A 72,089-nucleotide genomic window follows, 5' to 3' on the forward strand; every position below is an offset into this window, starting at 1 on the left:
TATTTCCTCCTCATCATCATCTTGTTCTGATGTTGAGCCACCAAAGCGGCAGAGATGCTGCCATGCGGGACCACAAACCTCCTCTGCTCCTGACCCTGTGCCCCTTGCTAGTATGAGTCCTCCTGGTCCTCATACTAGTCAAGCCCCCCAGCCAAGTTCACTGGTAACCCGTACCAGAGAACTTGTCTGGACTGAGCCAGCGGACCACGAGCCCCTGATTCCTGAGTTTGTTGGCGACTCAGGTATCAAGATTGACATCGTCGGGTTCACTGAAATGAACTGTTTTAGTTTTTTTTTTTCAGTGACGACTTTGTCAATCTGATGGTTGACCAGACGAACCCGTACGCCCAACAATTTGTCCCCGCAAACCCGGGCTCATTTTTGGCTAGGCCCAATGGCTGGTTCCCAGTCGATGCAGCCGAAATGAGGACATTTTAGGGCCTCACGCTGCATATGGGCCTGGACAAAAATCCCATTGTCAGGCAATATTGGAGTGGGGATGTCCTTTACCAGACCCTGCTGTACAATATGGCCATGACATTGTAAGAGGCCATTCGGAAATGTTTGCATTATGCTGATTATGTGGCATATCCGGCATGTCTTAGAGGGGTGTTCGCTATTGATGAGTCTCTCATCAGATTTAAGGGGAGACAGCTTCTGGCAATACATACCAACCAAGTGAGCGCGGTATGGCGTGAAGATGTATAAACTTTGCAATAGTACCTCAGGGTACACTTGCAAGTTTATGGTGTATGAGTGACGAGATTCCCGTATTGAATACCCAGAATGTCCCACCACTCTGGGTGTTAGCGGGAAAATCGTTTGGGGCCTTTTTGCACCCATTACTAGATAAAGTTACCACCTTTACGTGGATAACTTTTATACTAGTATCCCTCTCTTCACATCCCTCGCCGCCAGATCCACGCCCGCTTGTGGGACAGTCCGGAAGAATCAAAGAGGCCTCCCTTCCTATCCCCTCTAAATTCCTATCCCCCGGGGTTAGTCCCGTGCCTTTTCCCATGAAAACCTGTTGCTAGTCCGGTATAAGGACAAGAGGGATTTCCTTATACTGTCCACAATTCATGGGAACGGCAGCACCCCTGTATATGGGGGGAGTTGATCTTTCTGATCAAGTCCTCAAGCCATCTAATGCCATGCACAAAACACGAGCATGGTACAAAAAAGTTGTGGTCTACATGGTACAGGTTGCCATGTATAACTCTTTTGTACAGTCCCAGCGCGCTGGCAACACAGGGACATTCCTGCAGTTTCAAGAGGACGTTCTAAAGGCCCTCATCTTTGGTGACTGCTGAAGAGCTGGTCAAAGCACCTCTGGAATGTGTAGCAAAAGGGGGATTCGGAAGGACACTACCATGGCACTTGCCCCGATCATCCGGGCCTCTGCATTAAAACTGCTTCAGGGAGTATCACACTTCCATGGAGTTCTAAATTTTTTACCTTTCACCTGATTTTCATTCCCCAGAATTCGAATTTGACCATTCCAGAGTACATTGTCTTCCAAATTTAAAACCAAAACACCCCCCTCCCCCTTTAAAAAAGAAACCAAAACCTCTTTGCCAATACTCCCAATATTTTTTTCCCCAAAAAAATGGGTCATGGGACTCAAAGTCAACAGCATTGGGGGTTTGCAGTTGCCTCAAATGCGCAGCTCCCCACCTGAGCTAGGGACTACCACACTCATCACATTCCCAGAATGATGATTCAGTGCATAGGGTTTGGGGCGGGCATCATTTTTACTTTCGGCTATACTCTTGGTCATCATTCTGGGAATTGGCATATCAGTATTAAAATTGCAATTTTCATATCCCCCCCCCCCCCCCATAGTGCACTTCATCCATTCCTGGAAAATAAATTTAGGGAACACCCATCTGTTCCAAATCTCCACTTCACCCCTATACACCTTCCCTAGGAGGTGTACTGTTTTGTAAAAAGCTCACATGTGGGTGTTCCTTTCTTGTATTTTCCTCTGAATGTATGTAACTGTTAGGTCCGTAAGAAACATCGGCCTCAAATGCAAAGAGTTCTTGCTCATGCAACAATTTGGAGTCACATGTCAGTTATTCCCAGAAAGATGAAGCAGAGTATAGGTTGAAAATTGCAAATTTCAAAAGCTACCCTTCATCCATTCCAGGAAAATAAATTTAGGAAACACCCGTGCATTCAAAATGTCTTCTTTACCCCTATACTCATTCCTCAGGGTGGGTACTTTCTGTAATGGTGTCACATGTGGGTGTTTAATTTTTGTATTTTCTTCTGAATGTATGTAACCGTCAGCTACTGATATGCCATAGGCCACAAATGCAAACAGACCTCTATGACTTCTGAGCCTTGTTGTGCTCCCGTCCAGCACGTTACCCCATATGTGGATGTGTTTCCATAGTCAGGGGAAAAAGCCCTGCAAAATATGTAACCCAATTTCTCCCATTACCCCTTGGGTAACCCCAGCATTTTAGTGTAAAAAAAGAAAAATTTTCAAATGATGGCCCACTTTTCAAAAAACCTGTGAGGTGTAAGTACTCACTGTACCCCTTCTTACATTCCTTGAGGGGTGTAGTTTCAAAATTGTGGTCACTTGCCGGGGTTTTTCTTTTAGATTTTATGTCAGAACCTGAACCATTGCAGTGCAAGGCACCACTTTAGGCCTCAAATCTCTTCGGTGCTCCTAAGCCCTGTTTTGCACCTGCATAGTGCTTAACCGCATTATTTGGGGTATATCCTTATTCTGAAGAAATTGGGCTACAATTTTGTGGAGCTTTTTTTTTCTTTTACTACTTGTGAAACCAAAAGAATTTTGGTTAATACCAGTATTTAGTGTTAAAAATCTATTCTTTCACTTTTACGGCCCACTGTTCAAAAAACATGTTAGGTGTAAGTACTCACTTTAACCCTTGTCACGTTCCTTGAGGGATGTAGTTTCTAATATGGTGTCACATGTGTGGGGTTACAGCATTTCTTGCACAATGGGGGCTTTGTAAATGCACATGGTCCCCGACTTCAATTCCAACAAACTTTTTGCTCCAAAAGCCCAATGGCGCTCCTTCTATTCTGAGCATTGCAGTGCGCTCGCAAACCACTTTACATCCTTATATGGGGTATTTTCTTTCTCAGGCGAAATTGCACTACAAATTTTGGGGGCCTTTTGCCCGATTACCCCATGTGAAAATGAAACATTTGGGGTAACATTATCAATATAGTGGGAAAAATCAAATTTTTCACTTTTACGGCCCACAGTTCAAAACAATCTGTGAGGTGTAAGTACTCACTGTAACCCTTGTTATGTTCCTGGAGGGATATTGTTTCCAAATTGGTGTCACATGTGGGGGGCTTTCTGCTGTTCAGTCTCCATGGGACGTTTGAAAATGCACATGGCCCCCGACTTCAATTTCAGCAAAATGGGCTGGGACTCGCATGCGGGCGCGTCTTGCGATGCGAATCCCAGCCCCGCCGGGAGCCGACACACGGGGAGAAATGTGCTCACGGCTGGTATGTCCGGCCGGAGCGCTGTTTATTACACACCCCTTGTGAAAAAGAAAAATTTGGGGTAACACTATCATTTTAGTGTTAAAAATAAAATTTTTAACTTTCACGTCCAACTTCAACGCAAAGTCGTCAAACACCCGTGAGGTTTTAAGGCTCACTATACCCCTTGTTACATTCCTTGAGTGGTGTAGTTCCCAAAATAATATGCCATGTGTTTTTTTTTTTTTTTTTTGCTGTTCTGGCACCATGGGGCTTCCTTAACAAATAGAAGAAATGGAAGACGGCACTCCGGTATTGGTGTCCAAATTCAAAAAGGGTGGTTTATTGATCCCAATACATACAGTATGATGCAACGTTTCGACCTAACAATAAGGTCTTTATCAAGTGCTTGATAAAGACCTTATTGTTAGGTCGAAACGTTGCATCATTCTGTATGTATTGGGATCAATAAACCACCCTTTTTGAATTTGGACACCAATACCGGAGTGCCGTCTTCCATTTCTTCTATTTGATACGTTTGCCTTGGTCAAGCTTGAGGATGGGCACCCACTAACCCTTGTAAGGGTTTGAACACTGTGCATCTCCCATCATTTATATCGGATGGGGCTTCCTTAAATGCAACATGCCCCCCAAAAACCATTTCAGCTAAATTCTCTTTCAAAAAGCCAAATTTTGCCAGCAGAGCATTTAACATCCACATATGGGGTGTTTTCTTAATCGGGAGAAATTGGGCCCATGGGGTCCATTTTCTCCTATTACCCCTTGTGAAAAAGAAAAATTTGGGGCAACACATCATTTTAGTGTTAAAAATCTAATTTTCCATTTTAATGTCAACTTCAACGCAAAGTCGTCAAACACCTGTGAGGTGTTAAAGGAGTACTCCAGAATACAAAAATTGTCCTCCATACTGCCGGCAGTAAAAAAATTAATTGGTTACATACCTTCCTTCGCTCCCCCGGAGCCTCCGGTAACCGGCTCCGGCCTCCGCCGCGATCCTCTTCCTGGTTGCCGGTGGTCGGCGAGTCATACTGTGATCAGCCAATCACCGGCCGCAGCGAAGTCCCAACTCGTCCGGCGATAGGCTGAGCGGCAGTGTGAGAAAGCTTCAAGAGACATAATTCTTCACTACACCGGCATCTGATGCCAGGTCCGAAAACGTCATGCTGCCACTCAGCCTATCGCCGGCCGAGTCGAGACTTCGCTGCGGCCGGTGATTGACTGAGTGCAGTATGACTCGCCGACCACCGGCAGCCAGGAAGAGGATCGTGGCGGAGACCGGAGCCGGTTACTGGGGGAGCGAAGGAAGGTATGTATCTATGTATTTTTTTAAGGCCGGCAGTATGGGGGACAATTTTTGTATTCTGGAGTTCTCCTTTTAGGCTCACTATACCCCTTGATACATTCATTGAGGGGTGTAGTTTCCAAAATAGTATGCCATGTGGGTTTTTTGTTTGCTGTTCTGGAACCATGGTTGCTTCCTAAATTCAACATGCCCCGCAAAAACCATTTCAGCAAAATTCTCTTTCAAAAAGCCTAATTTTGCTCCTTGTCTTCTGAGCATTGTAGTGCGCCAGCAGAGCGCTTAACATCCACTTATGGGGTGTTTTCTTAATCGGGAGAAATTGGGCTTTTAATCTTGGGGTCCATTTTCTCCTATTACCCCTTGTGAAAAAGAAAAATTTGAGGTGACACCATCATTTTAGTGTTACAATCTAATTTTCCATTTTCACATCCAACTTTAACGCAATGTCGTCAAAAACCTGTGAAAGCTCAATATACCCCTTGTCACATTCCTTGAGGGGTTTAGTTTCCAAAATATGTCATGTGGGTATTTTTTTTAGCTGCTCTGGCACCATGGGGGCTTCCTAAATGCAACAAGGTCCCCCAAATCCATGACAGCAAAATTTGTTTTAAAAAATCCCACAGTTGTTCTTTCCCTCTTGAGCCATGTTGTGAGCCCGCAGAGCACTTTATGTCAACATATGAGGTATTTCCATACTCGAGAGAAATTGGGCTGCAAATTTGGGCGGCTTTTTCTCCTTATACCACTTTTAAAAAGTAAAGGAATGGGGTTACAAGAACATGTTAGTGTTAAAAATGCAGATTTAGATTTTTCTCCTCCATTTTGCTGCTATTCTTGTGAAACACCTAAAGGGTTAACAAACTTTCTGAATGTCACTTTGAATACTTTGAGGGGTGTAGTTTCTATAATAGGGTCATTCATGGTGTATTCCTCACAGAAAGGCCCCTCAAATCCACTTCAAACTAAATTGGTCCCTGAAAAATTCAGATTTTTACATTTTCGTGAAAATTTGGAAAATTGCTGCTATGCTTTGAAGCCCTCTAATGTCTTCAAAAAGTAAAAACATGTCAACTTTATTATGTCAACATAAAGTAGACATATTGTATTTGTGAATCAATATATAATTTATTTGGAATTTTATTTATTTTCACTTTATTTTCCCATAGGGGACTATAAAATTGCACTCACTGATTTTCTACACCGATCATTGCTATGCTATAGCATAGCACTGATCAGTGTCATCACCGCTCAACTGCTCCTGCCTGGATCTCAGGCACGGAGCAGTCATTCGTTGATCGGACGTGGAGGAGGCAGGTAGGGACCCTCCTTGTGTCCCAACAGCTGATCGGTCCCGATCATCCTGACTGAGCTGCCGGGAAGGTTTCACTTTCACTTCAGATGCGGCGATCAACTTTGATCGTCACGTCTGAAGGGTTAATACCGGGCATCACTGCGATCGGTGATATTTACTATTAGCCGCAGGTCCCGGCCGTTGATGGCCACCGGGACCGACCCGATATGATGCGAGGTCACCGCGTGACCTCGTGTTATATCGCAGGAGTCAGCGCAGGACGTAAATATACGTCCTGCATCATTAAGGGGTTAAAAAACATTTTGGGTCTGTGATGTCACAGTAAAGAGATTGTACACAAAGTGTCACAGTACAGTCACAGTACATGTCACAGTACAATATGTTGAATTGTGTTGTATTTCTTATTGAGCATTATGGAACACAGTAGGCTCGTGCTTCCGAAGTTTTAGGTCCCTATCAATGCTCCTGTCTATAGGTTTAGACTTTGTTGAGTTTTTATGCTGTGAAATTTGTAATAATTTCATATTGAATAAATAGCAACATTTGCACGTATGAAGCACATTTGGATTTTTTTGCAGATACACCATGCATATCTCTGGAAAAATTGTGGATATTAGTAACATTTATTTTATAGTACGAGCATGGGATATGGATTATGGCCTAATGATACATAACATGTGGATAACTAAATCATTGAAAATAGCAATAGTTGTAACAATCAGTATGGCCAGATGCAGTCAATTCACTGTTGCTATTTCAGATATATTCACAAACATCTAGGTGATACTTAGACATCCCTGATGAAAGGGGACGTATCCTCTGATACAAAGTGACCCCTAGTGGATTGGCCACATACCGCACCATAATTCCTGGACTTATTTTATTTTGCGGATATTACTAACAATGTATTAAATGCCAAATACTTTAGTGGTGTAATGGAGCTGGAAGTGGATCGTCTAACTTGTGTGGCTGATGACTCGGATCGTATCGAGGTGTGGAGTCTAAGGTGCCGCTGGCCTTCACCAGAGCCCGCCGCAAGGCAGGATGGGCTTGCTGAGGCAGGCAACACCCAGGTCGCTACCCCCTGACACGGCTCGACCACACACGTAGCTGAACAAGGCGTGGTACCAAAGGTTAAGGCAGTAGCGTAGTCAAACATAGCAGAAGGTCAAGGCAGGCAGCAAAGGTGCAGAGTCTAATAATGTAGCGGAAGGTCTGGATAGACGGGTAAGGCAAACAGGCAATAAGGAACCCTTAACCCCTTCAGGATGCAGGACGTAAATGTACGTCCTGGTGAGGTGGTACTTAACGCACCAGGACGTACATTTACGTCCTGTGCATAACCGCGGGCATCGGAGCGATGCCCGTGTCATGCGCGGCTGATCCCGGCTGCTGATCGCAGCCAGGGACCCGCCGGCAATGGCCGACGCCCGCGATCTCGCGGGCGTCCGCCATTAACCCCTCAGGTGCCGGGATCAATACAGATCCCGGCATCTGCGGCAGTGCGCGATTTCATTGAATGATCGGATCGCCCGCAGCGCTGCTGCGGGGATCCGATCATTCATAACGCCGCATGGAGGTCCCCTCTCCTTCCTCCGTCCGGCTCCCGGGGTCTCCTGCTCTGGTCTGTGATCGAGCAGACCAGAGCAGAAGATGACCGATAATACTGATCTGTTCTATGTCCTATACATAGAACAGATCAGTATTAGCAATCATGGTATTGCTATGAATAGTCCCCTATGGGGACTATTCAAGTGTAAAAAAAATAAATTTTTAAACGTAAAAGTAAAAGTAAAAAAAAGTGAAAAATCCCCTCCCCCAATAAAAAAGTAAAACGTCCGTTTTTTCCTATTTTACCCCCAAAAAGCGTAAAAAACATTTTTTATAGACATATTTGGTATCGCCGCGTGCGTAAATGTCCGAACTATTAAAATAAAATGTTAATGATCCCGTACGGTGAACGGCGTGAACGAAAAAGAAAAAGTCCAAAATTCCTACTTTTTTAATACATTTTATTTAAAAAAATTATAAAAAATGTATTAAAAGTTTTTTATATGCAAATGTGGTATAAAAAAAAGTACAGATCATGGCGCAAAAAATGAGCCCCCATACCGCCGCTTATACGGAAAATTAAAAATGTTAGAGGTCATCAAAATAAAGGGATTATAAACGTACTAATTTGGTTAAAAAGTTTGTGATTTTTTTTAAGCGCAACAATAATATAAAAGTATATAATAATGGGTATCATTTTAATCGTATTGACCCTCAGAATAAAGAACACATGTCATTTTTACCATATATTGTACGGCGTGAAAACGAAACCTTCCAAAATTAGCAAAATTGCGTTTTTCGTTTTAATTTCCCCAGAAAAATAGTGTTTTTTGGTTGCGCCATACATTTTATGATATAATGAGTGATGTCATTACAAAGGACAACTGGTCGCGCAAAGAACAAGCCCTCATACTAGTCTTTGGATGAAAATATAAAAGAGTTATGATTTTTAGAAGGCGAGGAGGAAAAAATGAAAACTTAAAAATTAAATTGTCTGAGTCCTTAAGGCCAAAATGGGCTGAGTCCTTAAGGGGTTAAAGGGGTACTCCCGTGGAAAACTTAAATTTTTAAATCAACTGGGGCCAGAAAGTTAAACAGATTTGTAAATTACTTCAATTAAAAAATCTTAGTCCTTCCAGTACTTTTTATAGGCTGTATACTACAGAGGAAATGTTTAACTTTTTAGATTTCTCTGATGTCATGACCACAGTGCTCTCTGCTGACCTCTGTTGTCTATTTTAGGAAAAAATAGAAGTAATTTACAAATCTGTTTAACTTTCTGGCACCAGTTGATTAAAAAAAAAAAAAAAAGTTTTCCACGGGAGTACCCCTTAACAACGCAGGACGTATATTTACGTCCTGCGCCAGTTCCCGCGATATGAAGCGGGATCGCGCCGCGATCCCGCATCATATCGCGTCGGTCCCGGCGCTCATCAACGGCCGGGACCCGCGGCTAATACCACACATCGCCGATTGCGGCGATGTGCGGTATTAACCCTTTAGAAGCGGCGGTCAAAGCTGACCGCCGCTTCTAAAGCGAAAGTGAAAGTGACCCGGCTGCTCAGTCGGGCTGTTCGGGACCGCCGCGGTGTCCCGAACAGCTGGCAGGACACCGGGAGGGCCCTTACCTGCCTCCTCGGTGTCTGATCGGCGAATGACTGCTCCGTGCCTGAGATCCAGGCAGGAGCAGTCAAACGCCGATAACACTGATCACAGGCGTGTTAATGCACGCCTGTGATCTGTGTAAAAGATCAGTGTGTGCAGTGTTATAGGTCCCTATGGGACCTATAACACTGCAAAAAAAATAAAAAAAAAAGTGTTAATAAAGGTCATTTAACCCCTTCCCTAATAAAAGTTTGAATCACCCCCCTTTTCCCATAAAAAAATAAAACAGTGTAAAAAAAATAAAAATAAACATATGTGGTATCGCCGCATGCGTAAATGTCCGAACTATTAAAATATATCATTAATTAAACCGTACGGTCAATGGCGTACGCGCAAAAAGATTCCAAAGTCAAAAAAAGCGCATTTTCTGTCACTTTTTATACCATTAAAAAATTTATAAAAAGTGATCAAAAAGTCCGATCAAAACAAAAATTATACCGATACAAACTTCAGATCACAGCGCAAAAAATTAGTCCTCATACCGCCCTGTACGTGGAAAAATAAAAAAAGTTATAGGGGTCAGAAGATGACATTTTTAAACATATACATTTTCCTCCATGTATTTATGATTTTTTCCAGAAGTGCGACAAAATCAAACCTATATCAGTAGGGTATCATTTTAACCGTATGGACCTACAGAATAATGATAAGGTGTAATTTTTACCTAAATAGGCACTGCGTAGAAACGGAAGCCCCCCAAAAGTTACAAAATGGCGTTTTTTCTTCGATTTTGTCGCACAATGATTTTTTTTCCATTTCGCCGTGCATTTTTGGGTAAAATAACTAATGTCACTGCAAAGTAGAATTGGCGACGCAAAAAATAAGCCATAATATGGATTTTTAAGTGGAAAATTGAAAGGGTTATGATTTTTAAAAGGTAAGGAGGAAAAAACGAAAGTGCAAAAACGGAAAAACCCTGAGTCCTTAAGGGGTTAAAGCTCAGGCTAGGGGCAATGAAGATCTGGCAGGGAAGTGGGGGAGGTGCAGTAAGTTTATAATGTAGTGACAGGTGCGACAGTAATTATGGGCGTACTGGCCCATTAAATTTCAGAGCTCTGGCGTGCGCGCCCCCTAGGTGACTGGGACGTGCACGCCGGAGCTGAGACACAGGGGAGGAGGCGGCAGAGTATGGTGAGTGACAGGCTGGGATTCACATGCGGGCGCGTTCCACGATGCGAATCCCAACCCCACAGGCAGACATGGACACAGGCTTGCGGCCGGAGTGCGGAGTGTAACAAGTGGAAATAATCAAGTTTGCTTTATATTGGATTGTGGATGTTTGCTATGGATGAGAATTAATATCTTAATATTTAAAATATTTTTATACGCTTACAGTGAGGCAAAAATGTATTTAGTCAGCCACCAATTGTGCAAGTTCTCCCACTTAAAAAGATGAGAGGCCTGTAATTTTCATCATAGGTATACCTCAACTATGACATAATGAGAGAAAAAATCCATAAAATCACATTTCCTCATTTTTAAACAATTTTATTTGCAAACTATGGTGGAAAATAAATATTTGGTCACAAACAAACAAGCAAGATTTCTGGCTCTCACAGCTGTAACTTCTTAAGAGTCTCCTCTGTCCTCCACTCCTTACCTGGCTCCTGTTTGAACTTGTTATCAGTATAAAAGACACCTGTCCACAACCTCAAACAGTCACACTCTGAACTCCACTATGGCCAAGACCAAAGAGCTGTCTAAGGACACCAGAAACAAAATGATAGACCTGTACAAGGCTGGGGAGACTGAATCTGCAATGGGCAAGCAGCTTGGTGTGAAGATTACAACTGTGGGAGCAATTATTAGAAAATGGAAGACATACAAGACCACAGATAATCTCCCTCGATCTGGGGCTCTGCGCAAGATCTCACCCCGTGGTGTCAAAATAATCACAAGAACGGTGAGCAAAAATCTCAGAACCACACTGGGGGACCTAGCGAATGACCTGCAGAGAGCTGGGACCAAAGTAACAAAGGCTACCATCAGTAACACAGTATGCCACCAGGGACTCAAATATTGCAGTGTCAGACTTGTCCCCATGCTTAAGTTAGTACATCTGCAGGCCCGTCTGAAGTTTGCTAGAGAGCATTTGGATGATCCAGAAGAGTATTGGGAGAATGTCATATGGTCAGATGAAACCAAAGTAGAACTTTTTGGTAAACTCATCGTGTTTGGAGAAGAAAGAATGCTGAGTTGAATCCAAAAAATACCATACCTACTGTGAACCATGGGGGGTGGAAAGATCATGCTTTGGGGCTGATTTTATGCTAAGGGACCAGGACAACTGATCCATGTAAAGCATGAATGGGGCCATGTATCGTGAGATTTTGAGTGAAAACCTTCCATCAGCAAGGGCATTGAAGATGAAACATAACTGGGTCTTTCAGCATGACAATGATCCCAAACACCACCCGGGCCATGAAGGAGTGTCTTCGTAAGAAGCATTTCAAGTGGCCTAGCCAGTCTCCAGATCTCAAGCCCATAGAAAACCTTTGGAGGGAGTTGAAAGTCTGTGTTGCCCAGCGACAGCTCCAAAACATCACTGCTCTAGAGGAGATCTGCATGGAGGAATGGGCCAAAATACCAGCAACAGTGTGTGAAAACCTTGTGAAGACTTACAGAAAACATTTGACCTCTGTCATTGCCAACAAAGGGTATATAACAATGTATTGAGATAAACTTTAGTTATTGACCAAATACTTATTTTCCACCATCATTTGCAAATTTATTCTTTAAAAATCAGACAATGTGATTTTATGGATTTTTTTCCTCATTATGTCTCTCATAGTTGAGGTATACCTATGATGAAAATTACAGGCCTCTCTCATCTTTTTAAGTGGGAGAACTTGCACAATTGGTGGCTGACTCAATACTTTTTTGCCCCACTGTATTGGGACTGGCCTTTATGGAACTGAAAGCATTTGGATAGTAGTTATTTGGGTTCTACAAACATATCTAGCAGCAATGGTGTATATTTCATTTTAGGAATAGCTCCTGTGTGTTCTACCAGTGGATTAGGTACTAATATTATAAAGTTTGCACTTTTGCTACACCTAGAAAATCCTTCGTAGGGTTCAAAACATTTTTTAAATAAAACAGTACACAAATTGTACACAAATTGCATTTTCAATCACATGACAGAAGGTACTATGTGCTGCAGAGATTACATTGGTTGTATTTTTTTTTTCAATTACATTGGATAGATATACAATATATCTAGCCATGTTATAATAATGAGTTGACTGATTCCATCAGATTCTATCTGAGGGAATAGTGATAATAAAGAAACCGATTTGTGAGGGGAATCCTAAACCAACTCTCTACTATGTCAAACTTGATTATAATGTTATAATGTGATTCTCATTTACAACCTGCTTTTTATGTGTGTTTTTTAAAATGAGGCCCTTTTACATGGGCTGACGGGGTTTGGATAATGCGTGATTGTGTTGCTTGACGCTAGTCTAGAGACTGTAGAAGGCTTGACTAGTAGTGGAACCAAGCCACACAAACAATCGCTGGATCAATTGTGCAGCCCAATGAAATTCATCACTGTCTGGTGCACATCCCCTGTTTACTTAAGGCGATGTGCAGCTGACAACAATACCTATGGGCTGGCCCTTTTACATAGATCAGTTATCAGGAATGAGCATTCCGCTCATTAGGCCCTTTATAATATTAATAAGGGGAGGTAGTGCTTTAGCCCCATTTACCCTATACGTTTTTGCAATTGCCCTTTAACTGGCAAATGTCCTATGTTCATATACCTCACTGTCATTCTTGTTCCATTCTTTTATTGTAAATTTATTTTCATTTCTGCATTGCTGTAGCGCGTTCCATGCACCAGGGGATACCAATTTTTTTGTTCCTCCACTACCTATATTGCGATGTTAACACTCAGCATCTATCGTATTTTCTGTTAAAGGGGTACTCCGGTGAAAAAAAAATTTCTTTTAAATCAACTGGTGCCAGAAAGTTAAACATATTTGTAAATTACTTCTATTAAAAAATCTTAATCCTTCCAGTACTTATTAGCTGCTGAATGCTACAGAGTAACTTCCTTTCTTTTTGGAACACTGATAACATCACCAGCACAGTGCTCTCTGCTGACATCTCTGTCCATTTTAGCAACCGTGCATAGCAGATGTATGGTAAGGGCAGCATGGTGGCTCAGTGGTTAGCACTGCTGCCTTGCAGTGCTGGGGCCTTGGGTTCAAATCTCACTAAGGACAACAATAAATGAAGAGTTATTATTATTATTATAATGACGTCAGCAAAGAGCACTGTGCTCGTGATGTCATCAGAGAGAATTCCAAAAAGAAAAGAATTTCCTCTGTAGTATTCAGCAGCTAATAAGTACAGGAAGGATTAAGATTTTGTAATAGAAGTAATTTACAAATCTGTTTAACTTTCTGGTACCAGTTGATTTAAAAGAAAAAAGGTTTTCACCGGAGTACCCCTTTAATTCTTCATGATCTCTCTGCAGTGCTTGACAATGTAGATTACTAGCTGCTACTCAATAAGCTGAATGTTGTTGGCTTAGTTTTCTTACTACATCTGTGACTACATGTTTACTGTATCATTTGCTAATTCTACATCTTCTCTTCCCCTTCCTTTTTGGGTTCCTAAGGTATTAGTCCTAGATCTCCTTTTTTTTTAGGCTTCTTTCACACTGCCGTTGCACCCCGTCAAGAACGGCCGTCAAACTCTTGTTTTTCCCCGAGTTTGACAGCCGTCATTCTGAATGGGCGCAATGGGCAACAGCGGGTCCCGATGAACCCCATTATAGTCAATGGGGTCTGTTGGGCACCGCTTTTTTTCAGCGGCAGTAGCGGGAAAAAAAGATGGAACAAGCAGTATTTTCTCCCGCTATTCCCCCTGGGCTCCTCTGACTGCTGTAACACTGCCGTGTCCTAACGACAGTGTGAAAGAAGCCTTAAACAGATTTTTATTGGGTTTTTCCAAACACGTACCAACACAACACAGAGATAATCATAAAGGAAAAAAGAGAATTTCAAAATATCAAATAAAATTTTGGTTCAGCTAGACACTAGTTTTGAGCACGAATATTCGTAATGCGAATTTTTATCGAGAATATCGGCACTTCGCGATTTCGCGAATATTTAGAATATAGTGGTATATATTGATAATTATGAATATTAGTTTTTTTTTTCCCATATGCAAATTTTCTATGCGAATTTTTGCATTGGAAAAAAATTAACAAACATAGCGAATATGCGAATTTCGCGAACATAGGATGAATAATCGCCAATATATTCGTGAAATATCCCGAATTCGAATATGGCCCCTGCCGCTCATCACTACTATACACTAAGTTTATGTGTATATCGCTGTAACAATTTAAACATGTCAACATTGCTGGGATACAGTGAAAAAGAAACTAAAAATTAAACATAGAACAAAAAGAGAACTAGTATCAGTAAACTTGTGGTGAGGGATTGGTTTCAATTGTGACTACTTTTATAAGTAAATAGCCTCGAACCATCGATTCCCATTTTGTATGTTAAATTATTATTACATAAATTTGTTTGATTTACTTACTTTTATTTTTCATTAGTTTTTTTTATCTCTTTATACAACTATCAGCATATATGGTTTTCAGCACCATCTACAGCAGGTGAAATAAGTATAAAACAAGTCACAATTTTTCTCACTAAATACTGCTTCTTTGAGACAACGGTACCTGCTAATTCCAGATCTTTTTGAAGCTCTCCACAAGTGTCCTTGGCTCTTGGATAATTTCGGATTATTCTTTTCCCTCCTCTGACAAAAATCTTATGAGGAGCACCTGATTAAGACAAATTTTTGGTAAAATTATTGTCTTTCCATTTCCTTATTATAACCCCAACAGGGATCACTGGAAAATTCAGAAGCTTAGAAATGTGTCTGTAACCAATGCCATTGGGTGTGAAGGTCTTGAGACAGCTCTTGGCTTTTACCCATCATGAGATGTGTCTTGTGTGACACCTTGGCAATGAGACCTTTTTGTAGGCCATCAGGTGGGACTGAACCAGCTGATATTAATTTGAATAGACGAGGGTCTGGATGGCTTTTTAATTACTGGTAAGTTTCACCTGTTGTCTTGGCTTTCCATGCCTTTTTGCTCCTCCCTTTCTTCATGTGTTCAATACATTTTCATGTGTTCAATACAATTCGAATGCACATTATTACACATAACTTTAATGACAGATTACTCATTATGACACTTATTTGAATTGATTTCTTTGTATGCATGGGTTGTCTGGGTTGTTACCAACATCTGGTGAAGATTTCATGTTAATAGCACCAATGAAAATATATTTAGTGAGAAAAATGCTGATGTGTTCAATTCTTATTTCACCTGCTGTATGCCATTGACATTAAGCAATATATCTCTTCCTGTAACATCACCTATATGTTACTACAAATGTCTGCCCACTGTCTCCAATACCATCTTGTTTCTCAAATTGAAACAGAATATTTCAAATTTTGAGCTGTTAGTGTTTCAGCTAAGATTTTTTAGGCAGGCTTACCATATATCATAAATTGATTTCTACTCTTGTATTACACTTACACTTGTATTATACAGGGTGGACCATTTATATGGATACACCTTCATAAAATGGGAATGGTTGGTGATATTAACTGCCTGTTTGTGGCACAGTAGTATATTTGAGGGGGGAAACTTTTCAAGAGAGGTGTTGACCATGGCGGCCATTTTGAAGTCCGCCATTTTGAATCCAACTTTTGTTTTTTCAATAGGAAGAGGGTCATGTGACACATCAAACTTATTGGGAATTTCACAAGAAAAAACAATGATGTGCTTGGTTTTAACATAACTTTATTCTTTCATGAGTTATTTACAAGTTTTTGACCACTTATAAAATGTGTTCAATGTGCTTGTCAATGTGCTTGTCAATGCAACCCTCTTCTCCCACTCTTCACACACTGATAGCAACACCGCAGGAGAAATGCTAGCACAGGCTTCCAGTATCTGTAGTTTCAGGTGCGGCAGAATGGGCGAAACAAAAATTGGAACAGAAGATTTTGTTCAGTGATGAGGCAAACGTTTATGTGAATGGTGAAGTTAACAAACAAAACCACCGCTATTGGTCTGACACTAACCCACATTGGATAGATCCCTCCAAGACTGTTGGAACACAAAAATTGATGGTATGGTGTGGTATATGGCATACAAAGATAGTGGGGCCATTCTTCATCAATGGAAACCTCAAGGCCACTGGATATGCGTAATTGCTACATGATGATGTGTTTCCCTCTTTATGCACTGAAGCTGGCACGTTCCCTGAGTTTTTCCAGCAAGATGGCGCAACACCACATTATGGGTGTCAGGTCCAAGCATTCCTAGATGAACAGTTTCCTGGAAAGTTAATTGGTCGTCGTTAGCCAGTTGAATGGCCCCCAAGGTCTCCCGATCTGACCCCCTTAGACTTTTATCTTTGGGGTCATCTGAAGGCAATTGTCTATGCTGTGAAGATACGAGATGTGCAGAACCTGAAACTTCGGATACTGGAAGCCTGTGCTAGCATTTCTCCTGCGGTCAGTGGCGTAGCTATAGAGGTCACAAGGGTCGCAATCGTGACCGGGCCCCATAGCCAGGGGGGCCCGCAGGGCCCCCCTGCGCCTTCACTATACTATATGCTGCAGCAACAGGTCCCGGGCCTGCCGCTGCCAGCACTTTTTTTAAACCGCCCAGGCCCTGTTGCTGCAGCAGGGTCAGACGGACAGGCAGAGGGCTGATGAGAGCAGTACAGGCAAGCACGTGACCTGTCACAGCCTCTGACCCCGCGCGATTTATCCCCTGCAGCTGTCAGTGAAAGGAGCAGCAGACTCTCCAGCTTCACACTGCAGCGCCGCTCAGGAAGGTGAGTAGAGCTAGGTTGGGGGGGGGGGTGTAATGGGGGGTAATGATGATGAGGAGTATGGGGACGGGGGGTGTAATGATGAGGAGGAGGACGGGGAGGGGGTGGGGGGTGTAATGATGATGAGGAGTATGGGGGGTTGTGATGATGATGAGGAGGACGGGGAGGGGAGGGGCCAATGGCTGCCAATGGCTTCTTTGGCATGCTGAGACATGCTGAGACTTGCAATAGCTGAATGGCTGTCCGGGCATGCTGGAGGAACACTGGAGCAGTCGCCCATAGCAACCAATCAGATTCCAGCTTTCATTTAAAAAAAAGGTCTTTGAAAAATGAAAGCTGAAATGTGATTGGTTGCTATGGGCGACTGCTCTATTGTTCCTCTGCACAAGGTTGGATAAATCTCCCTTATTATTCTTGCCATGAAAGAGCAACAGGAACCTCCTGTAGGAATGGAGACAAGCATGATTTCATTTACATGGGACTGTATATTGTTGGTATAGGAGTGATGTCATTTACATGGGACTGTATATTGGTGGTATAGGAGTGATGTCCTTTACATGGGACTGTATATTGTTGGTATATGAGTGATATCATTTACATGGGACTGTATATTGGTGGTATAGGAGTGATGTCCTTTACATGGGACTGTATATTGTTGGTATAGGAGTGATGTCATTTACATGGGACTGTATATTGGTGGTATAGGAGTGATATCCTTTACATGGGACTGTATATTGTTGGTATAGAAGTGATGTCATTTACATGGGACTGTATATTGTTGGTATAGGAGTGATGTCATTTACATGGGACTGTATATTGGTGGTATAGAAGTGATGTAATTTACATGGGACTGTATATTGGTGGTATAGGAGTGATGTCATTTACATGGGACTGTATATTGTTGGTATAGGAGTGATGTAATTTACATGGGACTGTATGTTGTTGGTATAGGAGTGATGTCATTTACTTGGGACTGTATATTGTTGGTATAGGAGTGATGTCATTTACATGGAACTGTATATTGTTGGTATAGGAGTGATGTCATTTACATGGGACTGTATATTGTTGGTATAGGAGTGATGTCATTTACATGGGACGGTATATTGGTGTTATAGGAGTGATGTCATTTACATGGGACTGTATATTGTTGGTATAGAAGTGATTTCATTTACATGGGACTGTATATTGTTGGTATAGGAGTGATGTCATTTACATGGGACGGTATATTGGTGTTATAGGAGTGATGTCATTTACATGGGACTGTATATTGTTGGTATAGAAGTGATTTCATTTACATGGGACTGTATATTGGTGGTATAGGACTGATGTCATGTACATGGGACTGTATATTGTTGGTATAGGAGTGATGTCATTTACATGGGACTGTATATTGGTGGTATAGGAATGATGCCATTTACATGGGACTGTATATTGGTGGTATGGGAGTGATGTCATTTACATGGGACTGTATATTGGTGGTATAGGAGTGATGTCATTTATATGGGACTATATATTGTTGGTATAGGAGTGATGTCATTTACATGGGACTGTATATTGGTGGTATAGGAGTGATGTCATTTACATGGGACTGTATATTATTGGTATAGGAGTGATGTCATTTAAATGGAACTGTATATTGGTGGTATAGGAGTGATGTCATTTACATGGGACTGTATATTGTTGGTATAGGAGTGATGTCATTTACATGGCACTGTATATTGTTGGTATAGGAGTGATGTAATTTACATGGGACTGTATATTGGTGGTATAGGAGTGATGTTATTTACATGGGACTGTATGGTGGTGATAGGGGAGGGATGTTATTTACATGGGACTGTATGTTGGTGGTAGAGGAGTGATGTTATATACATGGGAAAGGACTTTGGGGTGTGGGGGGGAGTTCAGGGGAGCATGAAGAGGACTTACAAATCTAGGGGGAAAGAGGGTGGAACAAAGGAATCGGGAGGAAGATTTATATTATGTTCGGTGTACAGCGTATAGCAGGGTTATATTTAGAGGCTACAGTGTGTGGTAGTATTTTACTCAGGTGGTAAAATGTGTACCTGTATTATATTCAGAGGGTACAGTGTGTGGCAATAATATATTTAGAGGGTGCAGTGTGTGGAAATAATATATTTAGAGGGTGCAGTGTGTGGCAGTATTATTTTTAGGGGGTACAATGGTTAGCAGTATTATATTCAGGGGGCACAGTGGTTGGCAGTATTATATTCAGGGGGTAAAGTATTTGGCAAAAATCTAATGATTACTGTCTTCATACAGAGGATAATTATCTGCTGACAAATTAAGGAACCAATGATGTCCGGGTGTCCGACTCTGCAGAGAAGATGTAGCTGGAAGAAGTCCTGACGTCTGGACCGGATGAGGAAGAAAAGGAAAGACGTCACTCAGGTCACTGATATTGTGTGTTCTCCTGACTGTCCTATCAGAGTTGTAGTCAGTTGTATGTTATGCAGTGATGATGACTGTACTCCAATCTGTGGCTCTCCAGCTGTTGCAAAACTACAACTCCCATAAATCCTGAGGCTCTTCAGACACGATGGGAGTTGCAGCTTTCCAACATCTGGAGAGCCACTTGAACAAAGGGGATTGGTGGAGGTCCCATTAGTTGGACCCCCACCATAAAAATGGACTGCTTATTTTAAAATGCCCTGGCCTATTTTTGGTCCCAGTCAGTCCCTGTCTGTAAGTCCCCTTTTTCTCCTGACTCTGTCCCATCTGTGCTGTAGTCACTGATATCTTTGTGCGGCTGAGGCCGAGTAAGAGGGTCGTCAGGGATTGAGAAAGCAGGTCGTCGGGGGGGAGGGGGGTATGGGTAGGGGGGCCCAGGACAATTTTCGCATCGGGGCCCTGTGGTTTCTAGCTACGCCCCTGCCTGCGGTGTTGCTATCAGTGTGTGAAGAGTGGGAGAAGAGGGTTGCATTGACAATCCAACACAATGGGCAGCACATTGAACACATTTTATAAGTGGTCAGAAACTTGTAAATGACTCATGAAAGTATAAAGTTACGTTAAAACCAAGCACATCGTTGTTTTTCTTGTGAAATTCCCAATAAGTTTGATGTGTTGTATGACCTCTTCCTATTGAAAAAACATAAGTTGGATTAAAAATGGCCGACTTCAAAATGGCCGCCATGGTCACCACCCATCTTGAAAGGTTTCCCCCCTCACATATACTAATGTGCCACAAACAGGAAGTTAATATCACCAACCATTCCCATTTTATGAAGGTGTGTCCATATAAATTGCCCACCCTGTACTTCATTTATTCAACAGTGTCCCTATATTCATAATGCATATCATTTCTGTGCATACAGATTTACCAGCTGGGTGACCAGTTAATGGCAGAACCTTTGTACAGAACTAACACTGTCACCTTTATTTCCTATAGAGTATAAACTCTTGTGAGGGCTAGCACTCCTTTTTCAATTTATAACTAGTTTGTTACTGGATGTTTGGATTTTTTTATACATATACCCTCTGAAATGTAAAGCGCTAAAGAACATGTTGGTTCCTTATGAATAAATATTATTTACATCTATATAAATTACCCTGTGCAGTATGTTAGCATCATGGCTCCAATGGCATGTTTGACAGATCCATTTTGTTAATGGGTTCAACAAATCTCGTAAAAAAAAAAAAAGATCATGATGAACTAAATTAGAACTAACCTAAACTGTTGTTTAAAACTAAATGATGACATCTTGGTGTTGCTTGGTGTATGCTTTTGGACAACTGCAAGCTGCATTATAATGGTCATTATTTGGGAATAAAACATGGTTTTATTATTGTTATTAGGTATACCTCTCCCTACTATATCATTTTACAAGATATATTTGATTTTGTTTTGTTTGTATCAACAAAGTTTACTGTTGGTTTACTGTAATAATAGGCATTGTGATTAGTGTTGAGCAGCATAGGCCATATTCGAATTCGCGAATATTCGCGAATATATGGACGAATATTCGTCATATATTCGCGAATATTCGCATATTCGTTATATTCTCGTTTTATTTTCGCATATGCGTAAATTCGCGTATTCGAAAATTAACATATGCGAAAATTCGCATAAACGAAAATTCGCATAAGTTAATTTTCGCATATGCGAATTTTCGCACGCCAGTCTCACACAGTAGTATTACAGCCTTCTTTACACCACACAAGCTGGAAGCAGAGAGGGATGATCACTGTGATGTGTACTGTGAAGAAAAAAAAAAAAAAAAAAACAATATTCGTAATTACGAATATATAGCGCTATATTCGCGAAATTCGCGAATTCGCGAATATGCGATATTCGCGAATAATATTCGAATTGCGAATATTCGCGAGCAACACTAATTGTGATCTGTTTTAAACAGCAAAGCATTTAGGTGGATAATGTGATCATTTTCAGACAACAGAATTTTTGTTGTAGCATAGACAGACCCATTTTACTGAAAACATGATTAAAATAAATTATGCTGCCTTTTTGTACTGACAAAGTAATAGTCAAACTGGGCATTGGTCTATACATATTAAGCCTTGAATACAACTGATGGAATCAAACCAAAACAGCTCAATAGAAAAATGTCAACACATAGATGGAACACTGATGAGATATTATGCCACACTGCTTTAAACGATAGGATTATACTCAATAAACCATGAAACTGCTAATCTGGAGGAAATTGTTTGTGCATATTGAAGAGTAGTTGACTGCTTTCTGGGGAAAGCCATTAATAAAATAATAGCAACTAGGTACTTAGACCATGTCTGAAGAGCAAGATCCGACTCTATATAATTATAATAACAATGATGTCAATTGGAATGTGAGTTTAAAAAAAAAAACTCAGATCTGGTTTTCTAAGTTACTGTAACACTCATGTTTCAGAAGACAGGAACTCCGGTGGATGTGGATCCGCTGGACCTGTGTGGCAGATGACTTGGACCCTACCAAGGAGTGGAGTCTAAGGCACCGCTGGTTTTCACCAGACCCCGCCGCAAAGCAGGATGGACTTGCTGCGGCAGGCGGCACCCAGGTCGCTACCCCTGGCACAGCTCGACCACACAGGCTGCTGAGGAGATGCGAGGCACAGGAGGGATAAGGCATAGTCAGGATAGCAGAAGGTCAAGGCAGGCGGCAAAGTAGCATAGTCAGGATGTAGCAGGAGGTCAGTAGGCAGGTGGCAGAGGAGCAAGGTCAAGTCACAGAGCAAAGGATCAGATGGTAAGGAAATTCTCAGGAATGCTTTCTCTCAGGCACAAGGCAACAAATATCTGGCAGGGGAGTGAGGAGGGTGGAGGAATGTTAATTACACTAATGAGCGCACTGGCCCTTTAAATCTTAAAGTTCTGGAGCACGCACACCCTAGGGGATGGGGACACATGCGCTGGAGCAGAGGCTGGGGCAGGAGAAGCACCAGGTGAGTGACAGACTGGAGCTCGCATGTGGGTGTGTCCCGCAAAGCGAGTCCCAGCCCTGCCGGCAGCAGCAGGTAACAGGACCATGCGATCACGGCCAGCATGTGCGGCCGGAGCGCATAACGTAACAGTTATATCATACTAAAAGTTGTTACCTTTTTATGTCACAAGCCATTGGTATCTAAGAAACCCCATGTCATATCCCACAAAAAAATTATATGTTACTCAGAACTTAATCCTGATCATGTACATATAATTTTTGTGTCTAGCATCTATATTTCTCTCACAAATAACTTCTATCTGTTGCTCACTTGGTTTGTCATTCTGTGCTTTGGAAGGACTGTGTCCTCACTCGGCTTGACTTGTCTTCCTCCCTGAGTCCACTGTGCTGTGCTGGTCTCTTCATCCAATCACTGCAGGCTGTTTTGTAACTTCCTCCTTTCTGTTTTCAGGCAGGAGTCTTATAGGACAGGAGTGAGCACAGAGGAATGCTAGTCCCACCCTCACTTACTCACTATATTTCCACCTGTGCTTGAGTTTGGATAAAGATGCTGCTGCTGCCAGTCAGGATTATTTTCTGGATGGCATGGGAACCATGTTTTTAAGCCATTATTTCTATAAAAAAAAAAAAAAAAAAAGAAAAGAAAAGAAATACAATTTTCCTATTAAGTATGTTAGAAAGGTTAATATTTGACGTGTACAATATATTAAAATTCTTTGAACATTTAAATATATATATATTTTTTAAATCAACTGTTGCCAGAAAGTAAAACCGATTTGTAAATTACTTCTATTTAAAAATGTTAATCCTTCCAGCACTTATCAGCTGCTGTATGCTCTACAGGAATTTCTTTTCATTTTAAATTTCTTTTCTGTCTGACCACAGTTCTCTCTGCTGACACCTCTGTCCATGTCAGGAACTGTGCAGATCAGGAGGAAATCCCCATAGCAAACCTATCCTGCTCTGAAAAGTTCCTGAAATGGACAGAAGTGTCAGCAGAGAGCACCGTGGTCAGACTGAAAAGAAGTTCAAAAAGAAAAAAAACTTCCTATGGAGCACACAGCAGCTGATAAGTACGGGAAAGATTAAGATTTTTAAATAGAAGTAATTAACGAATCTGTTTAACTTTCTGGCACCAGCTGATTTTATAACATTTGTTTTCCACTTGTTTCCACCGGAGTTCCCCTTTAACCTCTTTAAAGTGAAGGAGGTTTAAAGCAAATTGTGGCTGCACTTGATTAGTAACTCTTCCCTCTCAAAATGGGACCCTAAGCTGCAGACCTATGTATTAGACATGTGCACAACCAAAAATTTTGTTTTGGTTATTTTTTTCGGTTTAAAATTTTTTCGTTCTGTTGAACCTTCGGCATACAGTAATTCGTTTTATTCTGTTTTCAGATGCATTCATATATTTTTTTCTGGTTCTATTCGGAAACTGTTCGGCTTTCGGATGAATTCGTTATTTCAGATCTATTCATTATACATGTCCTTAGTTTTATTATAGTTTTTGGATGATTTTGTTATTCGTTTTTATGGTCATTGGAGATGGAGGTTCCTTTTTTAATAAAATTTTGTACGGTATTATTAAAAAAAACTAAAATAAAAAAGATTCAGTAGTGAAGGAAAAAATTGTATCTAACGAAATTTATCTTTTTTGTAACACATTTTTTACTAATTTTTAAGCAGGGATCAATTTATGTGGACAGGCAGGGCACTTCCTGTACCAAGCATCGGCCTGACGAAGCGTTTTGGCGCATAAACGGTCCGTCGCCGCTCTTTGTACCCCCGCGTCCATTCCATCCTCCTCTGCATGTATCCCGACTGGTCAATATGATCAATAAAGAAGCCATTTACTTACCTGGTGAGTGCTCCGCTATTATCTTTTCGTGTGATTGCACTAAAAATGTAGCCGACAATAATAAAAATGTAGTGTGTGTGTTTTTCACTTTTTTTCTTTATTTTTAACATTTTTTAGGTAGTACTACTACTCCCAGCATTGAACGCATTGTTCCTTGATGGGAGTAGTAGTACCTGTACTAATTGACAGATCGCCGGGGTTCGTTGTGATCCTCCTGTATAATGTATAGATGCGGCCGGCTGCTCTTCTATGGTCCCCTACACTGCCGTATATATACACCTATTCATATTTCCTGCAGAGATATGATTGGCCAGATGGTTCCAGCCAATCACAACTCTCTGTGGGATATAGGAATATGTGTATATATACATCAATATATGTACAGTATATTTATATGTATATATGTACATCATAGAAGAGCGCCGGCCGCTTCTATACATTATACAGGAGGATCACAGCAGGTGTCAGAAGTGATATCCACTGTGATCTTTCCTTAACTGCAGGTACTACTACGCCCAACATGGAGCACACTCTTCTCCATGCTGGGAGCTGTAGTACCTGCATTAATAGACAGATCGCAGCGGGTGTCAGAAGTTACACTCGCTGCAATCTGTCTATTAATGCAGGTACTACAGCTCCCAGCATGGAGAAGAGTGTGCTCCATGTTGGAAGTAGTAGTACCTGCAGATAAGAACAGATCACAGATGGTATCACTACTGACACCCAATGTAATCGTCCTGTGTATTGCAGAGATGGAGCGGCTTTCTCCTGCGCTAGCATTTCTGCACAATACTCCGGCCGGTCACTCACTCATTCATATTTCGCTCAGAGCTGTGATTGGCTGCAACCATCCGGCCAATCCCCACTCTGGGCGGAAAATATGAATGAATGATGTTCTATTCACATCACTGGCCGGAGTATAGTGCAGAGATCCGAGCGCTGTATAGAGCCGCTCCACATCTCTACTATATTATGGACGATCGCAGGAGTCAGGAGTGACACCCGGGGCGATATGCCTATTAGTGTTGCTCGCGAATATTCGCAATTCGAATTTTATTCGCGAATATCGCATATTCGCGAATTCGCGAATATTCGCGAATATAGCGCTATATATTCGTAATTACGAATATTCGTTTTTTTTTTTTTTCTTCACAGTACACATCACAGTGATCATCCCTCTCTTCTTCCAGCTTATGTGGTGTAAGAAGGCTCTAATACTACTGTGTGAGACCGGCATACGAATTTTTGCATATGCGAAAATTTACATAAGCTATTTTTCGCATATGCGAATTTTCACATATGCTAATTTTTGTGCATGCGAATTTTCGCTCATGTTAATTTTCACACATGCGAATATTCGCATATGCGAAAATAAAACGAGAATATTGCGACTATGCGAATATTCGCGAATATGACGAATATTCGTCCATATATTCGCGAATATTCGCGAATTCGAATATGGCCTATGCCGCTCAACACTAATGCCTATTAGTATAGGTACTACTACTCCCAGCATGGAACAGTCTGTTCCATGCTGGGAGTAGTATTACTACCTAAAAAAATTTAAAAATAGAGAAAAAAAAAGTGAAACACACACACTTTATTAAATGGTCCCTTGCTTCAAAATGAAAACAAATTTTGTTTTAACAAAAATAAAATTTGTTTTTCACAATTTAGCAGGCATGTACAATTCGTTTTGTTACGAATTCGGATTCATTCGGATGTAAATATTTTGTACATTCGGATCAATCCGAATGTACGAAATATGAACAATTCGGATGAAAACGAATTACGTCCGAAACGAATTGCACATGTCTACTATCTATAAAGTTTTCAAAAATTTAAAAGGGGTACTACGGTGGAAAATATTATTATTTTTTTAAATCAACTGTTGCCAGAAAGTTAAACAGATTTGTAAATTACTTCTATTAAAAATATTTACCCTCACAGTACTTTTTAGCAGGTGTATGCTACAGAGGAAATTGTTTTCTTTTTGAATTTCTTTTTTGTCTTGTCCACAGTGCTCTCTGCTGACACCTGATGCCCATATGAGGAACTGTCCAGAGCAGTATAGGTTTGCTATGGGGAATTTTTCCTGCTCTGGACAGTTCCTGATACGGGTATCAGGTGCCAGCAGAGAGCACTGTGGTCGAGACAAAATAGAAATTCAAAAAGAAAACCATTTCCTCTGTGGCATGCAGCTGCTAAAAAGTACTGGAAGAGTGAAGATTTTTTTAAAGAAGTAAATTCCAAATCTGTTTAACTTTCTGACACCAGTTGATTAAAAAAAAATGTATTCCACTGGAGTACCCCTTTGAGCTTTGAGGACACAGCTCACTTTGGCCTTGAAGACACAGTAAATTTTCATTTTTGCGTTTTTGTTTTTACCTCCTCACCACTCCTAGTCCAAGCTACTCCAGACTGTAATTGTGATTGAAAAATTTACTTCAGAATTATTACACCATGGTGCTAGACAAGTTTAAAAATCACTTTCTTTATGAGCAAGGACTGGCAACAGGAACAAAGTATTAAGTTTGTGCATATATGTAATGTATGCAGTGGGCAAAAAAGTATTTAGTCAGCCACCAATTGTGCATGTTCTCCCACTTAAAGGGGTACTCCGCCCTTAGACATCTTATCCCCTATCCAAAGGATAGGGGATAAGATGTCAGATCGCCGGGGTCCCGCTGCTGGGGACCCCGGGGATTGCTGCTGCAGCACCCCACTATCATTACTGCGCAGAGCGAGATCGCTCTGCCCGTAATGACGGGCAATACAGGGGCCGGAGCATCGTTATGTCACGACTCCGCCCCTCGTGATGTCATGGCCCGCCCTGTCAATACAAGTCTATGGGAGGGGGCGTGGCGGTCGTCACGCCCCCTGCCATAGACTTGCATTAAGGGGACGGGCCGTGATGTCATGAGGGGTGGAGCCATGATGTCACGCTGCTCCGGCCCCTGTATCGCCCGTCATTACGCACAGAGCGAACTCGCTCTGTGCAGTAATGATGGCGGGGTGCCGCAGCGGCGATCCCCGGTGTCCCCAGCAGCGGGACTACGGCGATCTAACATCTTATCCCCTATCCTTTGGATAGGGGATAAGATGCCAGGGGCGGAGTACCCCTTTAAAAAGATGAGAGAGGCCTGTAATTTTCATCATAGTTATACCTTAACTATGAGAAACATAATGAGGAAAAAAAATCCAAAAAACAACATTGTCTGATTTTTAAATAATTTATTTGCAAATTATGGTGGAAAATAAGTATTTGGTCACCTACAACAAGCAAGATTTCTGGCTCTCACAGACCTGTAATTTTTTCTTTAAGAGTCTCCTCTGCCCTCCACTTTTTACCTGTATTAATGGCACAAGACACCTGTCCACAACCTCAAACAATCACACTTCAAACTCCACTATGGCCAAGACCAAAGAGCTGAACCACAAAAATCCCAGAACCACACAGAGGGACCTAGTGAATGACCTGCAGAAAGCTGGGTCCAAAGTAGCAAAGGCTACCATCAGTAACACACTACGCCGCCAGGGACTCAAATCATGCAGTGCCAAGACGTGTTCCCATGCTTAAGCCAGTAAATGTCCGGGCCCCTCTGAAGTTTGCTACAGAGCATTTGGATAATCCAGAAGAGTATTGGGAGAATTTCAAATGGTCAGATGAAACAAAAGTAGAACTTTTTGGTAAAAACTCAGCTTGTCGTTTTTAAAGGAGAAAGGATGCTGAGTTGCATCCAAAGAACACCATACTTACTGTGAAGCATGAGGGTGGAAACATCATGCTTTGGGGCTTTTTTTTCTGCTAAGGGACCAAGACGACTGATCTGTGTAAAGGAAAGAATGAATGAATGTATCGTGAGATTTTGAGTGAAAACCTCCTTCCATCAGCAAGGGCATTAACGATTAAATGTGTCTGGGCCTTTCAGCATGACAACAATCCCAAATACACCGCCCGGGCAACGAAGCAGTGGCTTTGTAAGAAGCATTTCAAGGTTCTGGAGAGGCCTAGCCAGTCTCCAGATCTCAACCCCATAGAAAACCTTTGGAGGGAGATGAAAGTCCATGTTGCCCAGAAACAACCCCATCACTGCCCTAGAGGAGATCTGCATGGAGGAATGGGCCAAAATACCAGCAACAGTGGCCTAGATTTATCAAACTGTGTGAGAGAAAAAGTGGAGTGATTTCTCTGCAACAACCAATCACAGCTCACCAGAGCTCCTTAGCTGAGCTGTGAGCTGTGGGGAAATTCCTCCACCTTTTTCTCTCACACAGTTTGATAAATCTCCTTCAGTGTGTGAAAACCTTGTGAAGAGTTACAGAAAATGTTTGACCTCTGTCATTGCCAACAAAGAGTATATAACAAAGTATTGAGATTAACTTTTATTATTGACCAAATGCTTATTTTCCACAATAATAAGCAAATAAATTCTTTAAAAATCAGACAATGTGATTTTATGGATTTTTTTTCTCATTATGTCTCTCATAGTTGAGGTATACATATGATGAAAATTACAGGCCTCTCTCATCTTTTTAAGTGGGAGAACTTGCACAATTGGTGGCTGGCTAAATACTTTTTTTGCTCCACTGTATATTTAATATTAGTGCTCTGATTGATTTAGAATTCAGATCCATGTTTCCCTCTGCTGCTGCTGTTGAATATTATGCCTTGTTTTGTTTATTTGGATGACACCATTACATATCTGACCGAAAACACTACACTACATCTCATGTAAGAGAAGGTTATAATTGTTATTTTCTCTCTGCAGCAAATATTTCTGTCATTATACCACCGTTCCAAGATGGTCACCTATATTGAAAAAACTGAGACATTTTTACTGTGTTGATGATAACTTGCCACAGTATCTTGAACACCATGGTGAGAAGAAGGTGCCAGTGTTATTGAGTGCCATGGAGGGAAAGATTTATGCTGTGCAGTCTGACGGCCCCTATGAAGTCGGCTGAATGCAACTATGCAGATCATATCAAAATCATAAAGAAGCACCTGCCATCGATTGGTAAACAAAATTTAGATTTTGCAAATATAACCAAATTAATTGTGAATCTTTTCTGGCCTATATGGCAAAACTGAAAAGACTGTCTGAAAATTGCCCGTTTGCAGCACGTCGCAGTGATGCTTTGAGAGATTATCTAGTGTGTAGGATTGTGAAGAAAAACATCCAGAAAAACTTTTAACAGAGCCCAATTTAACATTAAAGACGGCGCTGGACATAGCAACATCAATGGAGACAGGCGAGAAAGAGAGGTACAGAAGTTTCAGTCAGAAATGAAGGTGAGCATAAATAAGCTCCCAGGAACAAACAAAAAAATATACTAAGGCATATTAATCAACAGAATCAACAGTGGAAAACATGGATCCTAAATCAATCACAGCACTAATATTCACAATGGTATTCAATATATTCATTACAAATATTTACATATATAGCACTAAACATATGGTGAAAAAGATGATTTTACTCTATATAAGGCTAGCTTCACACTACGTTTTGTAACTACAGTTCCCGTATACGGCTGGGAAGAGGAAGGGGCGGGGCTTAATCGCGACACCCGCACTCCGCCGTATAGGGGAACCGTATTTAATGCATGTCTATGAGCCGACCGGAGTGAACCGCAGCCTCCGGTCGCCTGCTTTTTCGGCCGTATGCGGTTTCCCGACCGCCGGCAAAAACGTGGTCGACCGCGTTTTTACCTACGGTCGGGAAACCGCATACGGCCGAAAAAGCAGCCGACCGGAGGCTGCGGTTCAGTCCGGTCGGCTCATAGACATGCATAACATATGGTTCCCCTATACGGCTGAGTGCGGGCGCCGCGATTAAGCCCCGCCCCCCCTCCTCCCAGCCGTATACGGGAACCGTAGTTACAAAACGTAGTGTGAACCTAGCCTAACCCGTTGCCACCTTGTTACGTATGGTAAAATCGAATGACAGGTTCCCTTTAGAATTCTGAAAAGTTTGAATTTGCTCCCAACCATCCCACAAATTGAATGTGGCTCTAAAGATATAAAAGAATGGGAACCTTTGTCGTAGGGAAAGAAAAAATGGGTAGATTCCCAAAGAGTCTGCCTACTATCTAATACCAATTTTGGAGCCAGTAGCATATAGCATGTAAAGAGATTGGTAATGGGTATGGCTACAGAAGGGCTTTGAATTTTCATTGCCGCAATAAATTGTCTTGCATATTCTACCTGTAAATGGAGGGAATGTCCCTATTTAAAGAGAAAGTTACATATAGCCATTCTTGAATTCAACTGATGGCCTACTCCTCATGATAACTGAGAAAGAGTCCAAATTATCTAAAGGCATTGAATACATAAATGCACACATTTAATGTACAAATTACAAACAAAAAAAATGGTTTAACAAACATGGTGCAGAACCCTTTATATGGGAAGCATAAGAGCTGTCACTCAACAAGAATCCACATGTTTTTATCCTAGAAAGGCCTACTGATGTCATAGAGGGGGAAATGCCCTGTTTGATTAGGAGAGGAGCAAGCTGAGTCTGGCGAACCCAGTCTCACTCAGAAGTTTGGGGTCACAGAGCATTGGAACTATGCGAGCCTGGCAACGGTGGTATAACAGCAAAGGAATGGGAAATACACTGCGTTTTGGCACCTGAATAAATAGAGAAAGTACAAGAACACTGAGATAACGTCAGGGTAGCCCAGAATGCCTTGCAGCTAGCAGAAGATCACATGACCCCAGTTTAGTCAATTATTGCTTGTAATATATGACACACAGCTCCCAGGCCAATCAGGATACTTTATGTACCTTTATTTTACTGTTAAAAAGCTTACAAAATCCACTAGTGCAGTGTGTTTTTAAACAAGTTGTTAGTTACCATGGGCTAATGCATGTCACTGTAACTTAGCCTTAAAACCTCTTTAAAACTACTTAAATACATTCCTAGCAGGACTTTAGACCTCTTAAGCAGTGTTATAAACATGTTTGAGGCTTATTGCGTTGTCAGTTCACAGAGAACCTGTTAGCTGAAAAATTAACTATATCAAAAAGTTGCTGAGAAATATTTTAGTGTGAAATTTGACACTAGCATCATACAGTCCATATTGGCATGTATTACTGCAATAATGTCATCTACCAGTCTAAAGTATCTATCGGCCTCTAAACTTGCTTCACCATTCCGAAGTCTCCATGAGAACCAGCTGTTAAGAGCAGAGCCACACATTACTCAGTTGAAGGCCTGGCTAGACGATAAGGAGATGGGAGCACCGGGCCAGTCAGCTGTGTCCCTGGCACTCACACTTCCTTATCGTGGGACATTTAAATGGGCAACTGCTTCTCTCAGATAGCAGTGATTTGTTTATTTCTAGCCTTCAATAACATTCCTTGTACTATTTAGCTTCCCTTGGATCCTGTTTGTTCCCTGACTCTGATATGGACTTGACTTATTCCCCTGGTTTGAACTCTACCTCTTCATTGTTTTGTCCCTGGTTCTGAATTTGAACTGCATTGCCCTTCTGTTAATGACCCCCCTTCACTTGTTTTCTGGTTTTCCTGTTAGAGCCCTGATTTTGTCTTTTATTTGCCCTTTTATATACTAGTTTGACTTTCCACAGATCCCTGAGCACTTAGCCCAATGTAGAGACTGTCATCCTATTTAGGACATATTTTCCAAGTAGGTAGGGACTGTGAGCAAGACAGCACCGACCCCTACTTGACTTTACAATAGATGGTCACAAATCATAACTCTTATGGCGTGAAATATAGCAGGAGATTGAGATCCATAAATTGGTCCTGAGCCACTGATTGGGGGGGTCACTGCCCTATTGGATAGCTAGAAATGTTCCTTTTCAAATCTTCTTTAGATTGGACAATGAAATAAGTAGCATTTAGGCAAATCTTACACAGTAGAAGTAGTACTCAGAGTAATGCTAAACAGAAAAATGCAACCATATTGTTAAAGGGTTTTCATTGGTGCACCATTTATATGTAATCTGACTCCTGAATTCAACGAAGAGGCTACACTTGCCTCCCCTGCTCCTGCTGCTCTCAAATATTCTAATCGCCCATGTTGACCTCTTCTTCTGATGTTTCATGCCTTCGGGAACTGCCCATTCAGCCCAGTATTTGGCTGAGCTGAACAGGAATATTTGACAGCAGCAGTGAGGGAATGTTGGAGGGGAGTATAGCCTCTTTGTCGTTTTCCCTGCATCACAGGCCAGATTACAGATGCTGCAGCCCAGAAAACCCCTTTAAATAAAAATTACTAATACATAGCCAAATGTCTCCACAAACGGGTAACCCATCAACTGCCAAACCATATGAAAATGAATGAGGATTTTGTAAAGGCCTAAGCCCTTTCATTATATGGGTTGTCCGGGATTTGAAAAAAAAAAAAAGCTTTTTTACAAATATACTCTTTTATGTGATACTGCATCTCAGCTGAATTAAATGTTAGGAAACCCAAAAAAAATTACTAAAATTGCACTAAAATAGAACTCATTCAGCAAAAACAAGCTATCATGAGCTATGTTGACAGAAAAATAAGAAAGTTATAGCTCTTGGAAAGTGGACAGGGTTTTTTTATATGGAAAATACTTTTATTGTGCAAAATTTAAAACATACATAAACAACTGATACAGTACATAACTGATACTGTCATATGCAAAGTGAATTGTAGAATAAAGTTGAAATGATGATGACAAAAAAAAGAAATGATAATGGTGGCATATTATTTTACATTTTTTAGCCCACCACAAAAACAATGAATAAAAGTTAATGAATGAGTTATAGATACCCCAAAATGCTATTGAAAAATACAACTTTCCAAAAGTATCTTTTATTGTACAAAAATACTAAAGAATTAGTGTGAAGGCGTTCTAAGTGCGGCCAAAATCTGATTTTTTTACTTTATTTTGCCTGGAGTAAAACTCTATTTTGGAGAAGAAAATAAACACAGAGCTGCCAAATTCAAGAACACTGGAGCATTCTTCCAAAAGTTTATATTTTTATTTTATTAAGGAAAAGGTGATCGCCACAATTTTCAGGACTGGACAGTTACCTTCGTTCCCACTAATACAGTTACAAAGACCCAAAACTTTTTCAGTGTATACTGTTACTGATAGATACATGTGTTCCAAAATAACCAAGCATTACAGTGTTGGAGGAATTTATATCACCTGAGAAAGGTGAGATTAAAAAATGAATGGGGCAATGTGTCATTAGAAAAATAAGGTCTGCTTTTCATCCAGAAACAGCACCAATTGTATATTCTGGATGTTTCCTGAATTGCAAATTAGTGTTATACAAGTGAATGTGGAGGATTGTTAGTAACATACAATATTTTTGTGGTTATATAATGCATACTTAAAGCCAGCATTGAGTCATACCACAAATTTGTGGAGAAATTCATCTTCATCAAAAAATGTACAGATTAATTTCATAATTTTAATATAATGAGAGGCCCACAGATGGGAATATATTTCATTAGCTTGAACTCCCATTAATCATTAAAATAAGGGGGATGGCATACTTCTGAGAGTGATGGTTCTACAGCTTACGCGGTCACCTTGGACATCCTCCTGGTGAGGGAACCAGCTAACCGGCTTAATCCCTTAAGGAGACAGCCCACTTTGGCCTTGATGACTCAAGGAATTGAAATTTTTGCATTTTCACTTTTTTCTCCTCTTAAAGAAAACTTTTTTTTTTTCAACACAGTGCACTTTATGGTAAAAATAATATGTTCTCTTTATTTTGTAGCTTAATGCGAATAAAATGCTACCCAATTTATACTGTTTTTCTATTATTTTACTACTTTAATAAGTAGTTTTTTTATCTTTTGATATGCAGGGATGTCTGGAGGCTCATTTTTTGCACCGTGATCTGTAGTTTTTCTCGGTACTGTTTTTATTTTGATGGGACTTTTGGATCATTTTTTATAAAAAAAATTTCTGATATATGATATGATTTGTATTTTTTGGACTTTGGTATTCTTTTGACATTTGCACCGCTCACCGTAAGTGATCATTAACATAATATTTTAATAAATCAGACATTTCCGCACGTGAGGATACCAAGTATGCTGATTTTTTAAAACATTTTCTCTCTTTTGTTTCGTAAAATGTGAAAAGAGAAGAATTTTATTTTTTATGTGAGGAAGGGCTTATTCACTTATCTTAAACTTAAAAAAAAATGTTTTGCACTTTTTTAGTCCCCACAGGGGACTATTTATCACAATCTGTAGATTTCAAATACTGATCAGTGCTATGCATAGCAATGATCAGTGTTATCTGCGATCTACTTCTCGGGTCTGCTCGAGCACACCAGAGAAGAAGTCCCCATGATGACAACAGGAGACAGGTAAGGAGACCTCCATCGATGCCATGTGCAATCAAATGAGCCACTGCCACCGCCGCCACTGCAACCACATTGATCACGGCATTGGAGGGGTTATTGGTCGACATCAGCCTGATTGCTGATGTCCGCATTACCAGCTGATAGCAGCCAGAACCTGTGGTCCATGATGCGAACGCAGCATGCCTTAGTTGCTTCATAGCCGCAATGGGATGAAGTTCGTACATGTAAGTCCCGGTGCGCTAAGTCCCAGACACCCAGGACATACCTGTACACTCTGGGTCCTCTAGGGGTTAAACGGGAACTCTGGTGTAAAACTTCTTTTTAATTATTGCTAGGCTGCCAAAATTTTAAAAGAATGATCCTATACTTGGTGTTGGAGTTTGACATTGGCTGCTGCAATGTCCCACCTCGACCGGGGATTGGCATTGTGACATATTAGGCCCCGATTCCATAAAGAAAATTAATGCTAGGGCTCAATAGGTCACACTGCCGCTTAGCTAATTTGAGTGGTGCATCCGTTTACAGAGCACACTTTGCTTTACAAGATGAACCAAGCAGTGCTGATTGGGCATCAACCCATTTCTGGACCTGAAGACTCCGCACCCTAACCAATCAAAACTTCTGGAATTTCACTATATTGTCAGATATTTGTTTAAAATAATATTAGCCAGCCCTTTAACAATGCAATGACAACATTTCTAGAATGCAAAATATTTTTGTATACCAAACAACTGTCATGCATTATGGTCTAATTTTGTATTAGATTAAATCAGATGACATTTTTAACAAGTGAAAGCTTTAAGATTTGGTTTAATATATTTAATTTGTGTTTCTATCCTGTATTTACAGACATTAATATGCATTGGTAATAAATGCATTAAAAACTTTCTATCAATGTTTGAAAGAAGCATAACATAGATCCCAGTTTATTGCATTCACAATTATGCACCCTTTTGGATCAAAATGTTTGGTATTCACTGAATAGGAAGTCATTATTATCCAGCTTATGAAAACTGTATATTTATAACTGCGATATTCATCTGCCAAAGATGGCTTCTTCACTGTGAGGTCTCAGGTGTAGGATTCATAAGCCAGTGTCACAGCTAGAACAGGTGCCTATCAATGTGTACATAGCAATTAGGCCTAAATGTAAAACAGTTTTTTTTTCTTTCATGTTTTTTCTACTAAATCCCTATCTGAGGAAAAGCCCAGGAATAAATAGTTGTTATAACGGCCAAGGGTATTGTGTAGCATTATAGTCTCCAGCTGGGCTATTACATAGACGGGTGAAGAATACAAGCACCTGACAGATGTGTTCTGTTAGCTTCATTAGGAAAGAAACAAAGAAACTCCTCGATTAATAGTGGTGTAGCTCAAGGGGGAGGGAGAGCATGGAAAAGCTGGGAAGAATCTAGCCTGTTATTTGAAGAGACACAGAAAGCTTTTAAAGGGGCAAACATTTTATTCTGTTTTTTTCACTAAATGTGTTGGAAAGGAAACATTTTAAATAGCCGCAGTTCTATTTTTGGCAACGCCATTCATAGGCAATCAAAGCCTAAATCTCTCTCTTTTTTTTTTATCTGGGAAGAAAATGTGTAACTTTTCTTTAGAGCTTGTTGGATTAAAAGATTTTTTTTCGCCTAGCTGTCCTAGATTTAGGTATTTCAAAAATAACGATAGAACTCCAAAGTATGGACGGGATACACGGGCGCTCAACAACCAGGTAGCAGGATAAAATGTTTATTCACCCATAATGCAACGCGTTTCACAGCACAGCTGCTTCATCAGGCATCACATAGATTTAGGTATTTGGACCTGAAATGACTATAAAAAACATATTATTGGCTTGTCTGGTATTAAGTAATGCAAGACCACCAGCTGACGTTCTAGCAACTTATCATAGATAATATAAACTTTTTCTCTTTTCTTCTGCATAGTTCTCTTGTGGAACCAATAGGAAAGCTTTGAGGACCGGATGCCCCAGAATTTAAATAATAATTCAAACATAATTTGAAGGGATTGGCTAGTATAGATGATCTCTGTTTGTATAATAGATTCACTTATAATAAGTTGATCAAAGGATGTCTAACTGCTGGGGTAGTATTAATCACCTATAATCTATGGGGGAACCCAGCAGTAAGTAGCAACACAACAGAGGAAATAAAGTATTACACTTTACTTAACTAAACTAACTGTTCTGTTTACATTATACGTGGATGCCCTAGGTCCTATGAGATTACATTTTTTTACAACAGTTCCCCATTTTATGTTCAAGATGAATGCAAGAAAAAATTTTTCCTACTCTGATGGTACATTCACACATACCGTATCCACTACAGATCTGCTGTGGATTTGCAGAGGCTGCTGCTGTCCATATGCTCCCAAAAATATTTATTAACTCCTACTGCCACTATACCCCATAAATAAATACTATCTCCCACTTTAAAGTATATAGTACCTCCCACTGTGCCTCCTGAGGCATATATAAACATCCATTGTGCTCTTTAAATAAATATTAAAGGGGTATTCCAGGAAAAAACTTTTTTTTATATATATCAACTGGCTCAAGAAAGTTAAACAGATTTGTAAATTACTTCTATTAAAAAAATCTTAATCCTTTCAGTACTTATGAGCTTCTGAAGTTAAGGTTGTTCTTTTCTGTCTAAATCCTCTCTGATGACACCTGTCTCGGGAAAAGCCCAGTTTAGAAGCAAATCCCCATAGCAAACCTCTTCTAAACTGGGCGTTTCCCGAGACAGGTGTCATCAGAGAGGATTTAGACAGAAAAGAACAACCCTAACTTCAAAAGCTCAAGTACTGAGAGGATTAAGATTTTTTAATAGAAGTAATTTACAAATCAGTTTAACTTTCTGGAGCCAGTTGATATATATATATATATATATATAAAAGTTTTTTCCTGAAATACCCCTTTAAATCCCACTGTACCCCCTAAAATAAGAATTAACTCCCACTCTTCACCCTAAAATAAATATTGACTCCCACTTTGCCCCCTATAAAACAGACATTGATTACTGAACCTGCGCCCCCTGACAATAATCATCTGTCTTCATCCCAGGGTTGCCTAGGATGCCCCAAATTGTCAAGAAGGCTGCTGAGGACTACTTTGGACCTGCTAGTGCTTGATCATTAAGTTGTTTCACTGTCCTAAGCACACTGATACAATTGAGGTATAGCTCAGGTACCTTCAGCTGAACCTTAAGATTAAAGATTATTCACAATTGCTGTTTGTACATTGCAACGACCTAATACACTCTGTTTAACGTTTCCAACCTTTCCTACAAGTAAATGTAAGCAGTGCATCAAGGACAGGGCTACTATAATCTGAACTATGAAATATGTTTCAGTTGATGAATGAGGCACTACTCATACCTACAGTCTTCCTAAATCTCAATTTGAGAAGTTATATTATTTATGGTCCATTGTCAGGTAACAGTAGACAGTGACTCATGCTACCACACAGATCTGTTGTATGGCCATGTGCATAAAGCCTATAAGCCATATCAAAGAAATATAGTTTAAATAAGGATACTTTGCGCTGTAACCTCATATCTGGGATATACAGGTGAAACTCGAAAAATTAGAATATCGTGCAAAAGTTCATTTGTTTCAGTAAAGCAACTTAAAAGGTAAAACTAATATATGGGAGAGACTCATTACATGCAATGCAAGATAGTTCAAGCAGTGAATTGCCATAATTGGGAGGATTTTGGCTTACAGTTCATGAAAACCCCAAATCCCCAATATATTATATGATCTGAGGAGCCATGTCATCTGCTGGTGTTGGTCCACTGTGCTTCATTAAGTCCAGGGTCAATGCATCCGTCTACCAGGAGATTTTGGAGCACTTCAGGCTTCCTTCCACAGACGAGTTGCATTACTGAAATAAATTAACTTTTGCACAATATTCAAATTTTTCGAGTTTCAACTGTATGCTATATGGTTCCCAGCTTCTGAGTCCACAAGATGCACTGAATTATGTGAAATGGGACCTCAGAACTAAGTTGTCACTTCTCTGCCAGCTGGCCAAAATAAAATGTAGTATTTATTCCTGTCAGGGAATTAAAGGAATACTCCAGTGGAAAACATTATTATTATTTTTTTTAATCAAGTGGTGCCAGAATCTGGAAACAGATTTGTAAGTTACTTTTCCTGTTCTGAACAGTTCCTGATACGGACAGAGGTGTCAGCAGAGAACACTGTGGACAAAAAAAAAAAAAAGAAATCCAAAAAGAAAATAACTTTCTCTGTAGTATATAACAGCTAATAAGTACTGGAAGGATAAATATTTTTTAATAGAAGTAATTTACAAATCTGTTTAACTTTCTAGCACCAGCTGATTAAAAACATTTTTTTTTTCCCCCCATAGTACCCCTTTAAGGAGTCCACTGAGATGGAACAGGTACATTTTACACAAGGAGGCTTTGACTTCATTGTAGGCAATTACCTATAGGGGTAACAGCAGTCCCACATAGCTAATAGCAGCCCCCCTCTCAGAAGCAGCTTCCTCTGCAATATTAAAAATAAAACCTATACTCACCTTCCCTGCCAGCTCCTGCACTAGACAACATAGCTTCTTCTCTTCCTCCACACTCTGTGATCCGAAGCATGAAGATGTCAATCCTGCCAGAGTGCAGAGGAAGAGTTCGGCTTCTTGTGACTGCATTCTGTCAAATGAGCATAGCATTTAACATTTAAACGTGTCAGTAAGATTTGTTTCTAGTTAAATGTGGCCCTGGCAGCTGCTGCGGTCCTGTCTGTACTCCACCCCACCCCCCCCCTAAAGGTATCCAGGGAATGTGCGATTCTTGCTATACCTTAGGTACGCCACTGACAGGATACTGTACGTGTACATAAAGGGGATATGATCCACTTATTCAAGTATATAAATGTCCAGTATAAAAATATGGGAAAAAACAGTTTGAGATAAAATAAAAAGACTGAAAAAACAAGGGTGCACTCCCTCCATCTGGAGAAAAAAAGGTTAATTCTCTAGGGGCGATTAGGCTTCTTTACCAAAAGAACTGTGAAATTATGGAACAGTCTACCTCAGGAACTGGTCACAGCAGGAACAGTTGAGGTCTTCAAAACAGGGTTAAATACATTCCTAGAAGAAAATAACAGTAACACATATGGAGAAATACAGACTCCCACCCCCTACCCTTTATTTACTCATACCCCTTCCCAGCAGGAAGCAGATGGAAGGCCACACCAAGGAAAACACTAATGCTCCATAAATAGTTGTATTTCTTTCTGGAGTTCTTTTCAACCTGATCACAGTGCTCTCTGCTGACACCACTGACCATATCAGGAACTGTCCAGAGAAGGAGCAAATCCCCATAGCAATCCTATTCTGCACTGGACAGTTCCTTATACGGACAGAGATGCCAGCAGAGAGCACTATAGTCAGACTGAAAAGAAAGAAATACAACTTCCTGTGGATAATACAGCAGCTGATAAGTACTGGAAGGATTAAGATTTTTAAATAGAAGCAATTTACAAATCTGTTTAACCTTGTGGCACCAGTTGATGTAAAAAATAGTTTTCCACCGGAGTACCCCTTTAAGGACCAGGGGCGTACCTGTACGCCCTCCGTTTCTCTGGTCACCGCCGCACACCACCGGACAGTGATCGAAACGGGATGCCTGCTAAAATCATTCAGCAGGCATCCAGTAGCAATGCCTAGGGGGGCCCTGAGACCTTTCAAAGTTGTCCACTGTTTGGTACAGCGTACACCACTTTTTGCAGTGGAGCTGTATTATTATTTGCGCAAATTAGATTTAGAGGTGTTTTTTTTTTTTTTTTGCACAAAGCCTACTTGTTTTGCGCAAACCTACACCACCTAATAGGACAGGTATAAATGTGTCAGATGCTAGAGCACAAATCTTAAACCTAGCTCTGCAGTTCACTGGTTTCTTTGATTGTGCAGAATTTATCAAGTCTGTTCCCCATTTTGGTAAATTTTGAGAAACTCTGTAAAAAATACACCAAGCAACAGGGGTAAAATCTCTACTACCACACACCAACATTGATAAATGTCCCCTTGTGAGAGTACCTCAGGGTACACTTACAATTTTAGAGTGTACGTGGGAAGGGATTCCTGTTTTGAACCCCAAGAACGTCCCCAACTTAGCGGGAAACTTGTTTGGGGGACCTTTTGCACCCACTGCTGGATAAGGGTTACCACCTTTATGTGGATAACTTGTATACCAGTTACCCCTTCTTTCAAATCCCTTCCCGCCAGATCCACGTCCGCTTGTGGGACGGTGAGGGAGAATCAAAGAACCTATCCCCTCCAGACACCTATACCCAGGGGTGAGAGTAGGGCCCTTACCAGTATAAGGACAAGAGGGATGTCCTTATGCTGACCACAATTCATGGTAACGGCAGCACCCCTGTCCCTGGAATTAAAGGAAATTCCTTTAATTCCAGGAGGAAGTCCTCAAGGCCCAGATCTTTGGTGGCAGGTAAAGAACAGGCCAGAGTACCCCTGGAACTGTAGGTGCCCAGATCGTCCCAGGCCAGCACTTTTCAGGTGAGAAGGTAGAAAAAGAAAGGACGGTCCCAGAAAAAATGCATAGTATGCCGCAGGAGAGGGATAAGGAAGGACACCACCACTCAGTGCGACACATGCCCCAATCATCCGTGCCTCTGCATTAACAATTGCTTCAAGGAGTACCACACTTCTATGGAGTAATACATTTATAATCCTCTTACCCCATTTTAATTTCCCATAATTTTACCCCAATGTACCTGTTCACAGTACATTCTCTTCCAAATTTTAAACCCAAAAACCCCTTCACATAATACCCCCTGATAAGACCTCTTGGGGTATGTTTTCCAAAAATGGTTCATGGGTCACCAAGTCACTTGCATTTGGGGTTTGCATGTTGCCTCAAATGCACAGTGCTCTTTCCCACTTGAGCAGTGTGCGCATTTGCAGGCAACAGTTTAGGGACGGCCACACACAAAACATTCCCAGAGTGATGAATCAGAACATAGGGTTTGGGGTAGGCATAATTTTGACTTTTGGCTATGCTCTGCGTCATCATTCTGGGAACCTAATTGGCATATCAGTAGGAAAATTGCAATTTTTATTTTTCCCAAACTACACATTCCTGGAAAATAAATGCAGGGAACACCCGTCCATTCCAAATGTCCACTTCACTCCTATACACCTTCCCTAGGAGAAATGGGGTTATAAATATTGGGGGGGGGCATACTCTTCTATTACGCCTGCAAAGGAAAAATTTGGGAGTAACACCAGCATTTTAGTGAAAAAAAATCTATTTTTAATACATTTTTTCATTTTTACGGCCCACTGTTCCAAACACATGTGAGGTGTAAATACTCACTGTACCCCTTGTTACGTTCCTTGAGGGGTGTAGTTTCCAAAATGATGGCACATGTGGTGGGGTTCCACTGTTCTGGCACCATGGGAGCTTTGTAAACGCAAATGGCCCCCGACTTCAATTCCAGCCAAATTCTCTCTCCAAAAGCCCAATGGCTCTCCTTCTCTTCTGAGTCATGTTGCACGACCAAAGAGCACTTTACGTCCAAATATGAGGTATGTACACACTCAGAAGATATTGGTTACAAATTTTGGGTGGATTTTCTCCTATTACGCCTTGTGAAAATGAAAAATTTGGGGAAAACCAGCATTTTAGTGCAAAAAATAAAATGTTTAATTTTCACCTGTGGGTTGATAAGGATCACTGTACCCCTTGTTACTTTCCTTGAGGGGTGTGGTTTCCACAATAGTATGCCATGTGTTTTTTTATTTTATTTGCTGTTCTGGCACCATGGGGGCTTCTTAAATGTGTAATGCCCCCAAAAATAATTTCAACAAAATTCGCTCTCCCAAAGTCAAATTTTGCTCCTTTTTATCTGAGCATTGTAGTGCGCCTGCAGGTCACTATAGGTCCACATATGGGGTATTTCCATACTCAGAAAAAATTGGGTTAAAAAATTTAAAGGGGCTTTTTCTCCTACTACCCCTTGTGAAAATTTTAAATTTGTTGAAAAACCAGCATCTTAGTGCAAAAAATCAAATTTTTTATTTTCACGTCCCATTTTAACAAAAGTTTGTCAAGCACCTGTGGGGTGTTAAGGCTCACTGTACCCCTTGTTAAGTTCCTTAAGGGGTGTAGTTTCCAAAATAGTGTGCCATGTGGGGTTTCTTTTTTTTCTCCTGTTCTGGCACCATGGGGGCTTCCTAAATACGACATGCCCTCGAAAAACCATTTCATCAAAATTCGCTCTCAAAAAGCCCATTGTTGCTCCTTCCATTCTGAGCCCTCTACTGCACCCACAGAGCACTTTACATCCACATATGAGGTATTTCCTTACTTGAGAAAAAATGGGTTACAAATTTGGGGGGTATTTTTTCCTTTTATCCCTTGTAAAAATAAAATAAATGGGGCTACAAGAACATGTTAGTGTAAAAAATTGAGATTTTGAGTTTTCTCCTCCACTTTGCTGCTTATCAGTGTTATCAGTGCTCTGCTGCTCCAGCCTGCAGAGTCTGGCTGGAGCATCAGACCAACAAATGGATGGCAAAGAGGCAGGTAAGGGCCCTCCCACCATCCTCTAAGCTGATCAGGACACTGTGGTTTTACCACGGTGGTCCCGATCAGCTCCACTGAACTGCCGGGACTGTATTTTTTACATTTAAGATGCTACAATCAACTTTATTTGTGGCGTCTAAGGGGTTAATGCCTAACATCACCGCGATCAGTGATGTCCAGTATTAGCCATGGGTCCCAGCGGCTGATAAATGTCGGGACTACTCCGCTATGACACGGAGTCAGCTCCTGACCCCGCGTCATTGAAGGGGAGCGGAATGAGGGCGTACACGTATTAAGGTCAAAATTTACTTGGTCCTTAAGGGGGTAATAGAAATACATTTTCATTTTTTAAATTTAAACCATTTCGGTGGCAGATACCAAGCCACAAAATCTGAAGGTCTTCGTGTGAAACAATATAGGGAATAAAGAAGGTCAGTACACTGTAATATGTCAGGTTTAACTGTAATTTACTCTTAGGGCCATACAACATGGGACAAGCATCAGCCAAACAGACCACTATCACCCTTGTAACAGGGCTAGCGTTCAGCCAACAAATAAGCAGTAGTGTATGGAAAATCAGACACAGGCTTATCCACTAGCAGCAGCACACAATCCTTCTTCTAGTAAATGTCCCAATTTTCTCATAACTTCCTGGGGGTTTTTGTATGTCAAAGGGCTATAGGCTGAACTGTACAGTAACACTTTATGTACAAGTCTTTTACTAGAATTTTGTCATGGATCCCCACAGAACTACCCTTAAAGGAGTTTGTCTACGAATACAAGTTATACTAAGAACAGAGAACCAAGTTTCCCCGGAGAATTGACAAGTACAGTGTTCCACTATCTTAAGCAGCTGCTGTAGAGAATAAACGGAGTGATTGCTGCTCCATTCTCAGGAGAGACTGTTTTCCCCATTGTGGAGATCGCAGGGGTCCCAGCAGTTGACCCCCCCCCCCCCCCCCCATAATCAGATAATCAGATAGTTCCTAAATTGAGTATAACTAGTGTTTGTGGGAAAACTCCCACACTCATTAACCAACTGTTGTTTGGCAACATGTGAATTGTTCCTTAGTTGAGACAATGCCAGACATTCATTGTAAGTCAAACTATATTCTCATCATATCCTCTCTTGATCCAAAAAAATCTTGTTTCAACCTATATTGGAAAACATCCATAGTATCTAATCTCAAAATTATCATATAAAACCTTTGGATTAGGAAAAGTTGATCTTCTTGCAGTACTAGAGCAAAATGTATGTCTTCTAAGCCCTGTACAAACATAAGTGTCAAAATGGCAAAGTGTTCCATATAGAATGCCTATAGCGGAAAATAATTAACCTTGATCTTCTTGGCCGGCATTTATCATTGTAGGTGTAAGTGAAGCATTTTTCTACAACTTTTTTGTTGTGTGCTGGTAATGTGTAGGAGCACCAAATTTATTAAAGGGTCACAGAGCATTTGATAAATTTTGTGCAAGTCACATTTTCTGAAATTTCCCTCTTCACATACATCAAAAAGCTAAGTCTGGGCTGCTGTAGCTTTAGAGACTTTTCAGTGGCTTTGCGCCTTTTATGTGCCTTTTCACAGAAAGGCGCAGTTCATAAAACCCTTCCATATCATGTGTATTGCCAAAATCAGTGGATTGCAACTCAAAATCAGCATAAACCAAAAGGCGCAAAAAAGGCGCAAATAAATCCTGCTTGCGCCTTTTTTGCAACTTTTCTAGACACAAAATACAGTCTAAAGACAATGATAGATGTGGGCCATTGTGTCTTGGCATGTAGGATTTATCAGCAATGTATTTTAATTGTAAAAAGTCTCATGGACTTGTTTACATCTTTGAAAGTTTAATAAAAGTCAAGCAAACAATAAGAGACAAAATTTAGGCCCTTGGATAGAAGTGTCATCTCTGCCTGGTTGTATAAGACAAATTGAGCACACTGAAGAGATTTATTTGTGTTTCCTGTAGGGATACACCTCTTTTTGCCCTTATTTGTGTACTGCACAAAAGAAGTGCCTTAGTCGTTTTGTAGTTGTGTGCTAGGATTTTTATTCCACCCTAAGAAGTAGGACAATCAGCTGCCTAGTTACACACCTCCTTAGGTTTATCACTATTTTCCGTATCTTCACATTCCAGTTGCTCTGTGAAATTGTTCTAAGTATCAACATCTGATGGGCTCAAGCTCACACTCTCATACACACTCATACAAAAAGAAACCAGTTTGTTATTTTTCAAAGTAAATTGTGGTCTCCATCATGGGGGGTGGGGGGAGATTTATCAAAACTTGTCCAGAGGAAAAGTTGCTGAGTGGTCCATAGCAACCAATCAGATCACTTCTTTCATTTTTTAAAAGGTCTCTGATAAATGAAAGAAGCAATCTTATTGGTTGCTATGGGCAACTCAGTAACTTTTCCTCTGGACAGGATTTGATAAATCTCCCCCACACGTATGTATTGAGGAAGGATAACGATTACTTTCTGCTTCTTGCTTAGAGGGTTAAGTATTAAAGGGGTTGTCCACCATAAGGTGATTTTAGTACATACCTGACAGACAGTAATGGACTTGCTTAGGAAGGATCTGCGCTTGTTTTGGGGCTAAATGGCTGTATTGTGAGATACTGTGGCTAGCTTTTTGTGAACTGGTATTTCCTTTTTGAGTTTTCTTCTTTGACTACAAATCCCATAATTCCATTTTCCTCCCTCCCACACATCAGCCACAACACCCATTGAAACATAAATGAGCTACATCCATTCAAAAGACCTGTGGTTTTCAATCAGGGTGCCTACAGCTGTTGCATTAGTTGCAGATTGATCTCTCTCCCACCAAGCGATCGCTCCACCCATTAAAGAAGACAGGCTCCCTGTCAACAGCTGACTAGTGAGTCGGGTCTCGGCCGCATTGCAACCTGGGAAAAATCTGAGACAACAGTAATTTTGTATGCTGTTAAAAATAAATATTGGGATTAAAATCCCAGAACAATTGTGATAAAACTGTCACACACAGATACAGACACTATATTATGAACTACACTAACTTTACAGCCCCTGTAGCATAGTCAAATAAAAAAAAATCCTGGAATACCCCTTTAAGTCAGGTGCTCTTGTAATTTTGAAGGGAGGGATAGGCCGCCCTAATAGTGAGCACTTTTTTCATGTCACAGTAGGTAACGAAAGTGCAATCTTAGGCTTAGAAAATATTTTATACTGTGTGTGTATGTATATATTAGTATAGTGGTACTCTAAGACCCTGTTTATCCTTTATGTATTTAATTTGCAAACACAAGATTATAAACTGCGCATTTTAAAGATGGATGTTATTTATCTTTTAATTAACACCATGTAGCAACACATTTTACAAAGGACAGGTTCAACAAGGAGTCCTTTGAGTAGACCATCTGGAGTAGATTGCCTGTGGCAGTATCCTCAGGACAAGGCTTAGCTAACGTGAGTAAAAGTTTCATGATCATGGCAATTGCACAGAGACAAGAAATAATTCTGTTCCACCTGCTCTGGATTGCACAGCTGTGTTTTTCCCTTCGGGTATGTCAGTAAATATATCAGTGGTATCAAACGTGATACACTGGAGTCTACACATTGCACCCTGCCAGTCTTAAAGTAAATAAGTTTTTGTCTAAGACACAATTACCAAAGCTTCTGTAAATGTACAAGCAATTAACTCTTGTTATCAGCTGCATGGGTGCCTGTCAGGTTTGTCTCATAGAAAATCATTGTAAAGCTAAATATGACAGACAATCCTCCTTCCCCAATCAAACGTAATGTAAACAGAAAATGTTTAGCTTCTTGTTACATAGAAAATTGATTGAAAATTAATTAAGAGATGGTTTCTTAATTCCGATCTGAATGTCAATCAAATGTCTGAAGCAGAATGCTAATAAAAATAAAGAATAAGGAAAGTTGGAGCGTATTGCCATGTCTGAATGACATCTGTCAAAATAAGACTTCTGTCAAAAAAAAACTTCTGAGACAAATGTAATAATATGGCAATAATGCAAATATTTAAACTGTATTTAGGTAAGTCTGAAGAAATATCTAAATGTTACATGCCTTTTATTCATATGACATTAAAGTAGTTTAACTTGGTTGAGAGTGCATACAGCTGTCTTATCTTGTTCCAAATTTTTAAGTACATTGGGGTACATATATTAAGGTGCCCCAACTGTGCTACTGGCCTAAGAGATGGTGCCAAGACATTGTATTAAACAATTTCCAAAACTAAGGAATCTGCTGCTCTAGAAGAGAACCTCCTAAGCCTGCTACATCATCCTTATAGACTCAGATTATATTCCCTAACTACTCCTAACACCCTCCTGCCTTTAAAAAGCTCTGTATCATACCTTTCCTCTTCCTCAAACTGTGTGAGCTCCCGAAAGTGGGCGTTCCCCAGCAGTCGCAATGTCACTGAAGTCTGCGAGAGCTGTACCTAGCCATGCCCCGCACTCACTTCCTGTGTTTGGTCTCCTTCCAGGCCGGGAAGAGACCAAACTAACTGTTTGACTTATGGCAGGGAACAGAACAGAGCCACCTAGTAGCTGTTTTTTAAATCACATTAAAACCATATAAAGGTTGAGAATTTTAACAGAAATTAAAAAGCAAAGTATCTTATAATTACATAAGGAAAAATGTATTTAAAGTTTGGTTTGGTTAGGTACTCTTTGAGGAACTAGCAGTTTCCTCACTTAGGGTACGTTCACACGTACAGGATCCTGCGTAGATTTGATGCGTAGGATTTGTGACTGCAGATTAGAAGCTGTGCTCAGTCATTTAGTTTACAGCTGAGATCTGCAGCAGAAATTCCTGTGCATCAAATCCTGCGCATCAAATCTTCGTACGTGTGAACGTATCTTTAGGCTAGGTTTCCACACAGTCTTTTCTCTAGCATATTTTGGGGGGAAATGCCACTGCAGCTTTTGAGCCAAAGTCAGAAATTGATCCAGTAGGATGAAGAAGTATAAGTCCTTTCTTTATATTCCTAAGTCTATTTAAATACACTTCTGGCTTTGACTTAACTCCTTAACGACGAAGGACGTATATTTAGATCCTCCGCCGGCTCCCGCAATCTGCCGCGGGGTCACGCGGTGACCCCGGGTCATATCGGGTCGGTCCCGGCGGCCATCAATGGCCGGGACCCGCGGCTAATACAGGACATCACCGATAGCGGTGATGCCCTGTATTAACCCTTCAGACGCGGCGATCAAAGCTGACCGCCGCGTCTGAAGCGAAAGTGAAAGTATCCCGGCTGCTCAGTTGGGCTGTTCGGGACCGTCGCGGTGAAATTACCTGTCTCCTCGGTGTCCGATCGGTGAATGAAGCACCGATAACACTGATCACAGGCGTGTTAATACACGCCAGTGATTTGTGTAAAAGATCAGTGTGTGCAGTGTTATAGGTCCCTATGGGAGCTATAACATTGCAAAAAAAAAGTAAATAAAAGTGTTAATAAAGATCATTTAACCCCTTCCCTAATAAAAGTTTGAATCCCCCCATTTCCCCTTTATTTATAAAAATAAAACAGTGTAAATAAAAATAAACATATGTGGTATCGCTGCGTGTGTAAATGTCCGAGCTATAAAAATATATCATTAATTAAACCGCACATCCAATGGCGTACACGTAAAAAAATTCCAAAGTTCAAAAAGGCGTATTTTTGGTCACTTTTTATACCATTAAAAAATGAATAAAAAGTGATCAAAATGTCAGATCAAAACAAAAATGGTATTGGTAAAAACTTCAGATCACGGCGCAAAAACTGACCACCCTGTATGTGGAAAAATAAAAAAGTTATAGGGGTCAGAAGAGGACATTTTTAAACGTATAAATTTTCCTCCATGTAATTATGATTTTTTCCATAAGTATGACAAAATTAAACCTGTATAATTGGGGTACCATTTTAACCGTATGGACCTACAGAATAATGATAAGGTGTCATTTATATCGAAATATGCACTGCGTAGATACGGAAGCCCTCGAAAGTTACAAAATGGCGTTTTTTCTTCGATTTTGTCGCACAATGATTTTTTTTCCCATTTTGCCTTGGATTTTGGGGTAAAATGACTAATGTCACTGCAAAGTAGAATTGGTTACGCATAAACATAAGCCCTCATATGGATTTTTAGGTGGAAAATTGAAAGGGTTATGATTTTTAAAAGGTAAGGAGGAAAAAACGAAAGTGCAAAAACTGAAAAACCCTGTGTCCTTAAGGGGTTAAAAACTGCAGTGGCAGTTTTCCAAAAAGCGCTAGAAAAAAAACTTACCTTATTAGGGCACATGTAAAGATAAAACGACGGTCATGCTTTTTCTGCTTCCTATGATGGGCCCTCCCTACTCCTTTCCATGTGTTGTTTTATTAATAAATCTAAGCCAACTTAGGAAATTTGTATTTTGGTGTGCGTTTCTCTATATACAGCTTTTATATTGTGTTTCTCTGTATTTATGTTTTTTTGCAATGATTAAAGGAAATCTGTCATCATTATCAAGTCTGGCCGGCATCTTCCTATTGATGTCTCCTTTCTGTGCTGAGCCTCCTCTGCTGCAGAACGGAGCTCCACTCTGCAGAGACACAGCACAGGAGAGGAGGCAGTAATAGAAAGATGCTGGCCGGATGCCACTTTGCACACGAAGGTTGGTAATGCCCCCATGCAAGCAGGTGATTTGGATGTACAGAAGAACCAAAATTGTGGTGGAATAGAAGCATGCAATGGGGACTGGTAAGTATGATTCTCATCAGTGTCACCTGCACTACAAGCCTGTGTAACAGGTTAGTGTGGGTGATACTGATGACAGAGTTGCTTTGAGGAACCGCTTCTTCTGCTGATGCATTTTATTTATGATTCCAAATAAAGCATTACATTAAAGTTTTAGTCTATTGGAACTGGAAGCCTTTTCCTTTTCTTGGTCAATGTGTCCTCCAGCAGGAAATGTTCCCTCAGCCATTCAATGACCACAGAGGTCATTGACCTGCTAAACAAACATTTCTTGCAGGGAAAACATGACAGAGGAAGCAGAAAGCAGCTGGAAGCAGCAGGGACTATTGGAACTACAGCTGCCAGGGACTGGGGCAGGTGATGCATTGTTTTTAATTTTAAATGCTCCAGGACTTAGTAAAAAAAAAAAAAAGATATTTGGATGAAATCTTTAATATATACAAATAAAAGATATAACTAATCTAACATTTACCAGTCAGTGTTTAATGTACTTGTAAGTATAAAATATCACATCAAAAATTATAATTAGACTTTTGAAATCTAAATACGGTATATGTAATGTACAAAGATAATAAAATATATGTATGGGGAGAATAGGGGTACCAATGATTCAACGATTTCTTATACACTGAAGAACCGAATGTAATCCATGTATTAATGCTAAAAACATTGTTGTATTCTTAAAAGAACAGAAAGTGAGATAGTAATCCAGCACAGTTTGCTGCAGAGTACACAAAAAGGAAAAATAGACTAATGTAATTAGCATTGGATTAAGAGACTGAAAAAAGCCATGTTTATCGAACAGGAAAGTGTGCGAGCTGAAAAAACTAATAAGAGGAAGTTCATTGCTTCTGCTGTATTCTAAAATAAGAATATCAATATAATTAAGTCAGGCTATGGTGACATTTATTATCTGAAGTACAACATTAATTATGCAGAAAAAGTTTTACAAAGATTAACCTTAAATGCCTCATATTCTTCTTACTTTGTTGGTTTTCCTGTGGTTTACATATAAACTTTTACATATTGGCCATGGGATAATCCGTTCCATGCTGTAATCAGGATCAGGAGGAATTATTATAATCCAAATTAAAATAAATACATACATTAATAAATAAATGAATAAATATCAGATACATACCCCAGATATGCCTGGTTTACTTTCTCTTTTGTATGGCCACATTAATGCTCCTCCTAAGGATACGAAGCTTAAATTTATGGTAAATATTTAACGTAGGAACATCCGGCACCACTAGGCAGGCGTTTACTGATTAGGCTCGGATCCTGGACTCGCACGGCCCCTAGAAACTGCTGATAATCTTCTGTAGGTGCTGACATGCAAATGACCAGAAATTGTAATGTAATAGCAGAAGAAATTAAGTTGAGCACTCACAAGGTTCTTTGCAGGTGCTTCTTTATTGCTTGTCACAGCAAACGGGGTAAGACATGCAGGGGAGCAGGTGGACAAGACGCGGGGGTATGGAGCTGGTGACGGACCGCTGCACGCTGAAGCGCTTCATGAGGGATGCGGGTGTACAGGCTCTCAACGTCTATTGACACCAATGTATAGCCTTCCTGCCAATCATAATTACTTAACACTGAAATTAAATCTCCAATATAATGTAAATATGGTTTCCTCTGCAGAAACAGAGCTCTCTGTGTGTGTGTGTCTTATGAAGCAGAGCTGTGTGTGTCTCATGAAGTAGAACTGTGTGTGTGTCTCTTATAAATCAGAACTGTGTTTGTGTCTCTTATGAAGCAGAGCTGTGTGAGTCTCATGAATCAGAGCTGTGTGTCTCTTATAAATCAGAGCTGTGTGTGTGTGTGTCTCTTATGAAGCAGAGGTGTGTGTGTCTGTCTGTTTTATAAAACAGAGCTCTGTGTGTGTGTGTGTGTGTGTCATATGAAGCAGAGCTGTTTGTCTCTTGAAGCAGAGCTGTGTGTGTGTCTTATAAATCAGAGCTGTGTGTGTGTGTGTCTCTTATGAAGCAGAGCTGTATGTGTCTCATGAAGCAGACCTGTGTGTCTCTTGTAAATCAGAGCTGTGTGTGTGTGTTTGTCTGTTATAAAGCAGAGCTGTGTGTGTATGTGTCTTATGAAGCAGAGCAGTGTGTGTGTCTCTTTCTCTCTCTTATAAAGCACAACTGTGTGTTTGTGTCTCTTATGAAGCAGAGCTATAGTCAGCTTACCTAAGAGACCTGGACCACACTCCAGCCACATGAGGTCTAGCATTGTCTTGCATTAGGAGGAACCCAGGGCCAACCGCACCAGCATGTGGTCTCACAAGGTGTCAGAGGATCTCATCTTGGTACATAATGGCAGTCATGCTACCTCTGGCAAGCACATGGAGGGCTGTGTGGCCCTCCAAAGAAATTTCACCCCACACCATTACTGACCCACTGCCAAATCGGTCATGCTGGAGGATGTTGCAGGCAGCAGAACGTTCTCCACGGAGTCTCCAGACTCTGTCACGTCTATCACATGTGCTCAGTGTGAAACTGCTTTCATCTGTGAAGAGCACAGGGAGCCGGTGGCGAATTTGCCAATCTTTGTGTTCTCTGGCAAATGCCAAATGTCCTGCACAGTGTCGGGCTATAAGCACCTGTGTATGTTGGGCCCTCATACCACCCTCAGGGAGTCTGTTTCTGACTATTTGAGTGAACACATGCACATTTGTGGCCTGCTGGGGTCATTTTGCAGGGCTCTGGCAGTACTCCTCCTGCTCCTCCTTGTGCAAAGGCAGAGGTAGCGGTCCTGCTCCTGGGTTGTTGCCCTCATACGGCCTCCGACACGTCTCCTGATGTACTGGCCTGTCTCCTGGTAAAGCCTCGATGCTCTGGACACTACGCTGACAGACACAGCAAACCTTCTTGCCACAGCTCGTATTGACGTGCCACACTGATGAGCTGCACTACCTGAGCCACTTGTGTGGGTTATAGACTCCGTCACATGCTACCACTAGAGTGAAAGCACTGCCGGCATTCAAAAGTGACCAAAATATCAGCCAGGAAGCATAGGAACTGAGAATTGTTATGTGGTTACCACCTACAGAACCACTCCTTTATTGGGGGTGTCTTGCTAATTGCCTATAATTTCCACCTGTTGTCTGTTCCATCAATCAGTCCTGAGTGTGTGATTTCACAGAAGTGTTATTGACTTGGAGTTACATTGTGTTGTTTAAGTGCTGCCTTTATTTTTTGAGCAGTGTATGTGAGTATATGTAATGTATACATACAATCTATATATATTATGTTTTAGTAGAGCTTAATTGGGGAGATTTATCTCAGTCTATCTATGTATATATATATATGCACAATATATTCTTATGATATATATATATATATATATATATATATATCGTATAAAAATATATGTGTGTGTGTATGTGTGTGTGTATGTGTAAATACACTATAGCATTACTAAAATATTATAGCTTTTTATATAGCATATAAAATGATTATATATATATATATATATATATATATATATTTAAACTATGTATGTAGCAGTGTTTCTCAAAAAGAGTACCTTCAGCTGTTTAAAAACTAAAACTTCAACTCCACACATGCACAGATGGACTTGCTGGGAATGCTGGGAGTTGTAGTTTTGAAACAGATGGAGGCACCCATTTTGTGAATCATTGCTATATAGTACAGCAGGTGAAGGCAGGATGTAAATGGTTGCTTAGTAACATTCCGAGTGTTGGGGCTGGCCAAGTGACTGGGGCAGAAAACGGCAGTTAGGAGGAAGTGAGCACAGAGTGGCAACAAAGAATGTTGGGACCTGTAGAAAGGGCAGAAAGGTGTATTAGAGCCACGTACAGGAGATTAAAAAAAAAGGTCACATTAGAATTATAGATACAAGGTTAATATCCTATGCTGATCAGAGTTTTTTTTTTTTATTCCGTTCGTTGGATAACCCCTTTAACCCTGTAACGACGCAGGACGTAAATGTACGTCCTGGTGACGTGGTACTTAACGCACTAGGACGTACATTTACGCCCTGAGCATAACCGTGGGCATCGGAGCGATGCCGGCATGATGCGCGGCAGGTCCCGGCTGTGGATCGCAGCCAGGGACCCACCGGTAATGGCGGACACCCGCGATCCCGCGGATGTCCGCCATTAACCCCTCAGATGCCGTGATCAATAACGATCACGGCATCTGCAGCATCGCAGTCACTTAATAGGATGATCGGGTTGCCCGCAGCGTTGCCACGGCGATCAGATCACCCTGCAGAGCAGACGGAGGTCCTCTCACCTGGCACCGCTGTCTTCCGGGAGTCTTCTGCTCTGATCTGCAGAGCAGAAGATCACCGATAACCCTGATCAGTGCTATGTCCTATACATAGCACTGAACAGGATTAGCAATTGAGTGATTGCTTTAAATAGTCCCCTATGCGGACTATTAAAGTGTAAAAATAAAAGTAAAAAAATAAAGTAAAAAGAATGTGAAAAACCCCCTCCCCCAATAAAAACGTAAATTGTCCCATTTTCCCTATTTTACCCCCAAAAAGTGTAAAAAAAATTATTTTATATACATATTTGGTATCGTCACGTGCGTAAATATCCGAACTATTAAAATAAAATGTAAATGATCCCGTATGGTGAACGGCGTGAACTTAAAAAAAAAAAAGTCCAAAAAAGCTGCTTTTTTTTATAACATTTTATTCCAAAAAAAATTAATAAAAAATGTAATAAAAGTTTTGTATAAGCAAATATGATATTAATAAAAAGTACATATCACGGCGCAAAAAATTAGCACTCATACCACCGCTTATACGGAAAAATGAAAAAGTTATAGGTCTTCAAAATAGGGGGATTTTAAACGTACTAATTTGGTTAAAAAATGTGCGTTTTTTTTAAGCGAAACAGTAATAGAAAAGTGTATAATCATGGGTATCATTTTAATAATATTGACCCACAGAATAAAGAACACATGTCATTTTTACCATAAATTGTACAGCGTGAAAGCAAAACCTTCCAAAATTTGCTAAATTGCGGTTTTCTTTTTAATTTCCCCACACAAATAGTATTTTTTTGGTTGCGCCATACATTTTATGATAAAGTGAGTGATGTCATTACAACGGACAACTGGTCGCGCAAAAAACAAGCCCTCATACTAGTCTGTGGATGAAAATATAAAACAGTTATGATTTTTTGAAGGGGAGGAGGAAAAAACGAAAACGTAAAAATAAAAAGAGTCCTTAAGGTCCAAATGGGCTGAGTCCTTAAGGGGTTAAATCACTTGAATTAGCTGCAATTTTCACCCCCTATTTTGTCTCTTGATTCCACAAACAGACTGTGCCATCCTTGTAATCCAGAACTCCCTATCCAATGTGTCTTTATTCCCAATGCAAAAGCCCCTCTTCCCAGAGGTAACATTGTTTAACCTCTTCAGGATATAGGGCGTATGTATACGCCCTGCATTCCGAGTCCTTAAGGACCGAGGGCGTATCCATACGCCCGTGGGAATTCCGGTCCCCACCGCTAGCCGGTTGGGGACCGGAGCCGGATGCCTGCTGAAATTGTTCAGCAGGCATCCCGGCATATCGCCCAGGGGGGTCAATATGCCCCCCCATGACAATTCAGTCCAGCGATCTGCGGCGATTCCGGGTCAATCGGGTCTCCAGTGACCCGGTGACCCGGAAGTAGTGGCTGATCGGGGCCGTCTCTGACGGCCCCGAACAGCCATAGCCTGCAGGGGTGAGGTGACACTGGTGCCACCTCACGATCGCCCTGATTCTTCGGCCGGTTTACCGGCCGACCAATCAGGGCGCCTGTTGCGGGTGTCACTCCCGCAACCCGCTCCGCCCCTCTTCCGGAGGACGTGAGCGGGTGCGGGACGTGGACCCCGGGAGCTGGGGACCCCGATCCCCGGCGTCAATGTTGGGATCGGGGCCCCAGGAGCGGCGGCGGCGAGGGAGTGACCTGCAGCGTGGATCGTTGGTGAGTGACAGTCTCCTGCTGTTGCTTAGCAACAGCTCCCAGCATACAAAAAGGGCATGCTGGGAGCTGTAGTTATGCAACAGCAGGAGGCAGACAACCACAACTCCCAGCATTCCCTTATGGGCATGCTGGGACTTATAGTTTTGCAACAGCTGGAGGCACATTTTTTCTATGGAAAAGTGTACCTTCAGCTGTTGTATAACTACAACTCCCAGCTTGCACAAACAGCTAAAGTGCATGCTGGGAGTTGTAGTGGTGCATCTGCTGGTTGCATAACTACAACTCCCAGCATGCCCGTTGGCTGTCGGTGACTGCTGAGAGTTGTAGTTTTGCAACAGCTGAAGGCACAATGGTTGTGAAACTCAGAGTTTTTTTTTTACCTAACTCAGTGTTTCACGACAGGTGTGCCTCCAGCTGTTGCAAACTACAACTCTCAGCAGTCACCGTACACCATGCACCGTACATGCTGGGAGTTGTAGTTTTGCAACAGCTGGAGGCACACTGGTTGTGAAACACTGAGTTAGGTCACAAACTCAGTGATACAAAACCAGTGTGCCTACAGCTGTTGCAAAACTAAAACTCTCAGCATGTACAGTCTGTCAGCGCATGCTGAGAGTTGTAGTTTTGCAACAGCTGGATGCCCCCCCCCCCCCCCCCCCAATGTGAATGTACAGGGAACACTCACATGGGCGGAGGTTTACAGTAAGTATCCGGCTGCAAGTTTGAGCTGCGGAAAATTTTCTGCCGCAGCTCAAACTGCCAGCGAGAAACTACTGTGAACCCCCGCCCGTGTGACTGTACCCTAAAAACACTACACTACACTAACACAAAATAAAATAAAAAGTTAAAAACTCTACATATACACATACCTCTACACAGCCCCCCTCCCCAATAAAAATGACAAACGTCTGGTACGCCACTGTTTCCAAAACGGAGCCTCCAGCTGTTGCAAAACAACAACTCCCAGTATTGTCGGAGAGCCGTTGACTGTCCAGGCATGCTGGGAGTTTTGCAACAGCTGGAGGCACCCTGTTTGGGAATCACTGGCGTAGAATTCCCCTATGTCCACCCCTATGCAAGTCCCTAATTTAGGCCTCAAATGCGCATGGCGCTCTCACTTTGGAGCCCTGTCGTATTTCAAGGCTACAGTTTAGGGTCACATATGGGGTATCACCATACTCGGGAGAAATTGTGTTACAAATTTTGGGGGCTATTTTCTGCTTTTACCCTTTTTAAAAATGTAAAATTTTTGGGAAAACAAGCATTTTAGGTAAAAAAAAATATTTTTTTTTTACATATGCAAATGTCGTGAAACACCTGTGGGGTATAAAGGTTCACTTAACCCCTTGTTACGTTCCCCGAGGGGTCTAGTTTCCAAAATGGCAGGCCATGTGTTTTGTTTTTTTGCTGTCCGGGCACCATAGGGGCTTCCTAAATGCGGCATGCCCCCAGAGCAAAATTTGATTCCAAAAAGCCAAATGTGACTACTCCTTTTCTGAGACCTATAGTGTGCCAGCAGAGCACTTTTCACCCCCATATGGGGTGTTTTCTGAATGGGGAGAAATTGGGCTTCAAATTTTGAGGGGTATTTTCTGCTATTACCTTTTTTAAAAATGTAAAAATTTGGGGAAAACAAGCATTTTAAGTAAAAATTATTATTATTTTTTTTTTACATTTGCAAAAGTCATGTAACACCTGTGGGGTATTAAGGCTCACTTTATCCCATGTTACATTCCCCGAGGGGTCTAGTTTCCAAAATGGTATGCAATGTGTTTTTTTTTTTTTTTTTGCTGTTCTGGCACCATAGGGGCTTCCTAAATGCAACATGCCCCCTAAAAACCATTTCAGAAAAACGTACTCTCCAAAATCCCCTTGTCGCTCCTTCCCTTCTGAGCCCTCTACTGCGCCCGCCGAACAATTTACATAGACATATGAGGTATGAGCTTACTCGAGAGAAATTGGGCTACAAATACAAATAAAAATTTTCTCCTTTCACCCCTTGAAAAAATTCAAAAATTGGGTCTACAAGAACATGTGAGTGTAAAAAATGAAGATTTTGAATTTTCTCCTTCACTTTGCTGCTATTCCTGTGAAACACCTAAAGGGTTAAAACACTTACTGAATGTCATTTTGAATACTTTTGGGGGTGTAGTTTTTATAATGGGGTCATTTATGGGGTATTTCTAATATGAAGACCCTTCAAATCCACTTCAAAACTGAACTGGTCCCTGAAAAATATCGAGTTTGAAAATTTTGTGAAAAATTGGAAAATTGCTGCTGAACTTTGAAGCCCTCTGGTGTCTTCCAAAAGTTAAAACTTGTCAATTTTATGATGCATACATAAAGTAGACATATTTTATATGTGAATCAAAAAAAATTATTCGTAATATACATTTCCCTTACAAGCAGAAAGTTTCAAAGTTAGAAAAATGTAAAATTTTCAAATTTTTCATCAAATTTATGGATTTTTCACCAAGAAAGGATGCAAGTTACCATAAAATTGTACCACTATGTTAAAGTAGAATATGTCACGAAAAAACAGTCTCTGAATCAGAATGATAACTAAAAGCATTCCAGAGTTATTAATGTTTAAAGTGACAGTGGTCAGATGTGCAAAAAACGCTCTGGTCCTTAAGGCCAAAATGGGCTTGGTCCTGAAGGGGTTAAAGACAGTTAAGAAGAATCATATAGGGCCCAAAAGTATATTACCTAACTACATTGCCAAATATACATGGAAATGTTTTCGTAAAATATGATATAAAATGAAATCAACATCCACCACCTCATCCATACTGTTTAGCCACCATTTTACACTTGAATTGTCTGAAAGTATAAGGCAGTGTGGAAAAAGAAAGCCACCCAGCTAAATTTCACCTACATTTGTAACAAAGCATATGGGTTATAAGAAAGAGATGGCAGGTGTTTCATGATGCACAGATGTTTGAGAAGGTCAAAAAGATGAATTGTTCATACAAAAGGAACAGGTGCAAAAGATAAAATATGCATCATTTTCCTCTCCCATCACACCAAATCTGTACTCATGCTATCCACATTGTCCAGCATTTCTAAATAAACCTACATTTGTAAAGGAGCATTCTCACCATGTTTTTGTCGCCGTTTCACAGTTTCCGTTGCAGTGCATTTAAATTTGCTGTATGTAAAAATGTAGTCAACTACGTTTTTTTGTGCCAAAAATTTGGTCATGTTACGGTTCATTTTTTTAAAATCATGTGATGGGAATAGGATGGTATACAGAAGCGTCAGTTTTAGCATCCATTAACATAGAACTTTTTTCTTTAAAAAATGGTAACTTAGCCTAACATATATACACCGATCAGCCATGAAACTAAAAACACTGGCAGGTAAAATGAAAACGATTTATCATCTTTAGACATTTTCAATAGGTGGGATATTTTAAGCAGCAAGTAAACACTCCTGACACCCGATGCCATCGTCCATAATATAGCAGAGATGCGGAACACTATACTATATGCACTATACTCCGGCCGGCCAGTGATGTGAATAGAATTCACATCACTTATTCATATTTTCCATGATGGTGGCAGCCAATCCCCACTCGGTGTGGCCAGCCGGAGTACAGAGCAGAGATGTGAGCGCAGGAGAAAGCCACTCCGCATCTCGGGGATGAAGGACAACTGCACTGGGTGTCAGGAGTGACACCCGCTGTGATCTGTCCTTAACTGCATTAATAGACAGATCGCAGCGAGTGTCACTCCTGGCACCCGCTGTGATCCTCCTGTATAATGTATAGATGCGGGAGGCCGGTCACTCTTCTATGGTCCCCTGCACTTACGTAAATATACACCTATTCATATTTCCCACAGAGAGTTGTGATTGGCTGGAACCATCTGGCCAATCACAGCTCTCTGCGGGAAATATGAATAGGTGTATATATATACGGCAGTGCAGGGGACTAGAGATGAGCGAACTTACAGTAAATTCGATTCGTCACGAACTTCTCGGCTCGGCAGTTGATGACTTTTCCTGCATAAATTAGTTCAGCCTTCAGGTGCTCCGGTGGGCTGGAAAAGGTGGATAGTCTTGGAAGACTCTCTCCTAGGACTGTATCCACCTTTTCCAGCCCACCGTCGCACCTGAAGGCTGAACTAATTTATGCAGGATAAGTCATCAACTGCCGAGCCGAGAAGTTCGTGACAAATCAAATTTACTGTAAGTTCGCTCATCTCTACAGGGGACCATAGAAGAGCGGTCGGCCCCATCTATTAACCCCTTAAGGACCCAGCCAATTTTCACTATAGGACACGGCCATTTTTTGCACATTTGACCACTGTCACTTTAAACATCAATAACTCTGGGATGCTTTTACCTTTCATTCTGATTCCAAGATAGTTTTTTCATGACATATTCTACTTTATGTTAGTGGTAAAATTTTGTCGATACTAGTATCATTTCTTGGTGAAAAATTCCAAAATGTTATGAAAAAATTGAACATTTTGCATTTTTTTTTTAAATTTGAAGCTCTCTGCATATAAGGAAAATGAATATTCCAAATAAATTATATATTGATTCACATATACAATATGTCTACTTTATGTTTCCATCATAAAGTTGACATGTTTTTACTTTTGGAAGACATCAGAGGGCTTCAAAGTATAGCAATAAAATTGAAATTTTTCAAATTTTTCAGTTCTGTTTTAAAGTGGATTTGAAGCGCCTTCTTATTAGAAATACCCCACAAATGACCCCATTATAAAAACTGCACCCCTCAAAGTATTCAAAATGACAATCAAAAGGTTTGTTAACCCTTTAGGTGTTTCACAGGAATAGCAGCAAATTGAAGGTGAAAATTCAAAATCTTCATTTTTTACACTGGAATGTTCTTGTAGACCCAGTTATTGAATTCTTACAAGGGGTAAAAGGAGAGAAATGTTCCTAAAATGTGTAACCCAATTTCTCTCGAGTAAGAAAATACCTCATATGTGTATGTCAAGTGTTCGGCGGGCGCAGTAGAGGGCTCAAAAGGGAAGGAGCGATAGTGGGATTTTGGAGAGTGAGTTTTTCTGAAATGGTTTTTGGGGGGCATGTCACATTTGGGAACCCCCTATGGTGCCAGAACAGCAAAAAAAAAAAACATGGCATACCATTTTGGAAACGACACCCCTCAAGGCACGTAACAAGGGGTCCAGTGAGCCTTAACACCCCACAGGTGTTTGACGACTTTTTGTTAAAGTTGGATGTGAAAATTATTATTTTTTCCACTAAAATGCTAGTTTTCCCTCAAATGTAAAATTTTTTGCAAGGGGTAATAGGACAAAATGCCCCCCAAAATTTGAAACCCCATCTATTCTAAGTATGGAAATATGGCACACTACAATGCTCAGCAGAGAAGGAGCGCCATTGAGCTTTTGGGAAAAAAATTGTTTGGAATGGAAGTCAGGGGCCATGTGCGTTCACAAAGCCCCCCGTTGTGCCAGAACAGTGGACCCCCCACCCACATGTGACCCTATTTTGGAAACTACACCCCTCACAGAATTTAATAAGGGGTGCAGTGAGTATTTACACCCCACTGGCGTTTGACAGATCTTTGGAACAGTGGGCTGTACAAATGAAAAATTACATTTTTCATTTTCACGGACCACTGTTCCAAAAATCTGTCAGACACCTGTGGGGCGTAAATGCTCACTGTACTCCTTATTACATTACGTGAGGGATGTAGTTTCCAAAATGGGATCACATGTGGGTATTTATTTTTTTGCGTTTACGTCAGAACCGCTGTAAAATCGGCCACCCCTGTGCAAATCACCAATTTAGGCCTCAAATGTACATGGTGCGCTCTCACTCCTGAGCCTTTTTGTGTGCCCGCAGAGCATTTTACGCCCACATATGGGGTATTTCTGTACTCAGGAGAAATTGGGTTACAAATTTTGGGGGTCTTTTTTCCCTTTTAACGCTTGTTAAAATAAAAAGTATGCGGCAACACCAGCATGTTAGTGTAAAATGTTTAATTTTTTTACACTAACAAGCTGGTGTAGCCCCCAACTTTTCCTTTTCATAAGGGGTAAAAGGAGAAAAAGCCCCCCAAAATTTATAGTGCAATTTCTCCCGAGTACGGAAATACCCCATATGTGGTCCTAAACTGTTTCCTTGAAATACGACAGGGCTCCGAAGTGAGAGAGCTCCATGCGCATTTGAGGACTAAATTAGGGACTGCATAGGGGTGGACATAGGGGTATTCTACACCAGTGATTCCCAAACAGGGTGCCTCCAGCTGTTGCTAAATTCCCAGCATGCCTGGACAGTCAGTGACTGTCCGGAAATGCTGGGAGTTGTTGTTTTGCAACAGCTGGAGGCTCCATTTTGGAAACACTGCCATACAATACGTTTTTCATTATTATTGGGGGGGGCACAGTGTAAAGGGTGTATATGTAGTGTTTTACTCTATTATATGTTAGTGTAGTGTTTTTAGGGTACATTCGCACTGGCATGTTATGTTGAGTTTCCGCTAGGAGTTTGCGCTGCGGTGAAAAATTTGCCGCAGCCCAAACTTGAAGCAGGAAACTTACTGTAAACCTGCCCGTGTGAATGTACCCTGTTCATTCACATGGGGGGGCAAACCTCCAGCTGTTTCAAAACTACAACTCAGGATGTACTTACAGACCGTGCATGCTGGGAGTTGTACTTTTGCAACAGCTGGAGACACACTGGTTGGAAAACCTTCAGTTAGGTTCTGTTACCTAACTCAGTATTTCAGTATTTCACGATTTCAGCAGGCATCCCGGTCCGATCCCCGCCCGTCGCGCGGCAGGGGCTAGAATTCTCCACGACATACGCGTACGTCATGGGTCCTTAACCCCTTAACGACGCAGGACGTATATTTACGTCCTGCGTCGGCTCCCGCGATATGAAGCTGAAAAGCTGACCGCCGCTTCTAAAGTGAAAGTGAAAGTGACCCGGCTGCTCAGTCGGGCTGTTCGGAACCGTCGCGGTGAAATCGCGGCGTCCCGAACTGCTTGCAGGACACCGGGAGGGCCCTTACCTGCCTCCTCGGTGTCTGATCGACGAATGACTGCTCCGTGCCTGAAATCCAGGCGGGAGCAGTCAAGCGCCGATAACACTGATCACAGGCGTGTTAATACACGCCAGTGATCAGCATAGGAGATCAGTGTGTGCAGTGTTATAGGTCCCTATGGGACCTATAATACTGCAAAAAAAAAGTTAAAAAAAGTGTTAATAAAGGTCATTTAACCCCTTCCCTAATAAAAGTTTGAATCACCCCCCTTTTCCCATAAAAAAAATAAAACAGTGTAAAAAATAATAAAAATAAACTTATGTGGTATCGCCGCATGCGTAAATGTCCGAACTATAAAAATATATCATTAATTAAACAGCACTGTCATTGGCGTACGCGCAGAAAAATTCCAAAGTCAAAAAAAGAGCATTTTTGGTCACTTTTTATACCATTAAAAAATGAATAAAAAGTGATCAAAAAGTCCGATCAAAACAAAAATCCTACCGATAAAAACGTAAGATCACGGCGCAAAAAATGAGTCCTCATACTGCCCTGTACGTGGAAAAATAAAAAAGTTATAGGGGTCAGAAGATGACATTTTTAAACGTATACATTTTCCTGCATGTAGTTATGATTTTTTCCAGAAGTACGACAAAATCAAAACTATATAAGTAGCGAATCATTTTAACCGTATGGACCTACAGAATAATGATAAGGTGTAATTTTTACCGAAATATGCACTGCGTAGAAACGGAAGCCCCCAAAAGTTACAAAATGGCGTTTTTTCTTCGATTTTGTCGCACAATGATTTTTTTTCCCGTTTTGCCGTGCATTTTTGGGTAAAATTACTAATGTCACTGCAAAGTAGAATTGGCGACGCAAAAATAAGCCATAATATGGATTTTTAGGTTGAAAATTGAAAGGGTTATGATTTTTAAAAGGTAAGGAGAAAAAAACGAAAGTGCAAAAACGGAAAAACCCTGAGTCCTTAAGGGGTTAAGTTCCAGGGTGTCATGACGTACACGTACGTCAAGGGTCCTTAAGGGGTTAATTATACAGAAGGATCGCAACGGGTGTCAGAAGTACAGGTACGTGTGTTCCATGCTGGAAGGAGTAATACTACTTAAAAAATAAAAAAAATCAATAAACAAAAAAGTGAAAAACACACACACTACATTTTTATTATTGTCGCCTACATTTTTAGTGCCCTGCCCGTCCACATAAATTGATCCCTGTTTTAAAAATGAATAAAAATTTCATTATAAAAAAGTTGAATTTCATTAGATAAATTTTTTTTCCATCACTACTGTATCTTTTTTTTTTTTTGGTACCCTACGAAATTTTATTAAAAAGGTATCTCCATCTCTAAAGTCCAAAAGAGAATAAAAAACGCCTGAAAAAAAGCCAAAGTTAAAACCCACATGTCATTTTTCTTGGCTTTTTTTACTCCCATAGACTTCTATGGGAGAAAAACGCTGCGATTTCAGGGAAAGAAGCACCATAGGCTCAACATGCTGCGACTTTGCAAAACCGCCAAGGAGCTAAAAAAGAGTGATCAAACGCCAAAAGGATAAAAAAAAATGCCAAACTGAAAAACCCGAAGTGGAAAAATAAATTTGCGATTTCTCATTGATTTACAGCTAACATCTCAATGAATGCAAAATACAAGTAGAAACTTAGCCTCAATATTACCAACCTTCATTCACCTTTATTCAGTGGAGTAAAAATATGCTTTTGGTAAACCCCCAAACAGATTTAACAGCCATCTTTGTAGATCAACAAAATAAAACTAACCTACACCATACACGGTATGTGGGATATCCAGATAGTATAGTTAAATTCCACATTGCACAAATATTAGGCTAGGACTCCACTGAAATTTTTGCCCTGCAATTTTTGAGGCATAAAAACGCCAGAAAAAAACGCCAGAAAAACTGCCACAGTTTTTCCCTGCGTTTTGGCATGTTTTCTGGCATTTTTACCTTTGTGTGGAATTTGCTGTTTTTGGCCCTTTTTGCTCTTTTTTTTTTTTTTTACAAAATAATTGGGTACCAAAAAAAAAAAAAAATGATGCAGTAGGGATTTAAAAAGGTATTTAACTAAATGTTTATTTTTTATAACAAAATTTTTATAAATTTTTTTATAAAGTGTGTGTGTGTTTAACTTTTTTTTTCTCTTTTTTTTCACATTTTTTACGTAGTACTACTACTCCCAGCATGGAACAAGACTGTCCCATAATGGGAGTAGTACCTGTACTATAGACATATCGCCCCGGGTGTCAGTCTGACACCCGATGCGATCGACCATAATATAGCAGTGATGTGGCTCTATACAGCGCTCACATCTCTGCACTATTCACATCACTGGCCATTCATATTTCCCACCCAGAGCTGTGATTGGCCGGATGGTTGCATCCAATCACAGCTCTGAGGAAAATATCAATGAGTGAGTGGCCGGCCCGGAGTATAGTGCAGAGCAAGGATGCGAGTGATTTATACAGCCACTCTGCATCCCTGCTATAGACAGGACGATCATATCGGGTGTCAGTAGTGACACCCGCTGTGATGTGTCCTTTAGCAGGCACTACTTCTCCCAACATGGATCACACTCTGCTCCATGCTGGGAGCTGTAGTATCTGCATTAATAGACAGATCGCAGCGAGTCTAACTTCTGACACCTGCTGCGATCTGTCTATTAATGCACGTACTACAGCTCCCAGCATGTAGCAGAGTGTACTCCATGTTGGGAGTAGAAGTACTTGCAGTTAAGGAAAGATCACTGCGGGTATCACCCGCTGTGATGCTCCTGTATAATGTATGGATGCAGCGGCCGCTCTCCTATGGTCCCCTGCACGCCGTATATATACACATTCTGATTTCTCACAGAGAGCTGTGATTGGCTGGAACCATCTGACCAATCATAGCTCTCTGTGGGAAATATGAATAGGTGTATATGTAAGTGAGTGCAGGGGACCAGATAAGAGCGGCCGTCCGCATCTATACATTTTACAGGAGGATCGCAACGGGCGATCTGTCAATAAGTACAGGTAACTACTACTCCCATCATGGAACAGTGTGTTCCATGCTGGGAGTAGTAGTACTACCTAAAAAATTAAAAAAAATCAAAAGTGAAAAACACGCACACACTACATTTTTATTATTGTCGGCTACATTTTTAACGCTTTACCCGCTCACATAAATTGATCCCTGTTTAAAAATTAATAAACATTTCGTAATAGAAAAGATGCATTTCATTAGGTACAATTTTTTCCATCACTATTGTATCTTTTTTATAAATTTTTTTATGGTACCCTACGAAATTTTAATAAAAAAGGTATCTCCATAATTTTTTTGGATCACTAAAATCCAAAAAAGAATAAAAAAAACGCCTGCAAAAACGCAAAATTTCTGTGCAAAAAACGCCAAACTAGGTTTTTGCAGGGCGTTTTGAAAATCCAGCCTCTGAGCCAGAAATTGCTAAAAAACGCCAAATGGATTAAAAAAACGCCAAACTGAAAAACGCCAAGTGAATTTGGCATTTTGCAGTTTACCATTGATTTGCAGCTAACATCTGGACGCGGCGTTTTTTCACTGAAAAAATGCCGTGTGGGAAAATTGGCGTTTTTGACTGCGTTTTTGCAAAAAAAAACCTCAGTGGAGTTCCAGCCTTAAAGTAATGCTTTGTAGCCATAGTCCCTGAAATGAGCAACAGTCATTCCCTCTAAATATATTGCAGGTAACCAAGTACCTTAAATTTATACTTTTTCTATTGAATTCAATGTCCTAATATATTATACAACACGTCAAAGAAGTAGAAATTCAGAATGCAGTTTGGCATAAAAGCCTCAGGCTAATTTAGTCTTATTGAATTTGTGCTGTCAAAGCTAGGTCTATATTCAGAGCAGAAGATTCTGCTACCTTCCAGGTGGTTCATCCCCAGAAGCAAGCAGAGTAAAAGTCTTGTTTAGTATTCATTGATGCTTATGTTAACTGGTTGTAGTGTTGAAGCATCTGCAACGTTTAATTAAAAATAGATGTGAAGGTAGATAGATAGATATACAAATATATATATATATATATATATATATATATTATTTTATTTTTTTTGTAAATATCTTTTTATGTGCCAACCCTATATCTTTTTAAATATCTTTTTATGTGCCAACCCTGAAGAAATGACACTATGCTACAATGTAAAGTAGTGGGTACACAGCTTGTATAACAGTTAGAAATGAGCGAATCAAAGCTGACGAACCCAAATTCGTTATGAATTTCATGGAATATTCGATTCGCACCGAATGCGAATATCGCCGCAATTCTATTGCACAAATCACTTCATTAAACTCCATTTCCTGCGGTCCAGGCTCCAGGGAATTTAAAATGACGGATCCAATGGTCAGTCCATGGGGTAAGGAACGCTGGGAAGGCAAGGCGGGAAGGGAAGTAGGCGGGATGACCCTGAATCACATGCAGGATGCAGCCTATCAGCAGCCAGTCACCCCTGTGATGTCACAGCCCTATATATTCGGCAGCCATTTTGCGGCTCATCATATCATTCATTACACTGCATAGAGATAGGAAGGACATCGCTGTGTGTGTGTGTTACACAGAAAAGCTCATTCCAGCAGTGTTTCACATCCTAGTCACATCTGCGTTCTGGTGGACAGAGAGCAGTGTTTTCTTCACTGAAAAAGATTTTTACTCCAGCCATTAACCTCCCAGTTACTTTCTTCAGCATTGTATTACAGAGAGGGGCAGATAGCTGTGTGTTACCTCATAGATTTCAACAAGCTGCCTCAACTTCATAAACCTTTGCAGAGAGGCAGGAATAATTTTTAAGTGCAATTCTGTGTCTTTGTTCCACAACAAATCATCTGCTGGTTATACTAGTCTGTGGATGGTATGATACCCAGCAGTTCATTCCTAATGGTCTTTGACAGTGTGCAATTTTGTGTTTAGTACACAGCTTTTTGTGCTACAGCACTGTTGTGTACTGCTGGTGTTGAGCAAAAATACGTTTTTTTAAGCGTAATGTACCGCATTTTTCTGCCCTTATAAGTGCATCTCACATACCTACATCTAAGTAGTGTACTATTTTGTAGCTGTTGATCTGTCAAGGGCCTAGAAACTTTGAAAGTCCAGGAAGAAGTCATCACTGGCTGGTGTTTTACTAAAATAAGTTTTTTTAAGCATACTGTACCGCATTTTTCTGCCCTCATAAGTGCATAACTGCATACCACATATGTACATTTAAGTAGTGTATTATTTTGCACCTGTTAATCTGTCAAGGGCCTAGATACTATGAAAGTCCAGACAAAAGTAATCACCGGCTGGTGTTTTTCTAAAATACGTTTTTTTAAGCATACTGTACCACATTTTTCTGCCCTCATAAATGCATACAGTGGGGATCAAAAGTTTGGGAACCCCAGGTAAAAATTTGTATTAATGTGCATAAAGAAGCCAAGGAAAGATGGAAAATCTCCAAAAGGCATCAAATTACAGATTAGACATTCTTATAATATGTCAACAAAAGTTAGATTTTATTTCCATCATTTACACTTTCAAAATAACAGAAAACAAAAAAAATGGCATCTGCAAAAGTTTGGGCACCCTGCAGAATTTATAGCATGCACTGCCCCCTTTTCAAAGCTGAGACCTGCCAGTGTCATGGATTGTTCTCAATCATCATCTGGGAAGACCAGGTGATGTCTATCTTAAAGGTTTTAGCAGACACTTGTTCATGATGATGAAGGGCAATTGGGTGCCAAGTGCAGAAGGGGCTTCATCATCATCAGGAGAAGAGAGTTGCAGGTTGCCCATGAGGCAGCAGCTGTGCCAGCAAGGTGGTAGCATGGTTGGCAGTCAGCATGGTGGCAGAAGTGGAAATTCTGGAGCCAAACATGCCTGGGGGAGACTGCCTGCCTCACAGCTGCCTACCTTCATACTACATAGTGGAGACAGCGGCAGTAGCAGTCAATTAGTGCAGACTGTTGGTGAGAAAATCAACTACTCGGCAGTTTAGCAGTTTTTCATCAAGCATCCGGAGGAGATTCACATAGCCACATGCAAGATATGTCTGCAGAAGGTGAAGCGTGGCCAGGGTCCCATTGTTGGCACCACAGCCCTGTGTCAACATATGCTTCGCCACCATCAAGCGGCCTGGGAGAACCGTGGCTCCGATGTAGTGGTCCAGCCTGCTTCATCACCCAGTGGTATGCTGCTCCCTCTTTCAGTCAGCCAAGGCTCCACCAAAGGGAGCTGTGTGTCATACCCTTCTTCTGTCGCTCCAGATGCTCCTGCTCCTCCTACTTTTAGTCAGCCATTCCACCAACAATCCATTGGCGAAAGCCATGTTCAAGAGACAACAGTATCCGCCCACTCATCCATAGTCTGATTTGTAGAGTCCTGAGATACGGCTGTCAGCACCACTCCACTCCCCTGCTCAGAACTCACTCCTGCAGGTCCGTGCGCTCCGTAACTCGGTGCCCGTGTCCAAGGTGCAGTATGCGTATATATGTCTCAGAAGAAATTAAGACACGGCACCTGAAGTTCTACTTCAATCTTGCTGCTTTATTGCCACAAGCAAGGCTTACAATGAGGATGCACTACACCAACAATGCCTGATAGTCAACAATAGTCTGATTTTTGACGTTGCCACACATTGGAATTTTACCCTCCACATGTTAGACCGTCTTGATGATCCAAGAGGATAGAGGTACTCCCCTGTGCAATTTCAATGTGAACCAGTGGCAGCTCATACGTGACACTTGCCGTTTGCTCAGGCCCTTTGAGGAAGCCACATTATAAGTAAGTCGCCAGGATTACAGGATGAACATGGTCATTCCACTTCTTCATTTCTTACAACACGTGTTAGAGACAATGGCTGGTCAGGGCACTGGAGACATGGCGCCTACATCTCACTGCCACATGAGCCCTGTGGGGGCTGAACTGGAGGAGGAACAGGGGGAGGGGCACAGTGGAGCACAGTTTAGGTTTCGCCAAATGGGCGGTTTTCCTAGTAATCTGACAGGAGAGGAGGAGCAGGAGCAGCCAAAGGGTCTAGAGGGTTATGAGGAAGGCAAGACAGAGGACCCAGACACACAGTGGCAGTTTGCAGTGGAGATGGAGGCAGGGAGTCCCTCTGAGTCACTTGCACAAATGGCATGATGCATGCTCACTTGCTTGCGTAGTGACAGCCGAATTGTCACCATTCGGCAGCGGGATGACTTCTGGATCTCCACCTTATTGGACCCTTGCTATTGCCACAAAATAGGGGCCTTTTTTACACCCACTGAGAGGGAGGACAAAGTGACCTACTACAGAGGCATCCTATGAAGTCAGTTGGCCGATGCCTATCGGCGCCATCATCCATCCTCTCGCAGGTCTGAATCGGGGGGCCCCATGTGCTCACCTTCCACTGCCATGGCTGCTGGGGAGGGGTGGGGTGGCAGGAGCAGTACCAGCTCCATCAGCAGCAGCCTGAGTATACAGTCGCTGATGAGTAGCTTTCTTCGCCCGCATAATGAAGCAACTCATCAGCAGCAGGTATACCTGGAGCAGGACCTGAACCATCAAGTGGAGGCATACCTTGACATGCCCATGCCAACAAACCTTGAAGATCCACTGGACTTCTGGGCAGCCAAACTTGATTTGTGGCCACAACTAGGAGAGTTTGCCCTGGAAAAGCTGTCCTGCCCGGCCAGTAGTGTGCCATCAGAGCGGGTGTTTAGTGCGGCGGGGGCCATAGTCACCCCAAGGATAACTCGTCTGTCCACAAAAAAAGCGGGGCTGGGATTCTCATTGCGGGACGCGCTCACATGTGAACCCCAGCCCGTCATTTACCACGCTCCGCTGCTGCCTCCTCCTCTGTGTCTCAGCTCCGATGATGCATGCCCACCTCCTAGGGCGCATGCGCGCACGCTGGTGCTCTGAAATTTAAAGGGCCAGTGCGCCCATAGTTAGTTGTTGCACCTGACACTGCATTATAAAGTCCCTGCACCTCCCACACTTCCCTTCCCTTCTTCAGTGCCCCTAGCCTGAGATTAACCTGTAAAGGATCAAGGATGTACCTGTACGCCCTGAGTCCACTCCCTTTCTATAACGCGTCATAGCGAGTCGGGCCCCACTGATCGCTGTGCCACGCACTATTAACCCTTTAGACGTGGCGTTCAAAGTTGATTGCCGTGTTTAAAGTGACACTAAACTACCCCCGGCTAGCTCAGTGGGCTGTTCGGGACCGCCGCAATGAAATTGCGGCGTACCGAAAAAGCTATAGGACATGAGGAGGAGTCCAATCGCCGAATGACTCCTCCGTGCCTAAGATACAGGCATGAGCAGTCAAGCGGCAGAATCATTGATCTATGTAATCCTACGGGATAACAAAGATCAATGTAAAAGATCAGTTTGTGCAGTGTTATAGCCCCTTTTGGGGGCCATAGCATTGCAAAAAAAAAAAAGTGAAAAAAAAACTTTATAAAGATCATTTAACCCCCTTCCCTAATAAAAGTTTGAATCACCCTTTTTCCCATTTAAAAAAAAAAACAGTGTAAATAAAAATAAACAAATGTGGTATCGCTGCGTGTGGAAATGTCCGAATTATAAAAACATATTGTTAATTAAACTGCATGGTCAATGGCGTACGCGCAAAAATATGAAAAAGTACAATAAATACATAAATGGTGCCGCTAAAAACTTCAGATCACGGCGCAAAAAATTAGCCCTCATACCACCCCGTATGCAGAAAAAAAAAAGTTATAGGGGTCAAAAGATGACAATTTTAAACATAGAAATATTCCTGCAAGTAGTTATGAATTTGCCCAGAAGTACAACAAAATCAAACCTATATAAGTAGGATATTCAGATCTTCAGTGCCCCTAGCCTGAGATTAAGCATTCCATATTGCCTGTTTGCCTTACCTGTGTATCCAGATCTTCCCACTACATTATTTGACTTTGCCCATTTGCTGCCTGCCTTGACCTTCTACTACGTTTGACTATGCTACTGCCTTATCCT

General features: G+C 41.1%; 1 long non-coding RNA gene across 1 annotated transcript; it reads left to right on the forward strand.

The window, feature by feature from the left end:
• Positions 1-17,140: 17,140 nt before the first annotated feature.
• LOC130273851 (uncharacterized) lies at positions 17,141-29,727 on the forward strand. The gene is made up of 4 exons (XR_008844142.1): positions 17,141-17,218; positions 19,496-19,624; positions 24,321-24,495; positions 29,265-29,727. It is a non-coding gene; the product is annotated as an uncharacterized LOC130273851 (long non-coding RNA).
• The last annotated feature ends 42,362 nt before the right edge of the window (positions 29,728-72,089 follow it).

The sequence above is a fragment of the Hyla sarda genome, chromosome 5, assembly GCF_029499605.1.
Source record: "Hyla sarda isolate aHylSar1 chromosome 5, aHylSar1.hap1, whole genome shotgun sequence".
Classification (NCBI taxonomy): Eukaryota; Metazoa; Chordata; class Amphibia; order Anura; family Hylidae; genus Hyla; species Hyla sarda.